The sequence below is a fragment of the Aotus nancymaae genome, unplaced genomic scaffold (genome assembly GCF_030222135.1).
Source record: "Aotus nancymaae isolate 86718 unplaced genomic scaffold, 86718_ANA_hifiasm-v0.15.2.pri h1tg000020l, whole genome shotgun sequence".
Lineage (NCBI taxonomy): Eukaryota > Metazoa > Chordata > Mammalia > Primates > Aotidae > Aotus > Aotus nancymaae.
The window spans coordinates 17,273,260-17,345,348 of record NW_026988432.1 but is presented as its reverse complement, the minus strand read 5'-3'; positions in this window follow the sequence as shown (position 1 = coordinate 17,345,348).

Below are 72,089 nucleotides of genomic sequence, written 5' to 3'. Positions count from 1 at the left end.
GAATAACGTAGTATTCATTCTTGCTGATTTTACTCAACACTTTGTGAGATGTGTTAATATTGTGTTTGTTTAGAATATTTAGTTCACTTTCACTTCTCTGTAGTATTCCAGTAAATATACCACAATTTGTCTGGGTTTTAGCTGTTATGAATAGTGTGCTTCTACCAACATTTTCATCTTTACCTTTTGGTGCCCATTTGTGTTGGGTATTACCTAGAAGTGGAATTCCGGGATCATTGGGTATGTGTGTGGGCTTTGATAGTGACAAAGAGTTCTCCCAACAGGTTATACCAATTTATATGTAGTATGAGGTTTAAAAGTTGTCATTCAGGACATGTGAGGGCGTGTGAACACTCAGCCGTGCTGCTGTTATTCCAATTTTCCTAGGAGAGGCTCAGCTGACCCTGTGGTCTAACACTGGGCAGGCAAGTAGAGGGAGACCAAGGAAGGTGGGAGCCCAGGTGGTGCAGCCTGAGGAGGCCGGGAAGGCCCGATTGACAATCAGGCGGCCATCTGATTGTTACCAGAGCAGACAGGGAGGAGGGTGCAGAGACCACGCCCAGGTCTGGACCCCTGAACTTCCCCAGCCCGCTGTATTGCCGAATCTCTGCCTCCATCACCCACTTGTCATCGTCTTAGGAATTATTTGCCCGATTGCCCCGAGCAGAATGCAGGAACTTTCAGAAGGCCGCAAGGCGATTAAGCGGAGGCCTGCAGAGCAAGGGAAGCAGCGTTTGATGCCGAACAACAGAGAAACCCTTGGAGGATGGATTCTGATATTTTAACATTGACTACAGCTCTGACTGCATCTGAAGCTACCAGTCCTCTGACAGAAGAACTTGGTTGTGATGAGTTTATCAACAGAGAATGGTTAAGTGGTGAAACTACTTCAAGAGAATCTCCATAGTCAGAAGAATCTTATACAAATCTAGCAACTTGATTTTTTTTTAGTCCAAGTATATGAGAATAAGGCAATGCATGGTAGAAAAAAAAAAAGCTTATCATGATAAAGCATCAGAAAAGAACTAAGAAAAAATCAAAAGCATCATGAGACTCCTCTGGTGTTCTTTGTTCTTCGAGTTTGCAGTGTTCCAGATGCTTTCTCTCGAATTGTGGGAAATCGCCGAAAATTTCTTCACCAAAATGTAGAGGCTGGGTTTGTAAAACTGAAGCTTGATTAGGAGTTGACACTAATGAAGCCCATGATGATGGAAGGAATTAGCAAAGAGAGATGGTTGGAATAAGGAGTTACAGCCCAGGGCTGAGGACCACAAGGCTACGGAGAAAACTTGACATTTGGAGACTGTGTGCTCTTTTTGTGTCAGATGCAACAGAAGGTTATAGTGTAGAATCAGGTTTTCATTTTGAGACATTTCAACTGGTAAGGAGAGTACCTATTGTTTGTATTACATGATAAATCACGTTTTCAAGGATATCTGTTGGCTGGGCATAGTGGCTCACACCTGCAATCCAGCATTTTGGGAGACCGAGGCGGGAGGATCGCTTGAGGCCAGGATTTGAGGCCAGCCTGGACAATATAGTGAGACCCTGTCTCTACACAAAGTAAAATATTAGCCAGGCATGGTGACCGCCTGCCTGTAGTTTCAGTTACTTGGGAGGCTGAGGTGGGGAAATTGCTTGAGCCTGGGAGATCAAGGCTGCAGTGAGTTATGATGGTGCCACTGCACTCCAGGTTGGGCAACAGAGCAAGCCCCTGTCCCAAAAAATAAAAAAAAGAATTTCTGAAATTTTGTTGTGGGGAAAGCCTATAGAATAAAAAAAGTAAAGTTCAAAAAAAAAAGTTGTCATTCATACTTCTAAACAGAATAAACTTTTCTCTTACATTTGAAGCCACTAATGAGTATTTTCTGTGTATTCCTGTATTCTGAATTGTTTTAGTATTGGTTAGATTCAAAGTTTAAGTTTTTCCTTGTATAGTGAATTCTTACAATTTTATATCATCTCATCGTCCATTTTGAATTCAGGTTTAGCTTTCTCATACGAGAAGGAGGCCTCAGTCAACCTTTACAGTTTCCAATTCTACATCACACTCAAATGGCTCAAGCTAGTGGCCAGATACTAGAACTTAGAGACGTTTCCCCACCTGGCAGATTGGGCTCCCCACTGTACTGCTGTCCCCTTTAAACGGATCATGAAGGAATTTGTCTGCACCCGTAAGGTGACCCACATCCTGTTCACTATGTGTCCCGCTAGCTGGTAAATAGTCCTCTCTCTCTCTCTGCCTGATTCTTCATTCCTGCCCCCTGTGACTCAGGGCAGGAGAACTGCCCTCCCAACTCATCATATCCTCCTTGCCGAGCATCTATAAATAAAAGTCTCTGAATTTGTTTCTCATTGTGGTAATGTATTGAATTTGCACGTTCCATCTGAAGAGCCAGGGGCTTCCCCATGTTGGGTTTTTCCCCGAGCTCCTGGGAGAACACAAGGTCGGCCTCCTAGTACCTGAGCAACGTTCAGGCAGGTGAAAACTGAATATGGGTCGGAAAAGAGCCACAAAGGTGTCTGCCAGTATAAACACATTTCCTGTGTGAGGGACCCTGGGTAGGGCAAATAGGTAAAAGGAGGATCCTGTGAGAGATACTCTGTAAACAGCCATGTCCAGCTTCCCTTCCTCTCCCATTAGAGCAGGTTGCTGGCAAATCAGGTACTGAAATCCCAGTTTAGCTGCGGGCTCCCAAAAATGCTTTGATAGACATATAGAAAGTATAAAGTAATAGACAGCGGTTTGAGATGCTGACAGTTCCTCAATTGCATTCTGATTATTTCTGTGTAACATAGTTTTTATAGAAGAGTTTTAATCTGCTTTAAGTCTACAGAATGGATTGATTTCCAGTGAAGTGTTAAGAAGGATTTGAAAATTCAGCTAATCCTCATATATAACAGAAGATGTATTTATTGTATTACATTGGCTCTTTAGCTAAACTCTCTGTTTGCATCCATTAGACATCATTTAGAATAAAAAAATGTTCTTTTAGAAAAATCAGGGGATGTTTTCTTTTTCTTCTGCTGTAATGAGCGTCTGACTAAGTCCTGCCGCTTCATTTTCACCTCCTATCCGTTATGACAATCACTCGTATATCAGGTTTTGAAACAGAGTATACAGCTCTTAAAATTAAATGGCAATATCTGCATTAGGATGTTTATATTTGTGAAGTTTTAAGTGACAAGGATAAAGTGATGATGCTGATAAAAATGTACCCTCAATTATATAAATTATTCAAATAAGCCTAATCTATGATAAAATTAAGCATAATAGATCAATGGAGAAGGAACTAATAATTCAATAAAATGTGCTGAGGAAACTGGCTGTGAGGAAAGTGTTTAATTTTGTTCTTTTGGATCTTTGTTCACACTCTATTTCAAGATCAATGCAAGATGGGTTAAGTAAAACAAACAGGGAAGAAGAAAGAAAAGTAGTGAAATCTGTAAAAGATGAAGCTTTATGTTATTTTGAGATAGGATTGTATTGCCAAGATCATTTTCTTTCTGCTTGAATATTCCTGTGACTTCCATTCCTTATCTCTGTGTAAAGAACTTCTAGAAATTTAGAAAGAAAAGCCCTCAAATCCAATACTGCACAAACTCCAAGATAAAGTTTATAAACGTAGATTATGCGTTCTTTCTACTCTGTTTATATTTTCTATCTGATGCTGCTGCCAAATATTACATGAAACTACTTATGATAAAAAATTATCACTGTTTGTCTGAAATTAACTGTGCATCCAACATTTTTGTTTTGTAAATAGGGCAACCAAATTTCTTTCTTTCTTTTTTTTTTTATTGCATTTTAGGTTTCTATTTAAGAAAGTTCTCATCCACCTATGGATTCATCTTTCTTCTGCATGCTGATCACTGTCAGTCTCTCCCAAGTCACATGTTCCCACCTAAGACCCAGCTGTCATTTTCCACCTGCCTACTAGATCTTTTCAATGCGCTGTTAGAGAACTGGACAATACAAGGATACTCTCTCTCAGCGCTCTCATTCAACATAGTACTCAAAGTCCTATCCAGAGCAATCAGGCATGAGAAAGGAAAACAAGGCATCCAAGTAGGAAGAGGGAAAGGCGAACTATCTCTCTTGGCAGATGATATGATTCTATATCTAGAAACCCCATAGACTCTGCCAAAATTCTCCTAGAACTGATAAACAGCTTCAGCAAAGTTTCAGAATACAAAATGTAGAAAAATCAGTAGCATTTATATATACCAACAACATTCAAGATGAGAGCCAAATCAAAAACACAATCCCATTCACAGTAGCCACAAAATGAATAAAATACTTAGAAATACAGCTTACCAAGAAGGTGAAAGTTTTCTCTAATGAGGATTACAAAACACAGCAGAAAGGAAGCAGAGACAACACGAACAAATGGGAAAATATTCCATGCTTCTGGATAGGAAGAATCAATGTTGCTAAAATGACCAAATTGCCATTTATCAAAGCAACTTACAAATTCAATACTTTTTCTATCAACCTACCAATGTCATTTTTCAAAGAATCAGAAAAAAGCCTATTTTATAATTTACATGAAACCAAAAAAGAGTGAGAATCATCAAAGCAATCCTAAGCAAAATGAACAAAGCCAGAAGCATCACACTGCCTGACTTTATACTACAAGGCTACAGTAACCACAACAGCATGGTACTGATACAAAAACAGGACACATAGATCAATAGAACAGGATAGAGAACAAAGAAATAAAGCCACACACCTATAACCATCTGATTTTTGACAAAGTTAACAATCACAAACAATGGGGAGAGGACTCCCTATTCAATAAATGGCTCTGGAATAGCTGGTTAGCCATATGTAGAGGATTGAAACTGAACTCCTTCCTTTTACTGTATACAAAAATTAAGATAGATGCAAGAATTAAATGTAAGACCTAAAACAATAAAAACCTAGAAGAAACCTAGGAAATATTAGGTTGATGCAAAAGTAATTGTGGCTTTTGCTATTAAAATATTGCAAGCCGGGCGTGGTGGCTCACGCCTGTAATCCCAGCACTTTGGGAGGTTGAGGCGGGTGGATCACGAGGTCAAGAGATCGAGACCATCCTGGTCAACAAGGTGAAACCCCGTCTCTACTAAAAATACAAAAATTAACTGGGCATGGTGGCGTGCGCCTGTAATCCCAAATACTCAGGAGGCTGAGGCAGGAGAATTGCCTGAACCCAGGAGGCAGAGGTTGTGGTGAGCCGAGATCGCGCCATTGCACTCCAGCCTGGGTGACAAGAGCGAAACTCCATCTCAAAAAAAAAATAAAAAAATAAAAATAAAATAAAATAAAATATTGCAAAAACCTCAGTTACCTTTGCGCTAACCTAATACCATTCTAGACATCAGCTTTGGCGAAGAATTTATGATGAAGTCTCCAAAAGCAATTGTAAGAAAACCAAAAATTGACAAGTGGGATCTAATTAAACTAAAGAGTTTCTGTACTGCAATAGAAACTATCAAGAGAGTAAACAGACACCCTACACAATGGGAGACAATGTTCACAATCTATGCATCTGACAAAGGTCTAATATCCAGAATCTATAAAGAACGTAAGCAATGCAACAAACAGAAGTCAAGTAGCCCCATTAAACAAGGGGCAGAGGACAGGAATAGACACTTCTGAAAAGAAGGCATACATGCAGCCAACAAGAATATGAAAAAAATGCTCATTGTCACTAATCATTAGATAAATGCAAATCAAAACCAGAATGAGATACTATATCACACGAGTCAGAATGGCTGTTACTAAAATGTCAAAACACAACAGATGCTGTCAAGGCCTCAGAGAAAAGAAAACATTTATACACTGTTGGGAATGTAGATTAATTCAGCCACTGTGGAAATCAATGTGTAGATTTCTCAAAAAAACTTAAAACAGAGCTACCATTCAACCCAGCAATCTCACTACCCAGTATATACCCAAAGGAATATAAATTGTTTTGCCAAAAAGACACATGTACTCATGTGTTCATTGCAGCACTGTTCACAATATCAAAGACATAGAATCAACCTAGATGCCCATCAACATTGGATTGGATAAAGAAAATGTGGTATCTATATACCATGGAATGCTGTGTAGCCATAAAAAAAGAATGAAATCATGTCCTTTGTAGCAAAAGGGATGTAGCTGGAGGCCATTATCCTAAGCGAACTAATGCAGGAAAAGAAAACCATTTACTGCTTGTTCTTACTTAAAAGTGGGAGCTGGGGAGGCCGAGGCGGGTGGATCACGAGGTCAAGAGATCGAGACCATCCTGGTCAACATGGTGAAACCCCGTCTCTACTAAAAATACAAAAAATTAGCTGAGTGTAGTGGCACGTACGTGTAATCCTAGCTACTCAGGAGACTGAGGCAGGAGAATTGCCTGAACCCAGGAGGCGGAAGTTGCAGTGAGCCGCGATTGTGCCATTGCACTCCAGCCTGGGTAACAAGAGTGAAACTCTGTCTCAAAAAAAAAAAAAAAAAAAAAAAAAGTGGGAGCTGAACATTGAGTGCACATAGACACAAATATGGGAACAATAGACACTAGTGACTGCTTGAGCAGGGAGAGTGGGGTAGGGGCATGGGTTGGAAGGCTACGTATCAGGTACTATGCTCACTCCCTGGGTGATGAGATCATTTATATACCAAATGTCAGTGACTGGCAACTTTTCCATGTAACCTACACATGTACCCATGGAACCTAAACTGAAAGTAGAAGAAAAACAAAAAAGAAAGCTTGCCAAAATTATGATAAGTAGAAAAAACAATAAATTTGTTTTGGCAGCATCTTCCAACTGTTAGCTAAAACCAGTTTCTTCTTCTTTCTGACAACATAGCTAGCTAGAATTTGTAGTTAGGTGTAAACATATGATTCAGCTCTAATGGGATGTTTGTAAAAAAGATGTGCTTGTCCTAGTCCTTAAAAGCCTCTCATTATAGATCATCTATGCTTGTTCCCTTTCCACTGAGCACATGGAGACAACCATGGTGATTTCAGAAAGAACAGGTTGATGGTGGAGAAGGACTGTCCCTGAATGAACACTCCCCCCACCCTTACTGCCTGTGAACACACACACATACACACACACACACACACACACACACACACACACGTGCGTGGCTGTTAAAGATGGGCAAAAAGCAGACTTCCATCAAATTTCAGCTATTAAAAGTTTGGGATGTGGATTAGTGAAGCAGATGCTAGTGTTACCCTAAATAATATACTTGTAGTTAATGTATGCTGTGTGTGGAGAGGGAAAAACTAATAGGAAGTAGGAAATGCCCTGATGCATTTAGAATAGTCTCAAATTTTTAGGAAGCACAGGTTTCCCTAAGACATGTCAGGAGTACAGATGTCCGGATAAATTAAGAGGAATAACACAAGTTTCATGGGTTCTTTCTATATTTACTCATGGAAAGTAGAATGCTGCTCATGTATTTTCGGGAGTCTCTAGGAGTTGTCCTCACATGTGTCCTATATTTAAGCTGATGCTTTAGCCATCTAGCATCCTGGAGTCAAGCCCTTTTTGGGGATTTGGGGTTCCTGTCTTCACAGTGCATTGCTATGGCTACCAGGTATTACCGTCTCTCTTGGGGTATTTCTGGGGAGGAATCAGAGTCAACAAAACTGAAATTCCACTTTCAAGTATAAATCTTTTCATTTTGTTTTCTTAGATTCAGCACTGGGGAAAAAAACGAAACATTTTTTACTGTTTCAGAGAAGTTATCTTTGTCTTTGGTGCACTGAGACAGATAATGTGTTTCCTTTATTAAGGAATTAATTTTGCCAGACAATTAGTTGTGCTTAATCAAATTAGGCTGCTCAGTTTAATATAGTGTGGTGATAATATTAGAACATATCTAAGATGTCACTGTTTCTACAGAATTAAAAGGATTATTAAAAATAGTTTACTTAGAGTCCTTTTTCATTAAGTAGAGTGAGAAAAATCTTAGTGTATCAGTTTTATTCCTCAAGTAATTGATATCTATGTTTTATGACATTTTATCACATTTGATTCTTATAGTTAAAATTTGAAATTTAATATTTCCAATGATCACTTAAATGATGCTTTTTAGCATTTTCAGGTTTATTGTAATCATATTCTTAAGTAGCAAAATTACTCTTATTTTACATGCAAATAACTGAGGTCAAATAATTTTTAACTTAACCAGGGCTATACAATTTTGATAAAGTCAGAATGTGGCCTGTATTTGCCAAAATTCCAAGAAGAAGCAGGTGGCATACTTGAAACAGGATAGACCAAAAATTTATAATTCACAAAACAGGCTATGCGATGGTTAATATTGAGTGTCAACTTGATTGGATTGAAGGATGCTAAGTATTGTTTGTGCATGTGCCTGTGAGGATGCTGACAAAGAAGATTAACATTTGAGTCAATGGACTGGGAGAGGCAGACCCACCCTCAATCTTTTTGGGCACCATCTAATCAGCTGCCAGCATGGTTAGATAAAGCATGCAGAAGAATGTGGAAGGAATAGACTTGCTGAGTGTTTCTCAGTCTTCCTCTTTTCCCCCATGCTGGATGTTTCCTGCCTTCAAACATCAAACTCCACGTTCTTCAGCTTTCGGACTCTTGGACTTACATTAGTGGTTTGCCAGAAGCTCTCAGGCCTTTGGCCATAGACTGAAGGCTGCACCGTCAGCTTCCCTACTTTTGAGGTTTTGGGACTTGGACTGATCCGTCACTGGCTTTCTTGCTCCTCACCTTGCAGACAGTCTGTTGTGGTTCTTTACCTTGTGATTGTGTGAGTCAATTCTCCGTAATAAATTCCTTTCCATATATACATATATCCTATTAGTTTTGTCCCTCTAGAGAATGCTGACTAATACAGGCTATTTACCAAGATATAGGGGCGGATAATGCAGAAACAGAACTGTTACCTCCGGGACTACTGAAGGGAGAAGGTGAGGGGCACTTACTAGAATGTGGAGGGAAAGATTTTTGAAGAGTCAGCTGCCTTGAGAGATTCAGTGACCTTCACTGGAGGGAATGAACCAGATCAAGGCAGCCTTTCAGGGAGGGTGAGGAGGAATATGTGGACTTCATCCTTTTCCCTCCTACTGATCTTCCTCCAAGCTCCCTGTTCACCAGATTTAACCAGGTGCCAAAGGAAACAATTATATAGTACATATAAGTCAGCTCTGGGTGGGGGTGGGGGTGAGGGCAGAGAAGGCTCAAGAAGGTTGGAGGGGCAGGGTATCTATGACAGGACCCCAACCTCCATTTCACTAGTGGGTATCTCTTCTATTGCCTTGGCGTTCAAGAAGATCCTATCCCACTGGATATCAGTAATTAAGTGATGATTCAGAAAGTCTCTGTCCTTGTGCTTTTCCTCATCATGTTCTTATTGTACTATGATTGGTAGAAGAGGATACAGAGATAAATTACTGTTGTATAAGATTTCATTGAAACCTGTGCGTTCTAAATGATACCTCATGATCAGAGATGAAAAATCACATTGTACTGTACATTTGCTAATTTTTGGCAGCTCATCTTCAAATTCCTTTTATTTTTATTTTTTTATATTCTTTTTTTTTTTTTTTGAGACAGAGTTTTGCTCGTTACCCAGGCTGGAGTGCAATGGCGCGATCTTGGCTCACTGCAACCTCCGCCTCCTGGGTTCAAACAATTCTCCTGCCTCAGCCTCCCGAGTATTTGGGACTACAGGCGTGCACCACCATGCCCAGCTAATTTTTGTATTTTTAGTAGAGACAAGGTTTCACCATGTTGACCAGGATGGTCTTGATCTCTTGACCTTGTGATCCACCTGCCTCAGCCTCCCAAAGTGCTGGGATTATAGGCGTGAGCCACCGCGCCTGGCCCATCTTCAAATTTCTTTGCTGCATACGTGATCTCTTATCAGGCAATTATATGCTTTTCATCCAGACTTTGCATCTGGAGAAGGATATACACATGGAAGGGACAAAGAAATTACTTGAAGCTGCCTCTGTGGAGTCAAGAGCTCTGCAACAAGAGTTCTAGATACGAAAGGATGTTTACTTCTAGTGGCATCATCAGGGAAGGACCAGAGAACAGCACAGGCAGTTGTATCTCAACCAGACAATGACCATGTAAGATCTTGGCTTTACTCTCTGCTACCCAGAACACTGTCTTAATTTCTGTTATTTCTTTGTTGATTCTGTGAGATGTCTGGTGTCCTACTCATAAATTTATTTTCTACTTGAATTAGCAAGAGTAGATGTTATGGACTGATTGTGCCCCCACTCCCCTAGGTTCATATGTTTAAGTCCTAATCTCCAATGTGACAGTACTTGGAGAGGGGACTTATAATGAAGTAATAAGGTTAAATGAGGTCATAAAGTTAATCCAATAGGACTGGCATTCTTATAAGAAAAGGGAGAGACATCAGAGATTTCCCTCTTTCTTTCTGCGTGTGCACAGAAGAGAGGGTGTGCAAGGATAGAGAGGTGGCTGTCGATAAGCCAGGGAGGGAGATGTCACAAGAAACCTGCTCTTACAGCACCTTTATCTCAGACTCCCAGCCTCTACACCTGTAAAAAGGTAAATGTCTGTAGTTCAAGTCATCCAGCCTGTGGTATTTTGTTATGGCAGCCCTAGATAACGGTAGACTCTGTTACGTTGGAAAGTACAGTGGGTTTCTGTTTCAACAAGATTCTTTTTGTTTGTTTGTTTGTTTTTTGAGATGGAGTTGTGCTCTTTTTGCCCAGGCTGGAGTGTGATGGCACGATCGGCTCACCACAACCTCCACCTCCCAGGTTCAAGCAATTTTCCTGCCTCAGCCTCCCGAGTAGCTGGGATTACAGGTGGCACTATCCTGCCCAGCTATTTTTGTATTTTTAGTAGAGATTGAGTTTCTCCATGTTGGTCAGGCTGGTCTCGAACTCCCGGCCTCAAGTGATCCACCTGCCTCAGTCTCCCAAAGTGCTGGGATTACAGATGTGAGCCACCACACCTGGCTTCAACAAGATTCTTAACAGAAATAAACCCTAACAATTGAACTAGAGCATTATTTTTCAAACTTTGAGTCACAACCAGCAGTAGCTGTCAAATCAATTTAATAGATAGCAACCAAACTTAAACTAATTGAATAGAATATAATAGGTAAGAACATGTCATAATGCATCACCTCTAGTAAAATTAAGAACTGGTTCCTGAGAACTTTGTGTGTGGTTGTTTCTGTATGCATATGTATAAACATACTGGACTCAATGTAAAACATATTTTGAAACATGAGACATGGTGTAAGAAACGTAAAAAAGCATTATTCTAGAGTGTATCACAATATTCTAGTTGTTCATTTTTCCTGCCATGACAGATTGAAGAATTTAGAGCCTCACTGAAGTATGGATTAAAAAATAACTGTGGGAGTATTTTCAAAAATTTGATATTAAGAGGAAAGTAAGACTATGGTTTATTATGAGTCATATTGAAAATTTAGATTGTGATTTTCTATTTAAAAATTTTGTGTTTTAAAGTTGTATGTAGCATGCTGAATTTTTCTCTGTCATCAAAGACTTTGAAGATAGGAAGAGAGGAAAATGTAAGAGTATGTGAAGGTAAAGAGGAAATCAACAACTAATATTTGTATTGTGTTATTCAATTTGCAAGTTGCTTTCAATTTCACTTGATCACTTCATCTGAGCTTCAAAAGAAACTTGTGAATGTTTTTTCTTTACAAGAAATCTAAACTAAAGTTTAGTTTAGTGTTCTAAAGCTCAGAGGTTGTACTTTGTCCGAACTTGTATTTAATGTATATAGAAATCAGAAGTGACTTAACTAGATTTCAAACCAAGGTTACTTGAATATTGAGTAAATAATTCCTATCTTTAGATTTCAAGATTTGTTCTTTCCATTATCATGTTAAATAACTAAAGTAACAAACTATTAATTTTGACAATCTCTTCTCTGAGTTAATCTGTAGTAACTCAGAATATAATTAATTTGGGTTAAACATTTCAATGTTACTACCTCATGATATGTCCCTCAACCTTTTACCACAAAATTTAGTTATATCTAGAAGTCCAGGTGTTTTATTCTATATGGGATTTATTATAATAAAGTCTGTGGAGTCTCTTAGAAAGTGATTTACTTAAAGTGCAGAGATAATCAAGGTATACAAACTTGATCCTAAGAAAATTAATATATGTTGGAGAGAAATGGGGATTCTGACTATAATACCAAATGTGTCACTGAAGATTTTGGTTTCTCCCAATCCATTTTGATCCATGTCTGAGTCCCACAGGGAAGAAGTTGCAATGATGGGTTTATTAAAGTAAATGACACTTCAAAATCTTTTCCTTCCTGTCTCTAACATAGAGCAACAGTCTCCAACTTTCACCAGGGGCCAGTTTTGTGGAAGATAGTTTTTCCATGGACCAGGGCAGGGCCATGGTTTTGGGACTATTCAAGCGTATTACATTTATTGGGCTCTTTATTTCTATTATTATTATATTATAACATATTATAAAATAATTATACAACTCACCATAGTGTAGAATCAGTGGGAGCTCTGAACTTCTTTTCCTGCAGCTAGGCAGTCCCATCTAGGGGTGATGGGAGACAATGACAGATCATCAGGCCTTAGATTCTCATAAGGAATGAACCACCTAGATCCCCTGCATGTGCAATTCACAATAGAGTTCATACTTCTATGAGAATCTAATGCCACTGCTGATCTGATGGGAGGCAAAGCTCAGGCAGTAATGTGAGCCATGGGAAGCAGCTGTAAATACAGATGAAGCTTCACTTGCTTACCTCCTGCTCTGCAGCCCAGTTGCTAACAGGCCACAGACCAGTACTGGGGGTTGGGAACCCCAGTAAAGACAACAGATAGACCCTAGATAGGAGCAAAGGACCCCATTTTTTATTTGGAGTAATTCCTGGAACACTGATCAGGCACAATAGCTTAAGAATATATAGGAAGCAAAAATAAAGTAGGAGAAAATATAAAACATCAAGCTGTCATCCGTAAGTTGAAGGTGTTAACAAGAGACAGGCTACTGTTCCAGGTCAACAGCACCAGCAATTAAATAGAAGACATCACTGCACAGCTAGAGTGGCCAGGATGAAAAAGATGGGTGCCACATATATGGGAAGCATACATACACAGGGACTTAGAAATGTAGGGCCCTTGGTTTATTCATGAATTCATTTATTCAACAAACATTTGTGAACAAAGTACAATATTAGGTGCAGGAATATAATAGTCATCTAGACAGATATGACTCCCACACTGAGGCAGACTAGAGTCTAGTTAAGGAGACAGAAAAGAGAGCAAGGAATATGACACTAGGGCTGTTTGTAATTGGCAGTTCAGGGACTAGATCATTGGAACACAGCCAGAAAAGAATAGTTTATTACTGATGCTGTGATGCTAGTACACTCTTCAGGTTGCTATGACCTGAGGAAAATTCATTACAAATTTATAAGTACCTTTGTAGTAGTAATTACCACAGTCCTTATTTCAGTATGGGAATTCCTGTAGAGTATATTTTTCCTTCTAGTTCAAAACTGTAGCTAAGGATAGAAAAAATATCATTTGTTCATCTTTGTATTTTCTACAGCAAGATGCTTAGAATCACTTAGTGCAAAGTGGGTTTAATTACACTGAATGACTGATGCTACACATTGTGAGTATAATTTCAAGAGTTTGTTTGAGATTTGAAATTAACTTAATTATAGATTCATATTTAATTATTTAATACCAGCTAAAAGAGAATTGCAGCAGAGGTAAAGAACCAGAACCTTTATCCTGGGCCAGTGTTCTGTAGTATATGACTCACAGATGTAGGGTTCTTAACTTCCTTCTGAGAAGCAAATTTCGCCATCGTAGTGATAAAGAGGGACTGATATTAAATGAAATAATCAGAAAACACATAGAACCCACGAGTTTAAGGTGGACGTATCTGTGCCTTAGAAATGAGGAATTGAAATCCTGGTAAATAAGATATTACCAAATATTTAGAATGCAATGCACTAACAAAAAATACCACCTAGAATAGACTTTAGATTAGTCTGCTAGTGCAATAGAAAAATGAGCTTTCCCTTTTAAAATTTATCGTCTATTGTTGGTTGTATTTTGATTAGAATCATTAAAGTAAGTGTTACACTTCACTAATCATTAGAGTAAGTGTTACAAAAAAGTTGTAATTTATTTTTCTGTAGTTTTACTTGTACCTCATGATTTTTCCCTTGAAACATTTTTTGAATCATCTAGCAAAATTTATTAGAGCTTTATCTAATTTCATTTAAAGCAATAATTGTCTTAAAATTGACATTATTTCACAAATACCTTGTCAACAATTCTTTTATTTAAATTATTAGATTTTTTTTTAGTTAAAAATGTTTTTTTTTTTTTTTTTTGCTTTAGGCAATTTCAATTATGTTTTACTGGGCTTTGATTTTCAAGCAATATACAATATATTAATATGTTACATTTAACAATATATTATTAATATGTTCTTAATCCTGTGAGTAAATTAATAAAATATTTACTTTGAAATTAGGTAAATATATAATGTGTTTTTTTGACCACATGTTCAGCCATAAATTATACCAAACATATTCTGGGACAACTGTGAAATAAAATATAGAAATAAGTACTAAGAAGATCTCTCAAAACCACACAACGACATGGAAATTAACCTGCTCATGAATGACTTTTGGGTAAACAATAAAATTAAGGCAGAAATCAAGAAATTCTTCAAAATTAATAAAAACAAAGGCACAATATGCCATAATCTCTGGGACACAGCTAAAGCAATGTTAAGAAGAAAATTTATAGCACTAACATCCACATAAGAAAGTTAGAAAGATCTCAAATTAATTATCTAAAATCACAATGAGAGGAACTAGAAAACAAAAGCAGACCTACCCCAGTGCTAGCAGAAGAAAATAACCAAAATCAGATGTGAACTGATCAAAACTGACATGCAAAAAAACCACAAAACTAAACAAATAAATCAAAGGTTTTTTTCTGAAATAGTAAATAAAATTGATAGACAAATAGCTGGTGTAATAGAGAATACAATAGAGAAGATTCAAATAAACACAATTAGAAATAACAAAGGAGACATTACTACAGGCTCTAGCGAAACACAGAAACCCTCAGAGACTACTGTGAACACTGCTGTGCACACAGACTGGAAAACCCAGAAGAAACTGATAAATTCTTGGGGACATACAACCTCCCAGTATTAAACTAGGAACAGACTGAATCCATGAAAAGACCAATACCAAATGCTGAAATTAAATCAGTAATAAAAAGCCTATCAAAATACCCTGGGCCAGATAGATTAACACCCAAATTCCACCAGATATACAAGGAAGAGCTAATGCCGATTCTACTGAAATCATTCCAAAAATAATTTCAGTAGAATTGGTATTCGTTCTTCTTTGTGTATCTGGCAGGAACTCTTTCGTAACTCATTTGATGTGGGCCAACATCATTCTGATACAAATCCCTGGCAGAGACACAACCACAAAAGAATTTCAGGCCAATATTCTAGATAAACATGGATGCAAAAATCCTCAACAGAATATTAGCAAACTGAATCCAGGAGCACATCCAAAAGCTAATCCACCAAGATCAAATAAGCCTTATTTTTGGGATAAAAGGTTGGTTCAACATACACAAATCAATAAACATGATAAATCATATAAATGAAAATAAAAACAGAAGCCACATGATCATCTCAATAGATGCAGAAAAGGCTTTTGATAAAATTCAGCATTCCTTTATATTAAAAATCCTCAACAAGCTAGGTATTGAAGGAACAAACCTCAAAATAATAATAGCCATCTATGACAAACCTACAGCCAACATCATACTGAATGGGCAAGAGCTGGAAGTATTTCCCTTGTGAAGTGGAATAAGACAAGAATATCCACTCTTGGCACTCCTGTTCAACATTGTATTGGAAGTTCTAGCCAGAACAATCAGGAAAGATGAAAGAATAAAATCTATTCAAATGGAAAAGGAGGAAGTAAAATGATCTCTTTCTTTGCAGATGATATAATTCAAACTGCAAGGATACAGTAACCACAAAAGCATGGCACTGATAGAAACAGAGACACATAAATCAGAGTAACAGAGTAGAAGCCCAGAAATAAAGCCAGGTAAAACTATCTGATCTTCAACAAAGTTGACACAAAAAAGAGATAAGGACTGAAAATTCAATATGAGATAACTGGCTCCTCATATACAGAAGATTGAAACTGAACCAATTTCTTTTACCATATACAAAAATTAACTCAAGATGGATGAAAGACTTAAATGTGAAATCTAAAATTATAAAAATCCTACAAGAAAACCTACAAAATGCCATTCTAGATATAGGCCATGGTAAGGATCTAATGATGAAGACTTCAAGAGCAATTGCAATAAAAACAAAAATTGACATATGGGACCTAATTAAAATGAAGAGTTTCTGCACCCCCCAAAAAATTATCAACAGAGTAAACAGACAACCTAGAGAGCAGGACAACATATTTGCAACTATGCATCAGACAAAGGTCTAATATTCAGAACCTATAAGCAACTTATGCGATTTAACAAACAAAACACAAACAACTCCATTTAAAAAAATAGGTAAAGGACATGAGCAAACACTTCTCAAAATAAGACATATGTGTGGCCAACAAGCATATGAAAAAATGCTCAACATCACTAATCACTAGAGAAATACAAATTAAAACCACAGTGAGATACCATCTCACCAGTCAGAATGGCTATTGTTAAAATGTCAAAAAATATATGCTGATGAGGTTGTGGAGAGAAAAGAATGCTTATTAGTTCAACCATTGTGGAAGACTGTGTGGCAATTCCTCAAAGACCTAAAGACAGAAATACCATTTGATCCAACAATCTCATTACTGGGTATATACCCAAAGGAATATAAATTGTTCTATTATAAAGACACATGCACATATATGTTCACTGCAGCACTATTCACAATAGCAAAGACATAGAATCAACTTATGTCCCCATCAGTGGTAGACAGGCTAAAGAAAATGTGGTACATATACACCATGGAATACTGTTTAGTCATAAAAAAGATCAGGAGAATGTCTTGTCCTTTGCAGCAACATGCTTGGAGCTGGAGACCATTATCCTAAGTGAAACAACACGGGAACAAAACACCAAATACTGCATGTACTCATTTATAAGTGGGAGCTAAACAGTGAGTACACATGGATGCAAAGAAGGGAACAATAGACACCAGGACTACTTGAGGGAAAAGGTTTGGAGGAGTGTGGGAATCAAAAAATTACATATCACGTACTATGCTTATTACCTGGGTGATGAAATTATCTGTACACCAAACCACTGTGACACTCAGTTTACCCATGTAACACACCTGCACATGTATCTTTGAATCTAAAATGAAAGTTGGAAAGAAAAGAATAAACGTTATAATTTTAAAAATTTAACTACCGTTTTTATTAATACATCATTGCATATTTATGGGGTACATGTAATACATTGATATATGCATACAACTTGGATTGATAAAATCAGGGTAATTGGAATATGCATCATTTCACACATTTATCACTTTTTTTAGTATGTTTTGAACAAAATTATTTTGAAATATACAATACATTATTGCTAACTATAGTCATCCCACTGTGCTATTGAACACTAGAATGTGTTTCTTTTATCTAACAATAATTTTGTACCCATTAACCAACTTTTATTTATAATCTCCCATCTTCCTTATCCTTTCTAGCCTCTGGCAATAAACATTCTACTGTCTACCTTCATAAGATCAACTGTTTATGATCCTACATATAAATGAGAACATGCAATATTTGACTTTCTGTGCCTGGCTTATTTCACTTAACATATTGTCCTCCTGGTTCATCTATATTGCTGCAAATAGGATTTTATTATTTTTATGGCTGAATAACATTCCATATACTGCATTTTCTTCATCTGCTCATCCGTTGGTGGACATTTAAGTTGTTTCCATATCTTTGCTTTTGTAAACATGAGGGTGCAGGTATCTCTTCCATGTACCGATATCCTTTCTTTGGGATATATACCCAGCAGTGGGTCTACTAGATGCTATTGTATTTTTCGTTTAAATTTTTTGAGAATCCTCCGTAATAGCTATACTAATTTTTGTTCTGACTAACAGTATATGGGAGTTTCCTTTCCCACACATGCTTACCGGTATTTAAATATTTTTTAATAATAGCCTTTTTAACTGGGGTGAGATAATATTTTATTGTGGTTTTTATTTGCTTTTTTCCCCTCACGATTAGTGACATTGAGCACTTTTTCATATACTTGTTGGCCATTTGTATTTCCTATTTTTAGAAATGTCTATTCAGGTCATTTGGTCATATTAAAATCAGATCATTTGAGGTTTTCTTTTGCTATTGAATTGAATTTGTTGTATATTCTAGTTGTTAATCCTTTGTCAGGTAGGTAGTTTGCATATTTTCTCCCTTTCTCTAGGTTGTCTCTTCGCTCTGTTGATTGTTTCCTTTACTGTGCAGAAGCTTTTTAGCTTGATAAAATCCCATTTGTAAAGAATAATATGACTATTAAGATGTAGCTACTCTTTAAAATACCTTGAAAAACACCTCATTTACTTCCTAGATAATGTTAAAATTTCTTGGTTGGGAATTTATGACCTTGCGGAAATACTTATTTCTGTTCCATTTCCATGAATTTGATTTATAAATTGACTAAATTTTATTAAGCATCTTTTTTTTTTTTTAGGCGGAGTTTCGCTTGTTACCCAGGCTGGAGTGCAACGGCGCGATCACGGCTCACCGCAACCTCCGCCTCCTGGGTTCAGGCAATTCTCCTGCCTCAGCCTCCTGAGTAGCTGGGATTACAGGCACGCACCACCATGCCCAGCTAATTATTTGTGTTAGTAGAGACGGGGTTTCACCATGTTGACCAGGATGGCCTCGATCTCTTGACCTCGTGATCCACCCACCTCGGCCTCTCAAAGTGCTGGGATTACAGGCTTGAGCCACCACGCCCGGCCCTATTAAGCATCTTCTATGTGCAATGCATTCTTGGCTTTCCTGTCCATAAGAAAATGTCAGCGTAACACATTCTACCCTCGTGATTCAAAAATGCTGTGAGGGAGGGTCAAATAAAATGCTATTGGATTCCAGAGGTACAGCTATTTATTTTAAGTTGGAAATATTAAGGAAGGTTTTAGGAAATAAGAGATGTTTGGTCTGGGCCTTATGAAAGTGTCAGATTAAAACTGACACAGTGGGAAAGAGTGGGTCATTTTAGGAGAGAGTAATAGTCAGCTTTCTCACTGAATCAACTGCTGTTTCTCAAAGTATAATTCATATTCCATGCAACTTGACGTGGGACATTAGCTGTTTCTTAAATACATTTAACTTTATAGGTTCTGCTCTTCTCTTTATTTTACCCTCTTCCTGTAATTTATTTTTCAGTACTTTTTTTCTATAGAATTATCTACCTATTATCACTTCTACAATTCCACAACCTAGCTAGAGTAGATTTTTTTTTTTTACTCTAATAGCACCATTTGTATCTATTTTATGGCATTTTACTTCATATATTTTGTTAATCCATTAAGGAGATTAAATCTTAATTTAACCATAGGTTGTAAATACTGAGACTTCATCTCTGTATTTCCTAGTGTATCCAGTACACTATATTGTATGCAGTACATACTCAGTAAACAGAATTTTATTTTAAACGATTTATCCCACAAACTGTCAGAATGTTAGAATAGTTAGTTTCATCTCATACAATATGTCTGCCTTAACATGGGGTCAAATGATTTAATATGACTGAAGATACATGCAAAATTCTTTTTGGCCCAATTCTTTTCTACTAACCTGATACAATGCCTTAAAACAAACATGAGGATTTATTGTAAGTGTGATGATCAACTGTACAGTGCTCTCAAACTATAACTGATGAAGAAGCTACAATTGAAGAGATTCAACTACAGTGGAATCATGTACTCTTTAGTAGGCTACATGACAAGGAAACTAAAAAAGCCAAAGGGTTTTCAGAGCTAGTGGTCTAATATCTAGAATGTATACAGAATTATTACAATGCATAAGAAAAAGTCAGATAACCATTTTTCATCTTAAGTTGTTCACTTCAATCTGTGACATCACATTGGTAGGAGGGAAAATTACAAAAACATTCCCAAACATTAAATTCTAATTCTTCAAAGATTTCTCTACTTACTATTAATAAAATTGTTTTGTTATAACCAGGCATGGAAAAGCATATTTTTGGAATAATCTTTTCATTAAAAACTATAAGAAGTTCAAATTAGCAAAGCACAATTCAATTTTTTTCTTTTTTTCTGCTTAAAATCAGGAAACTTGTACTTCTAGAAAATGTCAGGGAAAAGTTGACAAATTGTTATTCAAATAAACTAATAGAAATATTTGTATGGTGAGATGAAAATTAGGATAACCATATGAGGAACATTTGATATAATCTTGTTGAGCTGAAATGTTCATATGTCCAGCAATTTTACTTCTAGGTATTTATCACATACAGTTTATTGTATATTTGTACCAGGAGGTACATAAAACATTTATTTTAATATTATATGTAATACCAAAAAGAAGAAGAAAACAAATAACATGAATAACCTCAACAAAGGAATAGATTTTTTAAAAAACCCTCCATATCAAACAGTGGAAATTTTCTAGTGGTGAAAGAATTAAAGCTTCATATGAAAAGCGTGGATTTTATTAACATAATACTGGAACAAAAGTCTAAAGATTACATAGTATGTGATACAGTTTCATAAAAGCTTTTAAGTAAAAGCAAAACTAAACAATATAGTGGTTAGGGTTAAATAAATATTTGATAAATACCTTTTTAATAAAAGAAATCCTAATCAAAAATATTCACATAGTGTTTATTTCTGGGGATAGGAAAAGAAATACAATAAGGGAAGAGCTAATGGATATGTGTCATTATATGAAGGACAACAGTGTTTTCATAATGTTCTTTTTCTTATCCTTGGTGGGTTCATAGGGTTCTGTTTCAATATTAAACTGTGTAACATACTTATGTTACATTCATTTACTTCTATGTGTCAAATATTGCATAACAAAACTGTTAAGCACTAAGAGGAAACTTTATGAAGAGCTAAGAATCTAGAATCTAGTAATCTATAAGGCATTATGCTATCTTATATTCTGTAAGTTATGTAAGGCTTTTTAACAGTAAACTTTACCATTCGCTAGTCTCACACTGTGTGCTGACTTCAGATAATAACCTCTGTAAAGTGCCATTAAAATGTGTCTTGGGGATGTGAGAAAGTAGTTTTGAATATGGAATGTTTTTAGTATTGGGTAATTGCAAGTATATTTCACAAATGGCAGAGAAGTAGCATTTATTCTGGATGGAGAGGGAAAGTCTATCAGGGAATTCACTAAATTGAGGTTCAAAATTTCCATTTTCTCTTGATTTATGTGATGAAATGCTTGAAGATCTGAAGAAATAACCACTAACCCCAAATTCTTCCTTAGTAATGATGATTCTTTGTGAGTAGTTATGTGGCCATCTACCAAACAAATTTCTGAGATAGGCCTTGATTCTATGGTTCTTTTGATGCTTTAAGTACCAATTTTCGATGTTCCAAGTCAAGGGACTTTTCAAGCAGCCACTGCTCTAATAATTTTTCAGTGCTAATTTTCACTTGGTGCTGTGCTAGGCTGTAACTAAAATAATACGAATTGCTTTTCCTTCTAAACTTTAGTGTATGATGGAGTTTCAAAATTTATAGTCAATGCAGTGTTCATTGGTATACTCAATTAAAAAACTGCAACTTCTATAAAAGAAGAGCTATAGTAGACCTTGAGAACTCAAAGAGATTAATTATTTTTTCTAAAAAATATTTATTGAATACCTACTTTATGCCAGGATCTGTTCTGGTACTAAGAACATAGAAATTTCTTCAACTTATAAAATTTTTAGACATTTTGAGAGAAACTAGTCCCCCTACCCTTGCTGGGGGGTAAAATAATGTCCTGAGAGATTGGGTGAGTACTTTGCAATGCATACATTGCAATGTTTATAGACCAAAGGTGGTTTTCAAGAATATATAAAGAACTGCTACAAATAGGTAAGAGAAGACTAATAATGCATTAGATAAATAAATAAAACACATAATGAGATAAGTCACAGAAAATGAAACCTTAATGTCCAATGAATATGTGAAAATATTTTCACAAGAAGGTAGAGAAATGAAAATCAAACCTACAGTGAAATGCCATTTTTACACACATCACATTGGCAAAGATTAAAATAACATGATAAATCTTGGCTAGAAAGCGGAGAAATGGGAAATGCTGATGAAAGTATAAAATGGTAGCATGGCTCAAAATGCTTTGAATAGCACTTTGACAATATCTTTTTTTTTTTTTTTTTTTTTTTTTTTTTGAGGCAGTGTGTCACTCTCTCATCCAGGCTGGAGTGCAGTGGCATGATCTTGGCTCACTGCCTCTTCCACCTCCCAGGATCAAGCAGTTCTCCTGCCTCAGCCTCCTGAGTAGCTGGGATTACACCCAGCTAATTTTTGTATTTTTAGTAGAGATGGGGTTTCACTATGTTGGCCAAGCTTGTCTCAAACTCCTTACCTCAGGTTATCTACCCACCTTGGTCTCCCAAAGTGCTGCCAATATCTTTTCAAGTGGAAGGCAAAAACAGACTTAAGTAAGGAGTTCCACATTTAGACATATCCTGACTCATGCACATAAAAAGTCACATATCATCAGATTTTACAATAGAAGCAAAAATCACTCTGAAACACTAACAGTGAGAATATGGACAAATATACAACAATGTCTTCCTTCATTGAAATATTATATGTCAACCAATAGAAAAAAATGAGGGCTAAATGTCTTATCATGAGTCAATCTCTAAAACCTAATGTTGATTGGAAAAGGACAAATCTCAGAAAACCTATTTTGGAATGAAAAAGAATTACAGAAAAATAAGTACAGTGTGATATTATTTATGATGTGGAAAGCAATTCAATGCATTTTTCAGCAATGTATATGTTCATGGGAATGGTAAATGTTCAATGCAGGCTAGCAGCAGTTCCCTGTGGGGAGGGAGTGGAATTGCATCAGTGGAGTGGACACGTGGTAGCACAGTCACATTTGCAGTAGTTTGTTAGTTAGGCTGGGCTAGGGGAATGTGTTCATTATGTTATTCTGTATACATTCACATCTGTGAAATACCAGTAACAAAAGTTGAAAAAGTGGTGCTTAAATTATCTCTTTACTGATAGTATGTTCATATACCAGAAAACTCAAGAGTCTAGAAGGAAGCTATTATAATTACAAAACTGATAAAATTGGCAAGGAATCAGATACGCATTATTCAACTCTAGCAATAAATTTCTAGAAATAAAAATGGAATGAAAATGTTGGCCAGGCATGATGGCTCACACATGTAATCCAGCACTTTGGGAGGCCAAGAGAGGAGGATTGCTTGAAGCCAGGAGTTTGGACCAATCTGGGCAACAGAGTGAGAACTGGTCTCTACAAAAAATTAAAAAATTAGCTGTGTGCTGGTGCATACCTGTGATCCCACCTACTCAGGTGACTATAGTGGATGGATCACTTGAGGCCAGGAGGCAGAGGCTGCAGCGAGCCATGTTTATGCCACGGCACTCCAGCCTTAGTGACAGAGTGAGACCCTGTCTCAAACAAACACTAGAAAGAAAATGTCCATTTCCAATAGCAAAAAAACTTGGAAAAGTATAGGAAGAGATTTAACAAGGCAAACTCAAATGTTTTATGAAGCTACTAGATTGGACAGATGGATATAAAATATTGTCTGAGCAAAGGTAAAGGATCCTATGTTCTTTATTAAAAGATTTTATTTTTTATTAAAATATTACTCCAAAATTAATATATGAAATAATGTAATTGGGATTCTAATAAAAATATCTATGTATTTTTATTGGAAAAATCTTTAATTTCATAATAATAAATGCTTTGAAATAGCCAAAAAAAATTCTGGAAACAAAGTGGTGAGTATATTCTATTTTAAATGAAAGATCACAGTATAAAATCAGTGCAATTAGAATCTTTCTGGTCTTGGTCTTTGAATAGACAAACTCAGTACAGGAAAGAATAAAGAACATCTATGGATGGAAAATTAATATGTGTAAAAATGACGGTTCAGTTTATTAACATTAAAATGTTTTAATACATTAAATGATGATGCAGCTGGCTAGCCTTCTGGAAGAATAAAATAGCACACCTGGTTATATCACATGTAAAAATAAATTCTGAATGAAGTAAAGTCTTAGTTGTTAAAAAAAAAAATAGAAAATATATAAAAGGTATTACCTATGGGTAAAACACACCGTCTGTCTCTAAAGTGGAAGTCTTGATGCTATTAAACAAAATTACATATATTTGAATTTCATAAGATTTCATAAATAATCTTGAGTATGGCAATGAAATATGTAATCTAAACCAAGAAACGAGATTTAGAAAAACAACAAAAACATAAAAAATAGTTATTGCAAAATGGATAGAAGCAAATTCAAATACTCAGTTTAAAATGTGCAAAGAAGGTGAGAAGACAATTGGTGGAAGGGCAACTATAAAAAGGCAACAATGCCCAAATTCTTTGGCAGTCAGTAAACCGCTAATTAATTTGGCAAATCAACTATTCTGAGATGACTTAAAGAAGCTTGTGTGGAATGTCTTCTGTTTGCCCTCCGGATTCCTTCTCTAGCATGCTCTCTGCACTGGCAGCCTTATCAATGTTGGTAGCTTCTTGGAGTTCATTGTTTTCTGACTTCCAAGTGGGTTTCTATAGTAAGAAGCGGCAGCAGGTTGTAGGGAGTTCAAAAGTGGGAATAGGTATTTGTTTTCTACCTCCCTCCACAAAAGGTTAGGTTTTGTCACAGGGCCTTCTCTGATCTCCCCTTGCTTCTTTATGCCTAGAGGTGGTAAGACCACCCTGTTCTAACAGCTTTGATGATGATCTCTTGTGGATTCCTGTTCCACAAGAGGAACAGGAAACATCTCTGCAAACATCTCTGAAAATATCCCTTTATTATACTTTGCGCAAATGACTCTCCTTAAATTTGGTAGTGGCATCTTCTTCCTGTGAGATCCTTCACAAATGCATAGCTGTAACACCTGTTGCTGGTATGAAGCTAAGAGAAAGGTCTTCTTTGAACTGACCTGATGGAAAAGTGAAATGTTGTGTTCTTTGGAAAAACCTAGCAACAGCTATTATACTTAAAAATAACCATCATATCTATAAACCTGCTTCTGGAAACCTATTTCATAGATAGCTAAAAAAGCATATGTTGATAAATACGTAAGTACAAGGATGTTTGTGGTAGCATTATTCTTAGTGCTACACTTGGAAACAGTAAATATCCACCAGTAGTATGGGAATGGCTGAAAAAAACTGGCCTATGACACACTCTGACTGTGATGTAAATCTTACAAAAAATTCATGCCCTCTCTATCCCCCCTACCCCACCACCCTTCCCAGCCTCTAGTAACCATCATTCTCTCTATTTCCATTATGATTAATGGGTATAAAAATGCAGTTAGACATAGGAATAAGATCTAGTGCTAGATAGCACAATAGGTACACTGTAGCAAATAATGATTTATTATTTATTTCAAAATAACTAAAACAGTGGGATTCAAATGTTTCTAACACAAAGAAGTGATCAACACTTTAGGTAATGGATGCCCCAATTACACATTATCCTGGTTACACATGATTGCCCTTATTACACATTATATGTCTGTATCAAAATAGTCACATATACCCCATACATATGTACAACTATTATGTATCTATAATTAAAAATAAAAAATTGTTAAAAATTAAGGAAGTCATGGCACTATAGCAGTTGACTTGGTTGAGAGAAATCTTTATTAGTTATTGCCAAGTGAGAAAAGAACATGCAAAATGTGTGTGTACTGGGTTGCAGTATTTCACAAAAATATATGTTACAACAAAAATCACTGTGTGTGTAAATATATATAAATGTTTCTATGATTTTATGAGCATGAAGGAAAATTTGGATGGATAAATATTAGATGTGACAAGATTAAATGGAGGGGCAGGGATTTATGGGGGTGGAGGAGAGAGGTGAGGGAAAGGGTGTAAAGAAAAGTATAAAAAACACACTTGCTTCTTAATATGCATTTGTTTATAAATATTTGGTGGTAGAACCTAGGCACAGTATTTTTAAAACTCCCCAGGTAATTCAAATGTGTAGCCAAGTTTGAGGATCACTGCTCTAGAAGAATAAATAATTAGAAGTTCTGTCTGTTTCCCAATTTGAATTTATTTTAATATGCTTTCCCAAAACTGCCCATTTTGTTGTTTTGCATTGAAAATCAAAAACTCAAATGACAATTCCATTTCTATATTTGATGGAAAATAAGTACATTCTAAATAAAATGAACTACGCTGTTTGCATGAAATATAAATTTATTGAGAGGAGGATCCAAGATGGCCAAATAGGAACAGCTTTAGAGTGCAGTTCCCAGTGACAACAATGCAGAGGGTGAGTGATCACTGCATTTGCAAATGAGTTTTCACTGCCCACAGACCAGGAGATTCCCTGGCCAAAAAGTACCATGAGTTTCCAGCATGGCTGTTTCAGCCAGTGCCGTGGGTTGGTGCACAGAAACTCACATAAATCTGGATGCCATTTCAATTGGTGCCTGGAACACCTGGGAGACAGAGCCACCCATTCAACTGAAAAGGAGGGGGCTGACACAGGGAGTCAGGTGATCTGGCTCAGCAGATACCACCCCTACAAAACAAGCAATCTGAAATGCTCTGGATTGAGTTTCGCGGCAAGCACAGCTGGACCTCAGATGGTCCAGTTTGGTGGGGAGAAGGGTGTCTGCCACTACCAAGGCAGTCCACCAGTATCGAGGCAGTTCTAGCTGTACCTCTATAAACAACACCCCAAGGAAATTTACACAGCAGCTAGGCAGAGCCTGCAGCAGCTCAGCAACACCTCTGCTGGCAGACTGTGACTAGCCTATCTCAATGCTGGGCAGGGCATCTATGAAAAAAGGCAGCAGCACATCAGGAACTTATAAATAAAGCCCAACCTTCCTAGGACAGAGCGTCTGGGAAAAGAGGCAGTTATGAGTTCCGCTGCAGCAGACTTAAACATACATGCCCAGCAGCACTTCACAGAACAGCAGAGCTCCCAGCATAGCACTTGAGCTCCTATAAGGGACAGACTGTCTCCTCAGGCAGCTCCCTGACCCTCATATACCCAAAGAGACACCTCATAGAGGAGAGCTCAGGCCGACATCTGGTGGATACCCTTCTAGGATGAAGATAACAGAAGAAGAAACTGGCAGCAACCCTTACTGTTCTGTGGCCCCCACGAGTGATCCCCAGGCAAGCAGGGTCTGGAGTGGACCTCCAGCAGTCCTGCAGCAGGGGGCCTGACTGTTAGAAGGAAAACTAAGAAACAGAAAGAAATAGCTTCACCATCAACAAAAAGGAGGTCCACTCAGAGACCCCATCTGAAAGTCACCAACTACAAAGACCACAGGTAGATAAAGGCACGAAGATGGGAAGAAACCAGCTCAAAAAGGATGAAAACACCAAAAACCAGAACACCTCTCCTCCAAGAGATCACAACTTCTCACCAGCTCGGGAACAAAGCTAGATGGAGAATGAATCTGATGATTGACAGATACAGGCTTCAGAAGGTGGATAATAACAAACTTCCCTGAGCTAAAAGAGCATGTTCTAACCCAATGCAAAGAAACTAAGAACCTTGAAAAAAGGGTAGATGAAATGCTAACTAGAATAACCAGCTTAGAGAAGAATATAAATGACTTAATAGAGCTGAAAAACACAGCACGAGAACTTTGTGAAGCACACACAAGTTTCAGTAGCCATCAACCAAACAGAAGAAAGGATATCAGAGATTGAAGATCAACTCAATGAAATAAAATGAGAAGGCAAGATTAGAGAAAAAAGAGTGAAAGGAAAGGAACAAGTCCTCCAAGAAATATGGGATTATGTGAAAAGATCTAATCTATGTTTGATAGGTGTTCCTGAACATGACGGAGAGAATGAATACAAGCAGGAAAACACTCTTTGGGATATTATCCAGGATAACTTCCCCAACCTAGCAAAACAGGCCATCATTCAAGTCCAGGAAATACAGAGATATTCCTCAAGAAGAGCAACCCCAAGGCACATAATCATCAGATTCACCAGGGTTGAAATGAAGGAAAAAATGCTAAGGGCAACCAGAGAGAAAGGTCGGGTTACCCACAAAGGGAAGCCTATCAGACTCACAGTGGATCTCTCGGCAGAAACCCTACAAGCCAGAAAAGAGTGGGGGCCCATATTCAACATCCTTAAAGGAAGGAACTTTCAACCTAGGATTTCATATCCAGCCAAACTAAGCTTCAGAGAAATAAAGTCCTTTACAAACAAGCAATTGCTGAGGGATTTTGTCACCACCAAGCCTGCCTTACAAGAGCTCCTGAAAGAAGAACTAAACATAGAAAGGAACAACCAGTACCAGCCACTCCAGAAAGATACCAAATGGTAAAGACCATCAACACAATGAAGAAACTGTGTCTAATGGGCAAAACATCCACCTAGCATCAAAATGGCACCATCAAATTCACACATAACAATATTAACCCTAAATGTAAATGGGCTGAATGCCCCAACCAAAAGACACAGACTATCAAATTGGATAAAAAGTCAAGACCCATGGTGTGCTGTACTTAGGAAACCCATTTCACATGCAAGGGCACATGTAGGCTAAAAATAAAGGGATGGAGGAAGATTTATCAAGCAAACGGAGAGCAAAAAAAAAAAAAAAAAAAAATCCTAGTCTATGATAAAATGAATTTTAAACCAACAAAAATCAAGAGACAAAGAAGGGCATTACATAATGGTAAATGGATCAGTGCAACAAGAAGAGCTAACGATCCTACATATATATGCGCCCAATACAGGAGCAGCCAGATACATAAAGCAAGTTCTTAATGACCTACAAAGAGACTTAGACTCCTCACATGATAATAGGGGGAGACTTTAACACTCTACTGTCAATGTTAGATCAATAACACAGAAAATTAACAAGGATATCCAGGATTTGAACTCAGACCTGGACCAAGCAAACCTAATAGATATCTACAGAAATCTCCACCCCAAATCCACAGAATATACACTCTTCTCAGCACCATATTGCACCTACTCTAAAATTGACCACATAATTGGAAGTAAATCACTCCTCAAATGCAAAAAGTGGAAATCATAGCAAACAGTCTCACAGACCACAGTGCAATCAAATTAGATCTCAGGATTAACAAACTAACTCAGAACCACACAACTTCATGGAAACTGAACAACTGGCTCCTGAATGTTGACTGGATAAACAAATGAAGGCAGAAATAAAGATGTTCTTTGAAACTGACAAGAATGAAGATGAAGACACAGTGTACCAGAATCTCTGGGACACATTTAAAGAAGTGTCAGGAGGGAAATTTATAGCAATAAATGCCCACATGAGAAGTGAGGAAAGATCTAAAATCGACACCTTATTGTCAAAATTGAAAGAGCTAGAGGAGCGAGATCAAAAAAACTCAAGAGCTAGCAGAAGACAAGAAATAACTGAATAAATAACTGATCATAGCAGAACTGAAGGAGATAGAGGTACAAAAAAAAAAAAAAAAAAAAAAAAAAACGCTTCAAAGAAATCAATAAATCCAGGAGTTGGGCTTTCAAAAAGATGAACAAAATAGACAGCTAGCCAGATTAATAAAAAAAAGAATCAAATAGATGCAATAAAAAATGATAAAGGGAATATTACCAGTGATTCCACAGAAATGCAAACTACCATCAGAGATTATTACAAACAACACTATGCACATAAATCAGCAAACCTGGAAGAAATGGATAAATTCCTGGACACTTGCATCCTCCCAAGCCTAAACCAGGAAGAAGTTGAAACCTTGAACAAACCAATAACAAGGGCTGAAGTTGGGGCAGCAATTAATAGCCTACCAATCAAAAAAAGTCCAGTTCCAGAGGGTTCACAGCCGAATTCTACCAGACATACAAAGAGGAGCTGGTACCATTCCTTCTGAAACTATTCCAAACAATCCAAAAAGAGGGAATCCTCTCAAATCATTTTATGAGACCAACATCATCTTGATACCAAAACCTGGCAGAGACTCAACAAAAAAAAGAAAACTTCAGGCCAATATCCATGATGAAAATAGATGCAAAAATCTTCAATAAAATACTGGCAAACTGATTGCAACAGTACATCAAAAAGCTTATCCATCACAATCAAGTAGGCTTCATCCCAGGGATGCAAGGCTGGTTCAACATATGCAAGTCTGTAAATGTAATCCACCACATAAACAGAACCAAAGACAAATACCACGATTATCTCAATAGATGCAGAGAAGGTCTTCGACAAAATTCAATGGCCCTTTTTGCTAAAAACCCTCAATCATAGATATCAAAGGAACATATCTCAAAATAATAAAAGCTATTTATGACAAACCTACAGCCAATATTATACTGAATGGGCAAAAACTGGAAGCATTCCCTTTGAAATCTGGCACTAGACAAGGATGCTGTCTCTCACCACTCCTATTCATTATAGTATTGAAAGTTCTATCCAGAGCAATTAGGCAAAAAAAAAAAAAAAAAAAAGAAAAACAAAAGATATTCAATTAGGAAAGGAGGAAGTCAAATTGTCTCTATTTGCATATGACATGATTGTTTATTTAGAAGACCCTATCATCTCAGCCCAAAATCTCCTGAAACTGATAAGCAACTTCAGCAAAGTTTCAGGATACAAAATCAATGTGCAGAAATAACAAGCATTCCTATATACCAATAACAGACTTAAAGAGAGACAAATCAAGAATGAACTGCCATTCACAATTGCTACAAAGAGAATAAAATAACTAGGAATACAACTATGTAAAGGACCTCTTCAAGGAGAACTACAAACCACTGCTCAGGTTAGGAAGAAACAATATCGTGAAAATAGCCATACTCCCCAAAGTAATTTATAGATTCAATGCTATCCCTATAAAGCTACCAATGACCTTCTTCACAGAGCTGGAAAAAACCACTGTAAACTTCATATGGAACCAAAAAGGAGCCTGTATAGCGAAGAAAAGCCTAAGCAAAAAGAACAAAGCTGGAGGCATCACGTTACCTGATTTCAAACTATACTGCAAGGCTACAGTAATCAAAACAGCATGGTACTGGTACCAAAACAGAGATACAGCCCAACGGAACAGAACAGAGGCCTCGGAAGCAATGCCACACATCTACAACTATCTGATCTTTGACAAACCTGACAAAAGCAATGGGGAAAGGATTCCCTGTTTAATAAATGGTGTTGAGGAAACTGGCTAGCCAAGTGCAGAAAGCAGAAACTGGACCCCTTCCTGACACCTTACACTAAAATTAACTCCTGGTGGATTAAAGACTTAAACGTAAGACCTAACACCATAAAAACCCTAGAAGAAAATCTAGGCAAAACCATTCAGGACATAGGCATAGGCAAGGACTTCATGATTAAAACACCAAAAGCATTGCAACAAAAGCCAAAATAGACAAGCGGGACCTAATTAAACTCCAGAGCATCTGTACAGCAAAGGAAACAATCATTAGACTGAATTGGCAACCAACAGAATGGGAAAATTTTTTGCAATCTACCCATCTGACAAAGGGCTAATATCCAGAATCTACAAAGAACTAACACAGATTTACAAACTGACACAAGAACAGAAAATCAAACACTGCATGTTCTCATTCATAGGTGGGTGTTGAACAGTGAGAACACATGGACACAGGGAGAAGAACATCACACACTGGGGTCTGTTGGGAGAGGTCAGGGGAGGGACAGTGGTGGGTTGGGGAGGTTGGAGAGGGATAACATGGGGAGAAATGCTGGATATAGGTGACAGGGAGATGGAGGCAACAAACCACCTTGCCATGTATGTGCCTATGCCAGAATCCTGCATGATCTGCACATGTACCCCAGAACCTAAAGTACAATTTAAAAAATATGAATTTATTATATAAAATTATAAATGTGTGTTTTAAATGTGAATGTATTTGTATAACAAGAAAGTTCCCTGAAAATTTCAATGACTTAATAAAATTTCCTTTCTTATTACTGCCTAGCATTCCAAACTGACTTTAGTCTTAATTTATGATGGCAGTCTTTACCTATTTCTTACCTTCAGCTGGTTGGATTAAACATCTTCATGCTTCTGAAACAAGAAATTTCCATGTTTTCTTGCTTTTAAATATTCACTCTTATTTTTACTGGATTCCTCAACTTCATTTATCCACATCGTTCCCAATAATTAAATATAAAATCAAATATTATTGCTTTTATTATGTCTTCCCTAATTAAGCTGGCTTTAAAATTTAATGAATGCCTACTATGTTCCACATGTCATACTAGGTGCTAACCTTCAACTATTTTGTGGTATCCCATTTAATTTTCCCCAAAGCATGAGTTATTTGCAATGTTATTTAAATTTAAAATATTGAGAAGTCAGCATGTTAGCAGAGCCTTGCCTTAAACTCATTTGTACAATCCTCAGATTCAAAACACTTTGTAATAAGAACAGTCAGTCACGATCTGTCAAGCTTTTGAGTACCCATTTAAGTTGTGTTCAGTTTATGGCACTTCATATATGTATGTGTATATATATGGTGTATACATGAGATAAAGATATGTATATATGTTACAAATTGATATATATATAGTTAAAATATATGCTGTTTGTGTGTAAATATATAGCATGTGTGTTTATGTGTGCATAATTGTGTGTGTGTCTATGTATATACTCCTCACTCCTCATTTGATGTATTTGATGGTGGACAGGTGATAGAGTATAAGTCTTTAAATCCACTCAGTTCCTAGAACAGTGCCTTGAACATACACAGATAATTTCAAAATGGTGATGTGGAATAGAATAATTTAAAATAAACCACACAAAGTGATCTGATCCAAAAACCAATAAAAAGAGATTTTTACAAGTAAGAAAATTAAATACGGCCACTATTGGGCAAACAAAGGTTATTTAAACCTTTTTCATCATTTGTGTTTGATGATGAATGAGCTAATTCATCCATTAACTAACTATTCTTTATGGTGCTCTCGCTCCACGCACCCGCACTGACTGACCCCAGTGTAAATTGTTTCTTCACATGTATCCATGTGTTCTCATCATTTAGCTCCCACTTATAAGTGAGAACATGTGGTGTTTGGTTTTCTGTTCCTGCACTAGTTTGCTATGGATAATGGCCTCCAGCTCCATCCACATCCCTGCAAAGGACATGATTTTGTTCCTTTTATGGCTGAATAGTGTTCCATGGTGTATATGTACCACATTTTCTTTATCCAGTCTATCAGTGATGGAAATTTGTGTTGATTCCATGTCCTTGCTATTGTAGTAGTATTGCAGTGAACATATGTGTGCATGTATCTTCATAACAGAATAATTTATAATCCTTTGGGTATTTACTCAGTAATGGGGTTGCTGGGTTAAATGGTATTTCTGCCTCTAGGTCTTTGAGAAATCACTATGGTCTACCACAATGGTTGAAATAATTTACACTCCCACTAACAGTGTAAAAGCGTTCCTTTTTCTCTGCAACCTCACCAGCCAGCACCTGTTATTTCTTGACTTTTTAATAATTGTCATTCTGACTGGTGTGAGATGGTACCTCATTGTGGTTTTGATTTGCATTTTTCTAATGATCAGTGATGTTGAGCTTTTTTTCATATGTTTGTGGGCCACATGCCTGTCTTCTTTTAAGAAGTATATGTTCATGTTCTTTTCCCACTTTTTAATGGAGTTACTTGTTCTTGTAAATTTTTTAAGTTCCTTGTAGACACTGGATATTTGACCTTTGTCAGATGGATAGATTGCAAAAAAATTTTTCCCCTTCTGTAGATCGTCTATTCACTCTGATGATGGTTTCTTTTGCTGTGCAGAATCTCTTTAGTTTAATTAGATCCAGTTGTCAATTTTTGCTTTTGTTGCTGTTCCTTTTGGAGTTTTCGTTGTGAAATCTTTGCCTGTGTGTATGTCCTGAATGGTATTGCCTATTATCTTCTTAGAGGGTTTTTATAGTTTTGTGGTTTACATTTAAGTCTTTAATCCATCTTGAGTTAATTTTTGATAAGCTGAAAGGAAGGAGTCCAATTTCAATTTTCTGCATATGGCTAGCTAATTTTCCCAGCACCATTGATTAAATAGAGAATCCTTTCCCCATTGCTTGTTTTTTGTCAGGTTTGTTGAAGATCAGATGATTGTAGGTATGTGGTCTTATTTCTGAGTTCTCTATCCTGTTTCATTGGTCTGTATGTCTGTTTTGTACCAGTACCATGCTGCTTTGGTTACTGCAGCCTTGTGTAGCTTAAAGTTGGAAGCATAATGCCTCCAGCTTGGTTCTTTTTGCCTGGGATTATCTTGGTTATTCGGGCTCTTTTTTGGTTCCATGTGAATTTCAAAATAGCTTCTTCTAGTTCTGTGAAGAATGTCAATGGTAGCTTAATGGGAAAAGCACTAAATCTATAAATTACTTTGGGCAGTATGGGCAATATGGTCATTCTCATGATACTGATTCTTCCTATCCATAAGCATGAAACTGTTGCCCATCTGTTTGTGTCCTCTATAATTCCCTTGAGAAGTGGTTTGTAGTTCTCCTTGAAGAGGTCCTTCACTTCCATTGTTAGCCATATTCCTGGCATTTTATTCTCTTTGCAGCAGTTGTGAATGGGAGTTCATTCATGATTTAGCCCTCTGCTTATCTGTTGTTAGTATATACAAATGCTTGTGATTTTGTACATTGATTTTATATCCTGAGACTGCTGAAGTTGCTTATCGTCTGAAGAAGCTTTTGGGCTGTGACAATGGGGTTTTCTAGATACAGAATCACATCATCTGCAAACAAGAACAATTTGACTTCCCCTTATTCTATTTGAATATTCTTTATTTCTTTATTTTGCATGCTTGCCCTGGTCAAAACTTCCAATACTATGTTGAATTGGACTGGTAAGAGAGAGCACCCTTGTCTTACGTTGGATTTCAAGGGGAATGTTTCTAACTTTTGCCCATTCTGTATGATATTGGCTATGAGGTTGTTTTTTTTTTTTTTTTTAAATAAATAGTTTCTTCAATACCTAATTTATAGTTAATTGTTTATTCAATAACTAGTTTATTGTAAGTTTTTAACATGAAGCGATGTTGAATTTTATCAAAGGCCTTTTCTGCATGTATTGAGATAATCATGTGGCTTTTGTCTTTAATTCTATGTGTGTGATGAATTACATTTGTTGATTTGTGTATGTTGAACCAGCTTTGCATCCCAGGGCTGAAGACTGCTTGATAATGATGGATAAGCTTTTTGATGTGCTGCTGAATTTGGTTTGCCAGTATTTTATTGAGAATTTTTGCATCAGTGTTCATCAAGAATATTGGCCTGAAGTTTTCTTTCTTTCTTTCTTTTTTTTTTTTGGTTGTATCTCTGCCAGGTTCTAGTATCAGGATGATTCTGGCTTCATATAATGAGTTAGGGAAAAGTCCCTCCTTTTTAATTGTTTGGAATAATTTCAATAAAAATGGTACCACCTCTTTATACCTCTGATAGAATTCAGCTATAAATCTGTCTGGTCCTGGGATTTTTTTTGGTTGGTAGGCTATTTACTACTGCCTCAATTTCAGAACTTGTTATTGTTCTATTCAGGGATTTAATTTCTTCCTGGTTCAGTCTTGGGCGGATGTATGTGTCTAGGAATTTATGCATTTCTTCTAGATTTTCTAGTTTATGTGCATAGAGGCATTTATAGTATTCTCTGATGGTCGTGTGTATTTCTTGGGGTCACTAGTGATATCCCCTTTATCATTTTTGATTGTGTCTATTTGGTTCTTCTCTCTTTTTTGATTTATTAATCTAGCTAGTGTCCTATTTTCTATTTTTTTGAAAAAACCAGTTGCTGGATTTGTTGACTTTTTTGAAGATAAAATTTTAAAAACTTGATTTTTTGGGGTGTCTCTCTCTCTCTCTCTCTCTCTCTCTCTCTCCAGTTCCTCTCTGATCTTGTTTTTTTCTTGTCTTCTGCTAGCTTTGGGGCTTGTTTGCTCTTGGTTCTTTAGTTCTTATAGTTGTGATGTTAGGATATTGATTTGAGATCTTTCTACTTTTTGATGTTGATTTGAGATCTTTCTAGCTTTTTGATGTTGCTTTGAGATCTTTCTAGCTTTTTGATCTTTCTTGCTTTTAGTGCTATAAATTTCCCTCTTAACACTACTTTAGCTGCATCCTAGGGATTCTGGTATATTGTCTCTTTGTTCTCATTAGTTTTAAAAAACTTCTTGATTTCTGCCTTAATTTCATTATTTACTCAGGAGTCATTCAGGAGCAAGTTGTTCACTTTCCATGTAGTCTTGTGGTTTTGAGTGAGCTTCTTAATGTTGAGTTCTAATTTGATTGTGCTGTGGTCTGAGAGACTATTATGTTTCTAGCAACACTCCACTCCTAGAGACAATTTATTTTGCTCATGGATCTGCAGAGTATATAGAAATTCTAGTGCCAGCGTCTGCTTCAGGGGAGGCCTCATGGTGCTCATAATCATGACAATTATGTTTCTAGCAACACTCCACTCCTAAGTATCAATATTCTGTTTGTTCTTGTGTTGTAAAGAAACACCTGAAGCTGACTAATTTATAAAGAAAAAATATTTATTTTGGTTCACAGTTCTGTGGGCTGTACAGGAAATGTGGTGCCAGCATCTGCTTCTGATGATAGCCTCAGGCAGCTTCCAATCATGGCAGAAAGTGAAGGGGAGCAGTGGATCACATGGCAAGAAAGGGAACAAGAGAGAGAGGAAAAGGTGCCACAGTCTCTTTAACAACCAGATCTCATGTGAACTCAGAGTGAGAACTCAGTCATTACCAATGGTATGGCACTAAGCTATTCATGAAGGATCCTCCCTATGATTTAATACATCCCACTAGGCCCCACCTCCAACAGTGGAGGACACATTTCAACATGAGATTTGGAGGGGATAAACATCCAAAACCATCTCAGTCACATAAACAGGAAATGTAGGTTGGGACTCCAACATGTCTTTTTCTGGGGGCACACAATTCATCCCACAACAAAGGCCTTTCCTTTAATTTTTCTGTTTACTGGAGAGTAATTCTTTTAAACCACTAATCCTTGTCATACTGTCTGTCAGCCTTCAATAATCTCAGTAGCTCATATTGAATCTAGTGGCTCAGAGATGAAATGAAGAGGTTCTGAAAATAGTTATAACTGGCTCTCTGAGATTGATTTTGGTCTATTGAGGTGTTGTTACAATACCTTCATTTCTAATGTGAATAGTCTAATTTTATTTGAGGCAGCAGTAAGGAATCATGTTGATTACACAAACATGGTAGATAAAAAATGTTGGTAGAAAATCTAGCAAACACTCATTTGTTAAATATGTTAAATTTGTTAAATATTAAATACCACTTTTATTCAACCTTAACCCTCAACAATTTCATTTTCTATGTTGCTTCTTCTAGAATTTACTCCTGAACAATAACTAAAATATATTTTAGGTTATCATCAAACTGACTTTTGTTTTTATTTTTTAATATAGCTAGAATCCAATGATGTGCATATAGTATGTATATCTATCATTAGGTTTGTTAGAACTCAGAATTTGAATGTTGTCAACAAATTTGTTTGAACACTGTGTTACAGAAAATGTAAAGTGCTTGATGTAGAATAGCTTTAATTTTTTAAATACATTTACCATAAATTTATCAAGGGCTTATTGTCTGCCAGTCACTGTACCAAGTTCTGGAGGCATAAATATGCTAAGGCAAAAATCCCTTCTCTCAAGAAACTCACAGTCTACGGAAGACACAACTATGTAAATACGTATGTAACACTATAATAAATATCATAGTAGGAAAATATAATCAGTTATGGGTCCACACATTATTTCCTTTTGGAATGTGAGCCTCCTTCATGTTTTGTTTGTCTTTTGTTTTATAGCCCATGTGCTCAGAGGTAATAATGGCTTTTATATTTTAGTTGCTTAAAATAATTCAAAAGAAGAATAATAGTTTATGGTAAGTGAAACTGATATAAAACTAACATTTCAATGTTTGTAAATAAAATTTTATTGGCACACAGTTCTTCCCATTCTTAGTGTATTATCTATAGCTTTTGTCATGCTACATTTAGATGTAGAATACTTATGACAGATGTGCTATGGTCCTTGAAGCCTAAAATGCTTATTATCTAGCCCTTTATAAAAATAAAGTTTATTGACCCTTGTATAAGCTACTTTTGGAATAATGAAGAAAGGGTGACTATGATTTTTTGAAAAATTACCAGTAACTTGTGACTATGAAGATGATTTGCATTTAACTTTTAGTCACTTGAAAATGCTGAGAGGAAAACTCAAGAAAAATGACAAGGCTATTTATTGATAAATTTACCAGTTTATGAAGCAGCCAGAGTTAAGTAGTACCCAGGAAGGGATCAGGTGTGAATAAGACATATATTATTTCTCCTGGGATGTTTCAAATTTAATTTGAGAGATACTGTGTGAATTTTAATTTTAATTTTTCATATGCCTCTTCTCCTTACTAATCTTCCTGTCTATCAAATACCTGTGATTTATAGAGAATTATTTGAAAATAACTGTCCATTTCTGAGGCCGTTGTGTTTCAGTCCACTTGAACCCTCCAGCAGATCAACTGAAACCTCGAGAAGTGCCTGTAAACTCTACTTTCCTAGCATTACCAGGGACAGGCAGTGCAGATTTGGGTATTTTAGAAAAGCCAACCTTAAATCCTTTCTATTGAGGCTAATTGATCAATAATTAGTCACCACACTTAGTAACGGTTTAATGTAAAAAACAGTTTTCTAATTTAAAATTTTCTGATATTTCAGTTCAATAATTGATAATTTCTCCAGAACAGATGATCTGAATTTGCATGAAAAGTCATTTAGAAAAGGAGTAACTTTCCTTATCTTTCTTCCTGGACTGAGCTGATTTTTTTCTATGTAAAATGTCTATTGTTTCTGTCTCTATTTCACAAAAGTAGCTTTATTTGTATGAAACACTTTTCTTTTCCTTTTTATTTAGTTATTTTGTAAGGGAACAAAGGAGAATGTGAAAATTTTGTCTTGGCTTTGGTTTGGCAGTGGAAAAGATTTTTTGTAGACATAAAGTAAATGACAGATAACATTTTGATATCTCTGAGATAATGCTGGGCGATGTTAACTGTAGTAGAAATTTACTTCCCAGTTTGCCTTGGTTTAGAATGTCATTTCAGATCACTAAATACTAAGGATGTAAAGGTGGTTTTATAAGTTACAGTTGTATGTTACATCAATTGTACATGTCTTCAAAGATCATTCAAGTTCTTTTTTATTGTTCTGAGACATTTTCTAAGTATTCCCAGGTTGGAGGGCAAAGGAATTACATAAACTTAGCTTCTTTACGCTGTCAGGTTGTAATACTCATACTTATCTGCTATCTTGAGACTCAAGGTAGACATTTTAAATGCCTATCATTGATATATATGTGTGATGTCATAGGTCAACTGTATTCTATTTTTATATGTAGGCAAAATATTCTATTTAAATAGCAGTATATAGTTATAATCTTTAATGTATAACTGTTTTTTTAAATCTATGTTATATTAGTATAATTTTGAATTTTTTTATGGTACAAACTGAAAGAAAAAAGTTTTCAAAGAAATAGAAATTATTAAAAAATACAGATAATAAGCCCAGTATTATACTTTTCCAAGTATTTTATTCATAGTCATAAGTTTATTATCACTGCAGTTCTACTTAAGAGTTGAGGAAGTGGATACAAATTTTTCTAGCAGGTCTATTTTTGGAGCACAGATATAATGCCGCTATAATTTGAAGATGACTAGTGCTCACACTGAGAATGCATCTGAAGTCACATTCTGCAGAATACCGGATACCTATGACTCAGAAAATGGGTGGGCTTTTCCCAGAAATTCACAGATCAGTTAAAAGAATCCTTTTAAGATATTTAGTTGAAAGACAGATAAATACATAATCTTTCCTTTCTTATTCTTTATCTACCAGGACATAGATACAGGGTATTTTTAGTTATCTTCAATAATTGTAAGAGTTAATCAAAACTTTAATTTTGCTGACAATACACTATTATGCAGTATATCAAATTTTAGCTCTATCTAAGGCAACTAGAAAATTTTTCAAAAATATTTTTTGGCTTAGGAGTGTGTATTCATGTATGTGCCATATAATATAAAAATCCTGAGTGAAATTAACACAACTGTTTTTAAATATATAAAAGGTAAACACATTAACTAGTACATTATTTAACTCAAGATTTATTTCTTTTATGTATATGAGACTGCTTAGTTTAATCTATCTGTAAGTATAAATAAGTTGCTTTTGCTTATCTCAGTATTCCATAGCCAATGGTTATGATTTTGGGCTTATGTTTGCCCTAAAATCATTAGAATAATTAATTCAAGGTATGTATGCTATTTTGGTTTAAGAAATTATTTTAGATCAAGTTGACCTATAATCCTGGAAGTGGGTTTTTATCTTTACATGCAATAGTACATATCTCACGTAAGAAAGCAAGTGACTGAGCTCTGCCTTCATCCTCCTTAATAACCCAAACTGGTCCCCATCTCTCCAATTCCAGTAAGTTTCATATGCCCTGGCAAAGCAGATTGAATCAAGCTGGTAATGAAGAAGAAGATGGAGCTAGTAGTGGGAAGCAGAAGCGTTGCATAATCAGTTATACCATGCTCAGGCCCTCATCCTTCACGTGCACCTTTTGAAACTGACTAGTAGGCTCTAGAGAACGTTTGAACTTCAAATACTCATTTGTAATTATGTGTCAAAAACCTGTATCAACTACAAGCACAAACATGTGCATCAATAGCAGCACGTATTAAGTAACAGTTTTAAATTCGGAAAATAGCACTGGGAATAAAAAAAGGAAAGTTTATCTTGGACCCATCGCAAGAAGTGGCATGTGCAAGTGTGTCTGTTGGTAATTGGAGTGAGACATGGTTTTAAAAGTCTTAGTTGAAAATTTCTAAAAGTTTTTAAGATTAGGTGCTTTTAGAATATTTCAAATATTACTCATTTTACTCATTTGTCTTTTAAAATGTTTTTATTTTTCATTTCCCTCCTAAATTGGTCATAATACAGAAATCAGATATGATTTAAATTATATTAATTTTGCTTACTAAAAATGTATGCAAATATGCTACTAGAAGTTATCTTCTCTTTCAAAGTATGTCAGTTATACTTTAATAAAGTGTGTACATTACTTTCAAAAGCTATTACTTTGGAAAGACTTGCATACATTTAAAATTTTCTGAAAATTATTTAATTGAGAAAGAGTAGTTGAATACCCCAAAATTAACACTTATATTTAATATAAAGTTCCTAAGAAGATTAGAAGGCACAGGTTTTAGAATATCTGCACAGGGATAGGATCTAATTTGGAGGAAAAGCCCCTCTTGATATAACAAGAAAGCAAAATGGGATATATTAGGATTTATATAGATTTACAGGTAGATTTGGGAGGTTAAGTAAGATTCCACCCTTTGTCTTCTCTGTTCTCAGTGGAGTAGAAAGAGATTGTATTAGTTCATTTTCATGCTGCTGATAAAGATATATCCAAGACTGGACAATTTACCAAAGAAAGAGGTTTAATGGACTTACAGTTCCACATGACTAGGGAGACCTCACACTCATGATGGAAGGCAAGGAGGAAAGTCACATCTTACGTGGATGGCGGCAGACAAAAAACTTGTACAGGGAAACTCCCCTTTTTTTTGACATGGAGTCTTGCTCTGTCACCCAGGCTGAAGTGCAGAGGCATGATCTCTGCTCATTTCAACCTCCACAATCTGGATTCAAGCAGTTCTCCAGCCTCAGCCTCCTGAGTAGCTGGGATTACAGGCATGCGCCACCAGACCTGGCTAATCTTTGTATTTTCAATCGAGATGGGTTTCAAAAAGTTGGCCAGGCTGATCTTGAACTCCTGACCTCAGGTGATCTGCCTGCCTCAGCCTCCCAGAGTACTGGGATTGCAGGAATGAGGCACCATGCCTGGCTCAGAAACTCCCATTTTTAAAACCATCAGATCTCGTGTGACTTATTCACTATCACGAGAATAACATAGGAAAGACATGCCACTATGATTCAGTTACCTCCCAATGGGTTTCTCCCACAACATGTGGGAATTCAGGAAGAGATCTTAGTGGAGACACAGTCAAACCATATCATTCTGTCCTGGCCCCTCCAAAATCTCATATCATCCTATTTCCAAACTGATCATGCCTTCCCAACAGCCCCGCAAAGTCTTAACTCATTTCAGCATTAACTAAAAAGTCCACAATCCAAAGTCTCCTCTGAGACAAGTCAAGTCCCTTCCACCCATGAGCCTGTAAAATCAAAAGCAAGTTAGTTATTCCCTAGATACAATGAGAGTACAGGGATTGAGTAAATACAGCCATTTCAAATTAGAGAAATTGTCCAAAACAAAAGGGTTAGGCCCCACGCAAGTACGAAATCCAGCAGGGCAGTCAAATCTTAAAGCTCCAAAATGATCTCTTTTTACTCCCTCTCTCATATTCAGGTCACGCTAATGCAAGAGGTGGGATCCCATGGCCTTGTGCAGCTCTGCCCCTATGGCTTTGGCAGTGTATAGCCCTCCTCCTGGCTGCTTTCATGGTCTGCCATTGAGTGTCTGTGGCTTTTCCAGGCACACAGTGTAAGCTGTCAGTGGAGCTACCATTCTGGGATCTGGGGGATCGTGGCCCTCTTCTCACATCTCCACTAGTAAGTGCCCCATTAGGGACTCTGTTTGGGTGGGACCTGACCCCACATTTCCCTTCTACATTACCCTGGCAGATGTTCTCATGAGGGTCCCACCTCTGCATCAAACTTCTGCCTGGGCATCCAGGCGTTTTCATACATCATCTGAAATCTAGGCAGAGGTTCCTAAAGTTCAATTATTCTGTGCATCTGCAGGCTCAACATCATGTGGAAGCTGTTAAGGATTGGGGCTTCCACCCTCTGAAGCAACAGCAAGATGCACCTTGGTCCCATTTAGTCATGGCTGGAATGGCTGGGATATAGGCCACCAAGTTCCTAAGCTGCATACAGCATCAGGACCCAGAGTCTGGCCCATGAAACCACTATTTCCTTCTAGGCCTCCAGGAGTGTGATGGGAGGGGCTGCTGTGATGACCTCTGACATGCCCTGGAGATGTTTTTGCCACTGTCTTGGGAATTAACATTCAGCTCCTCATTACTTATGCATATTTCTGCAGCTGGCTTTAATTTCCCCTCAAAAAAAAATGGGCTTTGCTTTTCTATTGCATTGTCAGACTGCAAATTTTCTGAACTTTTTTGCTGTTAACCTTTTAAAACTGAATGGCTTTAACAGCACCCAAGTCACCTCTTGCATGTTTTGCTGCTTAGAAATTTCTTCTGCCAGATACCCTAAATCATTTCTCTCAAGTTCAGTGTTCCACAAACCTCTAGGGCAGGGGCAGATGCCTCCAGTCTCTTTGCTAAAAGTATCACCTTTGCTCCAATTCTCAACAACTTCCTTATCTCTATCTGAGATGACCTCAGCCTGGGTTTCATTGTCCATATCATTATCAGCATTTTCTTTTTTTTTTTTTTGAGACGGAGTTTTGCTCTTGTTACCCAGGCTGGAGTGCAATGGCGCGATCTCGGCTCACCGCAACCTCCGCCTCCTGGGTTCAGGCAATTCTCCTGCCTCAGCCTCCTGAGTAGCTGGGATTACAGGCACGCGCCACCATGCCCAGCTAATTTTTTGTATTTTTAGTAGAGATGGGGTTTCACCATGTTGACCAGGATGGTCTCGATCTCATGACCTCGTGATCCACCCTCCTCGGCCTCCCAAAGTGCTGGGATTACAGGCGTGAGCCACCGCGCCCGGCCTATCAGCATTTTCAAAGTCATTCAACAAATCTCTCAGATATTCGAAACTTTCCAACATTTTTCTGTCTTCTTTTGAGTCCTCCAAACTGTTCCAACCTCTGCCTGTTACCCAGTTCGAAAGTTGCTTCCACATTTTTGGGTATGTTACAGCAATGCTCCTCTACCTGGTACCAATTTACTGCATTCGTCCATTTTCATGCTACTGTTAAAGACATATCTGAGACTGAGTATTTTACAAAAGAAAGAAGTTTAATTAACTTACAGTTCCACATGACTGGGGAGACCTCACAATCATGATGGAAGGCAAGGAGGAGCAAGTCACATCTTACGTGGATGGTGGCAGATTTTTAGCTGTGCAGGAAAACTCTCATTTTTAAAATCATCCTATCTTGTGAGACTTATTCACTATCACAAGAACAGCACAGAAAGTCTTTCTGCCATGATTCAGTTATTTCTCACTGAGTCCCTCCCACAACTCATGGAAATTCAAGATGAGATTTATGTGGGGACATAGCTAAACCATTAGCAGGGATGTTGTGTTAAAACAGGAGTTGTAAGTCAGCAGAGTACACATTGAAAAGTAAACATATTGGGAACTGAGCCAAGTTTGAAGGTCTATTTGGGGTTATGAAAATAGACCTTCAAACTTGGCTCAGTTCCTAATATAAATTTTTTTTTACATATTTACGAAAGCCTTCATGTATAACTACTTTAAATGTTGCTCCATTTCTCATTTGCATATATGGGATATCTGTCATCAATAAATGGAGTTTTGACATATAAAAATAATTGAAATAAGATTGCAAGGGATGTTGTTTCAATATAGAAGTCACAGGGTTCACAGAGAGGAGAAAGCAAAGGGCTAATAAACAGTGAAAGTAAGGGAATCAGTGGAATAAGGCCTTGCTGTTAAAGAGTAGTCAGAATATGTAGCTGAAGAAGCAGCTAGAAGAAGCGTTGTCAGAATCTGGGGTGTTTGGATTAATGATATTGGTTGTGGAGCAATTTTGTAAGACAATTTTGTCAGTCTATGTTGTCATTAAAGGGTAAAGAGAAAGAACGGAGAAGATCATTAGAGATGAGCAAAATAAAGTACTAAGAAGTGGGCTATTGTGTGGGTATACTTAAGGCAATGACAGAACTTAAGGTAATGACAGAACTTGGGACACAGAGAAAAATTTTAAGCCACCAGTCACTTCTTAAAAGGACCAGAGGGTGCAAACATGAGGATGGAGGATGACAACAACAGAGTGGATGGTGATAAACTGAGCAGGATTTCGTGTAAGGCAGTTTTAGAGAATTACATGTTTTATGAGTTGTAGTGATTTATCTGGCAAAATAAAGAAAATAAATAATACAAATCTTATTTATTGATCTTGAGGTACAAGTTTATGACTTGACCAAATTTTAGGTTGAAACTGATTTTAGATTCAAGTAAGACAAGTATAGGGAATAATCTCAGAAAGGCTGAGGATGCTTGGGGAGTTTGCTGATAATGGAGATGGATATGTCAAGGCACAGTGAAAAAGTGTTCCAGGAAAATGGCCAAGTCAGGAGCAAAAATATATAGAATTTATTGAGGATAAAGGCATGGCAAAGATCTAATGGCCAGGGATTTTGAAAATAGGTGTCAGTTGATGAAATCTGTTAGGCTATGTGTAGTAGTCTAAAAAAATTGCTTTAAAGAGAGTGGGCTTCAACCATGGACTAGGTTTAGGTAAGAGGCATTTTGGGTGCTAAATTTAAGGACAGTCACTCTCAGGGTCATGCACATATATAATTGGCTCTTGGACTACACTGAGAAGATTCCTTTTTAAAAGTTACTTTGCTTCACCCTTGTCCTGGTCCTTGTGCTTTCAGAATAATCATCTTACTGTGTCTGTGGCTGGAATACTATTTATCCCAGAGGTTGCAGCCTCTGTACAAAAATGCATGCTACATTATGAGCCAGTATGCTACTATATTTCTTTTCTGTCTAGGGCTGTTGAATGATTTTGTGCCAGAAAAGTGTTTTTTGGCTTCAGTAGACTTATGGCTTAGTATAATTTTCTGTCCTTACCCATCAAAGTCTGTGATGAAGTTGATTCTTCCCAGTGATCTTTAAAATAGCTTTGTCAAGTTCCAAGAACAATACTATTGAGCATATTAGTTTGAATCATAATTTTTAAGCAACTCTGCAGAAAATTTTTGTTGTTTTCTCATAAGAAAAAATTATTTTGTTTTCCACTTGGGTGGATGTTTTTATGCCTGCAGTAAAATGTAACATGCTTTATATGGGTCCTGAGCATTTCTGTTTAAATTAAATTCTAGACATTTTATGTATTGTATCTCTATATTTTGCATTTTTTGCTAGTATATAAACAAGTACTATTGAGGCTTAATTGTACAATTTCCCATTAATAAACTATCTTAAAAATCATTCAATTGATTTTCTTGAATTTTCTATATAGATAATAACTTACATATAAAAATGATAATTTATATCACATTCTTAATATTTGTACCAGATATGTACTTTCATTTGCTTTTTACCTTGTCAAATGTGAGTAAAATGCTAAATATTAATGGCAATATAATTCATCCTTGTTTTTTCTTGATTTTATATGAAAATTTCTACTTATCTAAGTTATGTGCATCTGCATCTTAATTTCTTTATCTGTAAAATGAAGATAATAATTGTGCCTAATACAGATGATTATATGAGGATTAAATGAGATAGTTACATATACATTGGTGAAATGTTTGTCTTGGCCTGCATGGACTCCAAATAGTAGAGATATTTCTAGTATAAAACAAAGATTCAAAGACATAAAACTTATGCTGGAAAAGATCAGAGCCTTGAAGAATAGATTCAGGAGACCTAACATACTGTGGTAGACAGGCTCTATGGTCACTACCACCATTCATGTCTTTTTGTAAGTCTATCACCTTGAATGTGAGTGGGACATGTGACTTGCTTCCAAGCAATAGAATGCAGCAAAGGTGACAGGATGTATGTGATTATATATATGTGATAATGTTAAGACTATAGCCTGTCTTACTAAAAGACTCTTACCCATTGCTGGCTTCCAAAAATAAGCTATCCTATTGTGAGAAGCCATATAGCTAAATCCATATAGCAAATAGCTGAGGAAGATTTCAGTCTGAAAATCCATTCAGAACATTGCCCAAAACCACTTAATTGGTTTTATAACAACAATAGATAACCAAAACACCTATGAAAAATAGAAATCACAGAGGGGGAAAAAAAAAGAGGAGGAATAATGAAAATAACATTGTTACTAAAAAAAATATTTTTGTGAACTGCATTGTTGAGTTAGCAGATGAAAAGGACTCCTTGAGTTTTAGTACATTCTATGACAAATTTTGTGGTGAAATCTTGAAATACAAAACAGGGACATGAAAAATCTCCATGAAAAGGAATAGGTTATTTACAAAATAAAATGATTAAGATTGCCACCACGTTTCTAATCTTTAATATTGGAAGATGGTAGGAAAAAACCCTACTGATCTTGAAATTAAGTCCTTCCCCAGTTAAGTCTCTCATAAAACTGCAGTCCTGGTCAGTGTTTTAATTGCAGGCTTATGAGACCCTGGAGCACAGGATCTAGCTAAGCTTTGCTTTGATTTGTTTCCCAGATAAAATTAGCAGCTTAAAGAATTATACATTTATTAGCACACATTTATTAGTGTGTGCTAATTTTATGGAACTGTTACACAACAATAGATAATTAAAACACCAGTGAAAACTAGAAATCCCAGAGAGAGAAACAAAAAAAGAGAAGGAATAATGAAACTAACATTGTTACTAAAAAATACTTTCCTGAACTGCAATGTTGAATTAGCAGATGAAAAGGACTCATTGAGTTTTAGCACATTGTATGAGAAATTTTGTGGTGAAATCTTGGAATACAAAGAAAACAGGAACATGAAAAAGGAATAAGTTATTTACAAAATACATTGATTAGGATTGCCACCATATTTCTAATCTTTAACACTGGAAAATGGTAGGAAAAAACCCTACTGACTCCTGAGACAGATAGACTGGAACTTGAGACTCCTGCGCTCAAACACTTTAAGAAGCGCAACTTAGAAATAGTACAATTAAACCATTCAAGATGAAGAGGGTCTTAACAAACAACAATGGATCCAAAAAATGAATACAACATGAAGGAAAATGCAAAGAAGTGGAAAGGAAATATTTGTTAATAATATATCTTTCATATTTACTTAACTCCAATGGATAATGGTAGATTAACTAGGAATGTCTGAGTATTTCTTCAGACCTCTTGAAATAGAACACCTTAGAAGAGGTTAATCCACTGCCTCCATCCCAACTCACCAGAGGAGGTTTTAGAAGAGTTTAAAATGTGAAGAAAAAAACTTCAAAAATATATTAATTCAAGCTGGGCATGGTGGCTCATGTCTCTAATTCCAGCAATTTGGGAGGCTGAAGCAGTCTGTGTAACATGATAAAACTCCATCTCTACAAAAAATACCAAAAAATTAGCTGGGCATAGTGACATGTGCCTGTAGTCCCAGGTACTCAGGAGGCTGAGGTGGGAGAATCAGTGGACCTTAGGAGGTCAAGGCTGCCGTGAGCAAAGCAGTGGGGCTAGATTCCATCTTAAATAAAAAAGTCCATCTTAAATAAAAAAATATAAAGTCAGTTGTAAAATGTTTATATATAAATCACAGTTCTATTTTATTTACTCAAAGTGTGACAATTAAAATTATGGAGAACTATGAAAATAGAGTTACTTGTTCCTAACGTCTATCTACCAATGACAATATCTTAGTACACAAATACCTACATTGATGCCTGTGTGGATTTGCACGTACAGATTCCTGCATATGAATTATAATAATTTATGGCCCTAAAGCTACTACATATCACAAACATAATTTTATACACACACATGCACACAGATGTATGATTATCCTGTATCCTTAAAATTCATTCTATGTGAAAACAAGGTAAACTGATCTGAAATTCTATTTAATAGGTTTTCTTTATATTATTTCATCTTTAGAAATAAATGACAAAATCACTCTGACCAAACTGGTAGCTATTAGCAGCTACTAAGGGCGGCTCAGGGTTCCTCAGATCATCTGCCTTAGATGCCTCTGCATAATCTAGCAGATCTCTGGTTGTACATTCGCTTTTAAGGGTCAGTGTGACAAGACCACAATTAAATGTTATGTATTTTTCCATTAGCATTTAATACTAAAATCTTTTGTGTTCAATGTCTGTGTTCTTATTAATTTTTTGCTAACATAAGTTCTAGATTCAACCATAATAAAAATTAATAGAATTATTTATAGGTTAATACTAGAACTAGAAAGGATTTAGCAGCCATGTAGCCAAACATTCTCATTTTACAGATGAGAAAACTGAGTCAGAGATAGTAATTAAATGCAAAAGAATTACTGGGAAAAAAATTACTAGAGGCCACACAAAGACTAAACCATGAGCTTCTAACTCTCAGTTCAATGTTATTTTCCATTATTTATATTAGTATGCAATAATTAATGAAGAACTAGTAGACAAAATTATCATAAAAAGTAAAATTTATGGGATGTCAAATGAACTCAAAGCAAAAATTTTCTTCATATAACTGTAGAGTGCCAAATTAAGTCATGTCTTAGGCATTCAGATAAAGTGTTTCTAAACTGCCTTCAAAAGATTCATCATGAATGCTTATTAAATCTACAGATTTTGAGGGCCCAAATAAATATATTAAATCAGAGTTTCCATGAAAAGATTGATATTTCATGACTGATAATCTGTATATTTAGTAAATGTCCCGGCTTGTTCCTATCATCAGATAAATTTGAAAACCGTGTGATAGACAGCAGCTATGGTCAAATAATAGTATATTTTGGTAGCAGTGAAGCCAGGGAAGATCTATGTTCATAGCTTTGCCATTGGGAGCAGGTAGAATTGATGTGATTGCCTCAGCATTAGGAGAGGCAAAATCACTATATTCCTGTCATTATAAATTACTTTTCCATGATTTGTGTGGTGTTTTCTTGACAATTCTATAACCACAATGAACTCTAAGGAAAGTATTTAAAAATTCTTGTAGGCTGATAGATAGTTGCTTAATAGAAAGAATAAACAAGATTGAAGAACTCAAGAATCTGCTCATTGGAAGTACTGTTGCCTTAAAAATAATCTGTTAAATATTCTTTACTTGAAAACAAAACATATTGAGGAGAAAAGTCATTTTTAATAAGGTAAAAATGAACATGCTTTGGAACTCGCTATAAAAGCAAATAAATTTCAAGAAAACTGTCAAAACAAATATTTTTAAAAGTTTTAGATTGGATGTTGACCCAGAGTTCATAATTATTATTATTTATTACTCTGTCATCTCTATGCCCTCTGAAGTTTATGACTAATTTCTTTGTAACATGCATAAGGACATTTTTCTCTCCATGTAGAAAAAAACTCAACCTCAAAGGAGGTCATATCCCAGATAACTAAGAAATATTACAATAAAGGGAAAAAATTTAATATAGTTCAGGAAAAATTCTAAGTAAAGCATATTTTAGAAATGCAGTTAAATCCACTGAAACTATTGTTTGTGAAACATGTTTCAGTATATTGTTTTGACATTTCTTTCCTTAATTATGCATGTCAGAAACCTGCATTTCTAAGCTGACTTGTATTCTCATAACCAGAGAGCAATTGCTGTTGTCAAATACATAATTCATTGACAGTTAAGGAAAAAGAAAGCAATTTCTATTCATGTAAAGTATAAATTTATGTGAATAAACATTATTATAATTAAATTTTATACACAGTTATAAATAAAAGTTGGAAATCTCAGAATAAATAACTCATTTTCTATTCTGTACACTTCTCGTTGTATCACAAAAATCAGTTCTTTGGTTTTAAAACTCCTTGGTCTATTTTATCCAAGCTGATGGCTTCTATAAACAACATTTACTAGACAATAAGAGGCAAATAGTTTTATAAAAAAGGAAAATAAAATATTTTTAAAAGCAGGGACATAGGTAAAGTTCTTCTACAATTTTCACACAACAAGGATAAAAATAAGTAAAATGTGATTTTCTTTCTGTTTTAGTACGAATATAATACTGGTTAAATTATTGGTGTCTGTCTTCTGTACCACTCCCCCAGTTGGGAATAACCATCATAAGTTGTGTGAACTTGTTCACAAAAGTATAAAAGGAAATACAAATATGTTGTCATATTATTATAACACCTGTATTGAAAATACAAATGTATATTACGACATATGACTATGAATCAGTGAGTCTAGTGGAAAAAATTCATTTCTTAGCATCACTTTAGATTATACTTTTTTTACTTCTCTGAATTTTAAGTAATATATCTTTTTTCCTGTCACTATTTTTTTCAATAAATATTTATTGATGTTAAATATTTATTGATGTCAAAATTATCTAAAGAAAATAACAAGAATAAACACAAACTTTTTCTTGACTCATAGGGCCCAGGGGAGAGAACATGGCTACTTCCTTTTCATACACCTACCACATGTTCTTCTCATGAAACATTTCTAATGCTACGTGTAAGGCATATAATCACTCCTATGCTATATGAAACATGTTATCTGTTGAATCCAAAACTCAAACTGAGTCGGATAAACTTTGCCACCAAATATGTAGATACAAATCCATCTGGGAACTTGACTGAGAGAAAAATTGAACAATATTTTATTTAAAGAAACTATCCTTTTTAGTAAAGAATTTATTTTTATGGCTGGACAACAGATTATTATTTTTTTTGTGAATGATGTATAACATAAAAGAGATTAAGATAACGTATTTTATATAATAAACAGGATCCTACGTATGGAGTCAGGAAACCCTAGGGCTAGTTCTGATTTTTCCAAAATCCAGTTATCAGCATAGTACAGAGTACACTGGACTACAGGCAGAATATCTAGATTCTAAGCCTTGGTCCTCAATTCATTAGCTGCAAACCTTGGGTCAAGGCACACCACTGCTCTGAATTTCACAGTTTTCATGAAATCGGAAAGCGTTCCCATCTTCTTTCCTGAGGTAAGTATCAAAGAAGTAAAAATACAAAGATATAAACCATGAATATTACATATAAAAGGGATTCTTACATGACTGTGTAATGACTCAGTTTGGATTTTAATACTGAGGCCATATTTAAAAAGTTCTGCTACACTGGGATATTTACATTTCCGTGATGACAATGAGATGTTGAAAGCAATTCTACTGGTCTAAAGAAGGAGAAACTGAAATGTGTTAAGATTGGGAAATCAGGGCACATAGGAGTCAGTCAGAAGATGTCGCTGTAAGACATCCCCTCTTTTCATTATTAGATTCACTCATTAAGGTCTGTCTGAGTTTGAACATGCTGTAGTTCACAAATTCAAGAGATTCCAGGCAACATCAACAAAGAACTTAATTGAGAATTTAAAAGAAAAAAAGTTAAGAAATAATTATAATAGGAACAGTAGTGATAAAAAATAAAAGTAAAAGTTAAAAATAATTATAAAACTCAATGTTAAAAATTTAAATATTAAGTCAAAAAATGACATTTTTAAAATTTAAAATTTTATTGATACATAATATTTGTATGTGATATTTTGCTACATGCATACAATGTGTAATGATTGAATCGCTTTGAGTTAGAAATGTGTTAGAAACATTCCAATCTTCTTTTATGGCTGCTTTGAGATATACAATACATCATTGTTAACTACAGTCACCCTACTTTGCTATTGATCATTAAAACTTATTCCTTCTATATAATTCTGTTTGTACCTATTAACCAACTTCTCTTCCCTCCCTTCCCACGTACCCACACATTCTTCCCAGCTTGTGATGCTTATTATTCTACTCTCTACCTGCATGAAATCACCTTCTCTAGCTCCCATATAAGGGTGAGAACATGCAATATTTGTCTTCCTGGGCCTGGCTTATTTCACTTAACATAACCCTCATCTCCATCCATGTTTCTGCAAATGACATAATTTCTTGTTTTTGAGGCCAAAGAATATTTCGTTATGTATATATTCATTTTCTTTATTCATTTCTTTTTTCATTTTATTAATTCACATTTTCCTTATTCATTCATCCATTGATGGACACTTAGGTTGAGCCCATATCTTTGCTATTGTGAATAGTAATGCAATAAACGTGGAAGTGCAGGTTTCCCTTGAATATACCGATTTCCTTTCCTTTGGATATATATCCAGCAGTGGGATTGCTGGACCTTATGGTAATTCTATTTTTAGTTTTTTTGAGAATTCTCCATACTCTTTTCCATACAGGCTATACTAATTTGAATTCCCATAATAGTGTATATTTACTTTTCCTTTTATCCTTGCCAGTATCTGTAAGTTTTTTGCTTTTTTATTAATAGCCATTCTATTTGGCTAAGTTGATATCTCAGTGTAGTTTTGATTTGCATTTACCTGCTGATTAATGCTACTGAGCATTTTTAATATGTCTGTTTACCATTTGTATGTCTTCTTTAGAAAAATATTCATCATATCTTTTACTCATTTTTTAATGAGGTTATTTGCTGCTGAGTTGTTTGAGTTCCTTGTAGATTCCTGATGTTAGTCCTTGTTTGATGAATTGTTTGCACATATTCTTTCCCATTCAGTAGGTTATCCCTTCACTCTGTTGATTATTTCCTTTTCTGTGTAGAAGCTTTTTTGTTTAATATAGTATTATTTGTTTATTTTTGTTTTTATTGCCTATGCTTTGCAGTCTTGGCAATAAAACTGTTGCCTGGACCAATATCCTCAAATGTTTTCTTGTTTTCTTCTAGTAGTTTTAAAATCTTCTAGTAGTTTTGACATCTTTAATCCATTTTTAGTTTATTTGTGTAGATGGTGAGAGAGAAGAGGGCTGGTTTCATTCTTCTCCATATGGATGTCAAGTTTTCCCAGCACCATTAATTGAAAAGGATGTTATTTCTCCAGTGTATCTTTTTGGTGCCTTTGTAGAAGATCAGCTGGCTGTAAGCACATGGATTTACTTTTGGGTTTTCTATTATGTTCCATGGGTCTATGTACCTGTTTTTGTACCAGTATTATGCTGCTTTGGTTATTATAGCTTTGGAATACATTTGAAGTAAGATAGGATCATGCCTTCAGCTTTTTTCTTTTTGCTCAGGATTGTTTTGGCTATTCAGGTTCTTTTTTGGTTTGATACAAATTTTAGAATGTTTTTTCTCTCTCTTTGAAAAATGGCATTGGCATTTTAATAAGGATGGCATTCTATCTGTACGTTGCTTTAGATAGTATGGTTATTTTAACAGTATTAATTCTTCTGACCCATGAGCATAGAATATCTATTTGTTGGTGTCCAATTTCTTTCATTAGTGTTTTGTAGCTTTCTTGCCATAAGACTTTCACATTTTTGGTTAAACTTATTCCTGATTATAATACTGATTATAAATGGGATTGCCTTCTTAATTCTTTTTTCAGCTAGTTTGTTAGTGCATAGAAACATTACTGATTTTTGTATGTTGATTTTTTATCCTGCAATTTTAAATTTGTTTCTCAGGTTCAAAAATTTTTTGATGAAGTCTTAAAGTTTTCTAAATGTAAGTTTATGTCATTTGCAAATAGGGATTATTTGACTTCCTCTTTTTCAATTTGGATGCCTTTTATTTCTTTCTTCGGCCTGATTGCTGTGGCTAGAATTTCCATTACCATGTTGAATAGGAGTGGTGGGAGTGGGCATACTTGTCTTGTTCCAAATCTTAGAGAAAAGTCCGTCACCTGCTTTTTATTGTTGTTTTTTTTAAGCTGGACGGAAAGTTTACAGATTTTAATTCAAAATATTTTTCTAAATGTACAAATGTATATTTAAGTGTCTTTCAATTCATTTTGAACTAACAAAAGTAGTGGGTTGTTAATTTATTTGATTTTAAGGCCAGAACCCTTCATTTCCTGGTACCTATGTTAACCTGCAGGCAATCTGGAAAAGGGAACTTGTCCATTTCTTCTGATGACAGCACATGTTTATGACTTTTGATACAACAGACATAGAAATTCCCTTCTCATTTTCACATTTGTAACTTTGTTTAGATGAAGAAGGCACATGTAAATTTATTTGGGGCCAAATAAAATTATCAGGAAAAAATTTTTCTCATAGTAATTTATTTCAAAGATGAAATAAATATATTTTATACTACTGAAATGCCATAAAATATGCATATTTGATAACTTTTTGTAAGGATAAATTGAGAAATCACAAAGCCTTAAATTTGTTTTGCATTTCAACTATCTCTTGAAGCCCTATGAAGACATTATTTGGAAAAGAATTGCACTAACATTCAGACTCCTTTCAAAGACAAATTTAATCATAAAGTAATAATAGGCTGGGAGCCTGGTAAACCTCAAGGGCAAAGTGCAAATTACCTTCTATGTTAAATTACATTTCCTGGGTCCAAGCTGGAGTGTGGCAGTTCTGGAAGAAGAACAGTAGGACACAAGAGAAGGAGGGGAGAGTGCCATTCTGATTTGTCTTAAGACTGGACATGATTAGTGGGGTGGAGAGGAGAAGCAAATTTAGTTTACTTTACAAAAGATACGTCACCAAAAACGGAGAAAGACTTTAGTATTAATCTATTTTGTATTACTACAAAGGAATATTGAGACTGGTTAATTTATAAATAAAGGTGGTTTTTTGGCTCATAGTTCTGCTGACTGTACACACAGTACCAGTATCTGCTTGGCTTCTGATGAGGCCCAGGAAGATTTTACTGATGCCTGAAAGCAAAAAGGGAGCAGGCTTGTGATGGGGCAAAACGAAAGAGAGTAAGAGAGAGAGAGGAAGGAGGTTCCAGTCTGTCTAACAGGATCTTGTCTGAACTCATTACCATGGGAAGAGCACCACTTCATTCATGAAGAATCTGGCCCCATGACCCCAACACTTCCCACCAGGCCTCACCTCCAACCCTGGAGGTCACATTTCAAAATAAGATTTGTAGGGGACAAATATCCAAACTGTATCAGCTTCTTTTCTGGAATGGCTTAGAAATAGTTTCCAAGCCTAGTAGAGTAAATGAAAGCATTCTCTGAGTCTCACCACGGGGAATAGAAAATGTGATTCACAATTCAGCCACTTCAGGAAGCACCTAGGAATTCAGGAATTATTAATTTAGCAACATCTTTGTTTTTACATATTGTAGAAGTTAATTATCTAAGTTATGTAGTCATGTTTTGTTAATGATTTTTATGCCCAACGATCCAAGCAGGAGTCAACCACATCAAATGTGTAGTTTACTACATTTTTTCCTTTTCTGTGTAGAAGAAAAGGAAACTCTTCTGATGCAGCTATAGCATCAGAAGAGTTATCTACAAAATAAGCATGAATAAAGGGAGTAAACTCTTGAATACATAGAGATTAGTTAAAGATGGGGAAAAAAATCTGAGCCAGTTATTGATAAGAGGATTTGTACTTTTTTGAGTATCTAGCCTGAGTTAAATAGTGTGTTTGAATGAAAAATCATGTCCCTGTCCTTGATTAGCTGATAGTCAAACTGATAAGTAACATTCAGAAATGTACTGTTCTATTTCTACAGTTACCCTGCCATCTTACCAACAGGAGTTTATTTTATCATTGGGCATATTTTGACTCAAATTCTCAACACTTATAAGCTACATTAAATACAGATATAAATATAGTGGTGCTTTATTCATAGAAAGATATAATTCTTGTCTCTGTGTGCTCTTTCTAGGTAAATTCAGGGCAAATAAAAGCAAACATAACTTTGCACAGCTAGGAGAAACTATGATACCAAGAGTGAGTTATCACTGAAAGTAATATTTTTACAAAGGAATTTGAATAAATTCATAGACATTAGGTCCTATTGGGTTATTAGAATAAAATATTTTAGTACACCGTCTTTTGTTTTTTTTTTTTTTGAGATGGACTCTCACTCTGTCACCCAGACTGAAGTGCAGTGGTGTGATCTCACCTCACTGCAACCTCTGCCTCCTAGGTTCAAGCAGTTCTCTGCCTCAACCTCCTGAGTAGCTGGGATTATAGGTGCACACCTCCATGCCCAGCTAATTTTTGTATTTTTTAGTAGAAATGGGGTTTCACAATCTTGGCAACGCTAGTCTTTTTTTTTTTTTCTAACACTAGTCTTGAACTCCCACTTTTTTGTTTTTTCCTCTGATCTCAGAAAAGCAATTTTTGCTGTACTTTAATCTTTAGATGATTCATTCTAAATCTCAGAGAATAAAAATGTTGATAAAAGATAAAGAACCTGCTAGTCATATTTACTTTCTTAAAACAATTTTCTTGTAAATGGATATTTTTAATATTTGGAAAAAATAATTATTTTGAAATCACATAGAAAGGACTCTGTTTATTATAGGTCATTATGAAAATCTATTAGAGACGTCCGTTTTAATGAATCATGAGATACATGATGATATAACTATGTACTGAAACTTTTCATGTTTAAATTATAAAAGTAAGATAAAAAGGCATTTTTTAACCAAAGGTATGTTATAATATACAAACATAACAGTTAAAGCTAAAGCTACTTCTTCTTTTTCCTAGAGAAAAAGAAAACTTCTGCTTTAAGTGTGATATGTTTCACTTCAGAACTTTTTAATGAAGTAAACATATATTTTGATAAATTTACACCTGAAATTTTTTTTCAGTAAATTTAGAGGTACAAGTAGTTTAGAGTTCATACCTTGATGAATTGCATCATGGTGAAGTCTGGGCTTTAAGTCTGAACTTTCAGGACCTGTCACCTGAATAGTATACATTGTACACAGTGAATCACTTTTCATCACTCGCTCCCTTCCCATCCTCCTTCCTTCTGAGTCTCCAGTGTTCATTGTACTCCTCTGTATGCCCCTGCATACCTATAGCTTATCCCTAACTTATAAGTGAGAACATGTGGTATTTGATTTTCTGTTTCTGAGTTACTTCACTTAGGATAACGGCCTACAGTTCCATCTAAGTTGTATGGATCTGTGGTATTCCATTGTATCTCACATTTTCTTTATTCACTCATCCGTTGATGGGCACTTACGTTGATTCCATATCTTTGCAATTGTGTATTGTGCTGTGATAAATAAATGCATGAAGGTGTCTTATGGATAAAATGACTTCATTTTCTTTGGGTGGATACCCAGTAGTGGGATTGCTATATTGAATGGTGGATTAACTTAGATCTTTTAGAAATCTCCATACTGTTTTCCATAAAGATTATGCTAGTTTACATTCCCACCAACATTGTGTAAGGCTACATTTTTTACTGTATCCATACCAACATCTACAGATTTTTGGCTTTTTAATAATGGCCATTCTGACTAGGATAGGATGATATCTCATTGTGGTTTTAATGTGCATTTTTCTGATGATTATTGATGTTGAGCATTTTTTCATCAGTTTGGTGGACATTTGTATATCTTTTTAAAAATGTCTATTCATGTCATCTGCCCACTTCTCAATGAGATTATTGATTTTTTCTTGCTGATTTGAGTCCTTGTATAGGTTTGGTGCAAAAGTAACTGCGGTTTTTGCCATTAATTTTATTTATTTATTTATTTATTTTTTGAGATTGGAGTCTTGCTCTTTCGCTAGGCTGGAGTGCAGTGGCACGATCTCGGCTCACTGCAACCTCTGTCTCCTGGATTCAAGCGATTCCCCTGCCTCAGCCTCCTGAGTAGCTGGGACTACAGGCATGCGCCTCCATGCCAGGCTAATTTTTTGTATTTTAGTAGAGATGGGGTTTCACCATGACCAGAATGGTCTCCATATCCTGACCTCATGATCCACCTGCCTCGGCCTCCCAAAATGCCGGGATTACAGGCGTGACCACTGCACCCGGCCTCAGATATCGTTTTTCAGAGATAATGAGGTCTCAGTTTCTATAAGTAGTGCCATTATCACAGCTGTTGTCAGAACCCATAAGATTTCTGGGCCGCAGCTGATGGCCCATTTATTTCATGCTGTGTTTTAGATGGTAAGATTCTGGTTAAATAAAAAAAAAAGTCTATAGGCCGGGCGCAGTGGCTTATGCCTGTAATCCCAGCACTTTGGGAGGCCGAGGTGGGTGGATCACGAGGTCAAGAGATCGAGACCATCCTGGTCAACATGGTGAAACCCCGTCTCTACTACAGATACAAAAAATTAGCTGGGCATGGTGGCGCGTGCCTGTAATCCCAGCTACTCAGGAGGCTGAGGCAGGAGAATTGCCTGAACCCAGGAGGCGGAGGTTGCAGTGAGCCGAGATCGTGCCATTGCACTCCAGCCTGGGTAACAAGAGCGAAACTCCGTCTCAAAAAAAAAAAAAAAAAAAAAAAAAAAGTCTATAGATAATCTCTGAGTGAATTGTAATACTGTAATGAGAGTTTACTGTTTTCATTTTTTTTCTGAAGATCCACTGTTAGAGACCTTTATTTTAATTCATTTTATTCATGTAATTTTAAAAAATAAGACTTCATTGATTTCCAGACATAAATAGAGGCCAGACGATCCCTTCATTCTTTCCATTACAGCTAATTTTCTACCCAGAGATCTGAAGACAGTTTTATGTTACTATTTCCCAAAGGAATAAATTTCCTCTACTGAAAAATATGGCTACTAATTAGCCTTTTTTTTTAAAAAAAAATTGTTTTTTGCTAGTCTTTTTTGCTAGTTTTTAGAAACTTTGAGACTTGTGTGTTTTTTATTGCTATAAACTTTAGATCAGCTGTCCAAAAGTATAATAATAAATAAATTCTTTTTTTTAATTGTACTTTGGGCTCTGGGGTACACGTGCACATCCTGCATCCTGCAGGATTGTTGCATAGGTATATATATGCTATGGTGCTTTGCTGTCTCCATACACCACCACTCCCCCAAACCCCCCGCCGTCGCCTACATTAGGCATTTCTCCCGGTGTTATCCCTCCCCATCCTCCCTGCCCCCCTGCTGTCCCTCCCTACCCCTCCACATCCTCACCTGGCCCAGTGAGTGTTGCTCCCTTCCCTGTGCCCAAGTGTTCTCATTGTTCATCACCTGTCTATGAGTGAAAACATGTGGTGTTTGGTTTTATGTTCTTGTGTCAGTTTGCTGAGAATGATGGTTTCTAGATTCATCCATGTCTCTACAAAGGACACAAACTCATCATTTTTTATGGATGCATAGTATTCCATGGTGTTTATGTGCCACATTTTCTTTATCCATTCTATCATTGATGGGCATTTGGGTTGGTTCCTGGTCTTTGCTATCCTAAACAGCGACACAGCGAACATGTGTGTGTATATGTCTTTATAATAGAGCGATTCATAATCCTTTGGGTATATACCCAGTAATGGAATTGCTGGGTCAAATGGAATTTCTATTTTTAGATCCTTGAGGAATCACCACACTGTCTTCCATAATGGTTGAACCAATTTACACTCCCATCAACAGTGTAAAAGTGTTCCTATTTCTCCACATCCTCTCCAGCATCTGTTGTCTCCAGATTTTTTAATGATCACCATTCTAGCTGGCATGATATTTAATTTGCATTTCTCTAATGACCAATGATGAGCATTTTTTCATATGTTTGTTGGCCACATATATGTCTTCTTGTGAAAAATGTGTATTCATATCCTTTGCCCACTTTTGAGTGGGTATGTTAGTTTTTTTTTCTTGTAAATCTCCTTTAGTTCTTTGTAGATTCTGGATATTAGCCCTTTGTCAGATAGGTAGATTGCAAAAAAGTTTCCCATTCTGTTGATTGCTGGTTCACTTTAATGATTGATTCTTTTACTGTTTAGAAGCTCTTAGGTTTAATTAGATCCCATTGTCTATTTTGGCTTTTGTTGCCATTGCTTATAGTGTTTTAGTAATGAAGTCCTTGCCTATGCCTATGTCCTGAAGGGTGTTGCCTATGTTTTCTTCTAGGGTTTTTATGGTGTTAGTTCTTATGTTTAAATCTTTAATCCATCTGGAGTTAATTTTTGTAAAAGGTGTAAGGAAGGGGTCCAGTTTCAGCTTCCTGCATATGGCTAGCCAGTTTTCCCAACACCATTTATTAAACAGGGACTCCTTTCCCCATTCCTTGTTTTTGTGAGGTTTGTCAAAGATCAGATGGTTATATATGTGTAGTGTTGCTTTCGAGGCCTCTGTTCTGTTTCATTGGTCTGTATCTCTGTTTTGGTACCAGTACCATGCTATTTTGACTACTGTAGCCTTGCAGTATAGTTTGAAGTTAGGTAGCATGATGCCTCCAGCTTTTTCTTTTTGCTCAGGATAGTCTTGTTTATGCAGGCTCTCTTTTGGTTCCATATGAAGTTTAAAGTGTTTTTTTCCAGTTCTATGAAGAAGGTCAATGGTAGCTTGATGGGGGATAGCACTGAAGCTATAAATTACTTTGGTAAGTATGGCCATTTTCATGATATTGATTCTTTATAATCATAAACATGGAAGGTTTTTATATCTGTTTGTGTCCTCCCTTATTTCCTTGATCAGTGGTTTGTAGTTCTCCTTGAAGAGATTTTTTGTGTGCTTTGTTAGTTGTATTTCTAGGTATTTTATTCTCTTTGTAGCTATTGTAAATGGTAGTTTGCTTATGATTTGGCTCTCTGTTTGTCTCTTGTTGGTGTATGGGAATGCTTGTGATTTCTTCACATTGATTTTGTATCCTGAGACTTTGCCAAAGTTGCTTATCAGCTTAAGGAGGTTTTGGGCTGAGACAATGGGGTCTTCTAAATATAGGATCATGTCATCTGCAAATAGAGACAATTTGACTTCTTCTTTTCCTAATTGAATGCCCTTTTTTTTTTTTCTTGCCTAATTGCTGTGGCTAGAACTTCCAATACTATATTGAATAGGAGTGGTGAGAGAGGGCATCCTTGTCTAATGCCAGATTTCAAAGGGAATGCTTCCAGATTTTGCCCATTCAGTATGATACTGGCTGTGGGTTTGACATAAATAGGTTTTATTATTTTGAGATACGTTCCATCAATACCTAGTTTGTTGAGAGTTTTTAGGATAAAGGGCTGTTGAATTTTGTTGAAGGCCTTCTCTGCAACTATTGAGATAATCATGTGGTTTTTGTCTTTGATTCTGTTTATATGGTAGATTACATTTATAGATTTGAGTATGTTGAACCAGCCTTGCATCCCCAGGAAGAAGCCTACTTGATCGTGATGAATAAGCTTTTTAATGTACTGTTGCAATCGATTTGCCAGTATTTTATTGAAGATTTTTGTATCAATGTTCATTATGGATATTGGCCTATAGTTTTCTTTTTCAGTTGTGTCTCTGCCAGGTGTTGGTATCAGGACGATGTTGGTCTCATCCAAAGAGTTAGGGAGGATTCCCACTTTTTGTATTGTTTGGAATAGTTTAAACAGAAATGGTATTAGCTCCTCTTTGTATGTCTGGTAGAATTTTGCTGTGAACCAATCCGGACCTGGACTTTTTTAGGTTGGTAGGCTATTAATTGCTGCCTCGACTTCAGACCTTGTTATTGGTCTCTTCAGGGTTTCAACTTCTTCCTGGTTTAGTCTTGGGAGTGTGCAAGAGTCCAGGAATTTATCCACTTTTTCCAGATTTACTGGTTTATGTGCATAGAGATGTTTGTAGTAATCTCTGATGGCAGTTTGTATTCCTGAGGAATCGGTGGTGAGCTCCACTTTATCATTTTTTATTGCATCTATTTGATTCTTCTCTCTTTTTTATTAGTCTAGCTAGCTGTCTGTCTATTTTGTTGATCTTTTCAAAAAACCAGCTCCTGGATTTATTGATTTTCTTTTGAAGGGTTTTTTGTGTCTCTATCTCCTTTGGTTCCACTCTGATCTTAGTTATTTCTTGTCTTCTGCTAGCTTTTGCGTTTGTTTGATCTTGCTCCTCTAGCTCTTTCAATATAGGTGATAGGGTATTGATTTTAGATTTCTTCTTGTTTCTCGTGTGGGCCTTTATTGCTATAAAATTCCCTCTAGACACTGCTTTAAATGTGCCCCTTAGATTTTGGTACATTGTGTCTTCGTTCTCATTGGTTTCAAAGAACATTTTTATTTCTGCCTTCATTTCATTGTTTATCTATTCGTCATTCAGGAGCAAGTTGTTCAGTTTCCATGTGATTGTGTGGTTTTGAGTGCTTTTCTTAATCCTGAGTTCTAATTTGATGGCACTGTGGTCTGAGAGACTATTTGTTATGATTTCCTGTCTTTTGCATTTTCTGAGGAGTGATTTACTTCCAGTTATGTGGTCAATTTTAGAGTAGGTGTGATGCGATGCTGAGAAGAATGTATATTCTGTGGATTTGGGGTTGAGTGTTCTGTAAATGTCTATTAGGTTTGCTTGGTCCAGATCTGTGTTCAAGTCCTGGATATCTTCGTTGACTTTCTGTCTCTTTGATCTGTCCAATATTGTCAGTGGAGTGTTAAAGTCTCCTACTATTATTTTTTGGGAGTCTAAGTTCTTTGTAGGTCATTAAGAACTTGCGTTAGGTATTTGGGTGTTCCTGCATTGGGTGCATATATATTTAGTATAGTTAATTTTTCTTATTCAATTGATTGTTTTACAATTATGTAATGCCCTTCTTTGTCTCTTTTGATCTTTGTTGGTTTAAAGTCCATTTTATCAGAGACTAGGATTGCTACCCCTGCTTTTTTGCTCTCCATTTGCTTAGTAAATCTTCCTGCATCCCTTTATTTTGAGTCTGTGTGAGTCTTTGCACATTAGATGAGTCTCCTGAATAGAGCACACCGATGGTTGTTGACTTTTTATCCAGTTTGCCAGTCTGTGTCTTTTGATTGGTGCATTTAGGCCATTTACATTCAATGTTAATATTATTATGTTTGAATTTCATCCTGCCATTTTGTTACTGGCTGGTTGTTTTGCCCATTAGTTGACACAGTTTCTTCATTGCATCATTGTTCTTTACCATTGTTATGTTTTTGGGGTGGCTGGTACTGGTTGTTCCTTTCCATGTTTAGTACTTCCTTCAGGAGTTCTTATAAGGCAGGTCTTGTAGCGATGAAATCTCTCAGCAATTGCTTGTCTCTAAAGGATATTATTTCTCCTTCACTTATGAAGCTTAGTTTGGCCAGATATGAAATTCTGGATTGAAAGTTACTTTCTTTAAGGATGTTGATTATTGGCCACCACTCCCTTTAGGCTTGTAGGGTTTCTGCCGAGAGATCCGCTGTGAGTCTGATGGTCTTTCCTTTGTGGGTGACTCGACCTTTCTCTCTGGCTACCCTTAGGATTTTTTCCTTCATTTCAACCCTGGTGAATCTGACAATTATGTGCCTTGGGGTTGCTCTTCTTGAGGAGTATCTTTGTGGTGTTCTCTGTATTTCCTGGATTTGAATGTTGGTCTGCCTTGTTAGGTTGGGGAAGTTCTCTTGGATAATATCCTGAAGAGTGTTTTCCAACTTGGATTCATTCTCCCTGTCACATTCAGGTATGCCAATCAAGTGTAGATTATATCTTTTCACATAATCTCATAGTTCTTGGAGGCTTTGTTCATTTCTTTTCACTCTTTTTTCTCTAATCTTGCTTTCTCATTTTATTTCATTGATTTGATCTTCAATCTCTGATATCCTTTCTTCTGCTTGATCGATTTGGATGTTGAAAGTTGTGTATGCCCCAGGAAGTTCTCGTGCTGTGTTTTTCGGCTCCATCGAGTCATTTATGTTCTTCTCTAAGCTGGTTATTCTAGTTAGCATTTCATCTAACCTTTTTTCAAGGTTCTTAGTTTCTTTGCATTGGGTTAGAACATGTTCTTTTAACTCAGAGAAGTTTGTTATTACCCACCTTCTGAAGCCTGCTTCTGTCAGTTCATCAAACTCATTCTCTGTCTTGTTTTGTTCGCTTGATGGTGAGGAGTTGTGATCCCTAGGAGGTGAAGAAGTGTTTTGGTCTTTGATGGTTTCATCCTTTTTGCACTGGTTTCTTCTCATCTTTGTGAATTTATTTCCCTTTGATCTTTGAAATTGGTGATTTCGGGAGAAATCTCTGAATGGTCCTCCTTTCTGTTGCAGTTGGAGCTATATCTTTTTTGGCCTGTAGAGGCGCTGCTGGGCTGCCTCAGATTCAGTCAGGTTGCTGGGTGGGTGGTCTTCTCCTGGAGTTTGTTTGCAGGTGAGATTAGCTCCGCCTTCCCAATGGCTACTCTCCTTCCCTGAGCTCAGTTTTCTTGGTTGGGGTCAAACTGGTGTATTCTCTGCCAAGCTCTCTGGGGCACAGGCTTCAGTTTGAGTTTTGTGGGGTTGGGGCCTGCCAGGCTTATGGCCTATTTCCCTGCTTTCAAGTCTGCCTCTTTCTGTGGGACAGGTAGTTCCGTCCCGCTGGTGCTAGTCCAAACTTCTGCCCAGGTCCATGTCGACAACTTGTGGCACCAGGCAGGAGCCATCCTTCAGATTTTCATCAACAACCCACGGCGCCTCTCAGTCTGGTGGGGCTCTCATGGACCGTGGGTTGCAGGAGGGGTGAGGTAAGCACAGGATCTGAATCGGAGCAGTGAAGTCCTCGACCCTCCGAGCTGGCTGCCTGTTCCAGGTGGGGACGTGCCCAGCCCTGTCTCTTGCCATTACTTTTAAAGACAAAAGTCAGAAGAACTTTTGCACCAAATTACTAGATTCTGGATATTAATCCTTTGTTGAATGTATTACTTGCAAATGTTTTCTCTAAATCTGTAGGTTGTCCATTTACTTTGTTGATGCTTTCTTTTGCTATGTAGAAGCCTCTTAGTTTATTTAAGCCTCATTTATTTATTTTTGTTTTTGTTACATCTGGTTTTGGGGTCTTAATCATAAATTTGTTGCCTAGGCCAGTGTTCAAAAACATGTTTTGTATCTTTTCTTCTGAAATTTCTATTGCTTCAGGTCTTAGTTTAACTTTTTAATCAGTCCTGAGTTAACATTTGTACAGACGCATGGAAATATTTTGTGTGTGTATGTTGTGTATGCTTGACCAAAATGATATTTTATTATAGGTGTTATTCAGTAACTTCCTTTTTTATTGAAGAGTATATTGGTGTTTTCTCCACATTGATAAATAGCATTAACTCATTTAAAAAGCTGCGGCATAATTGCAAATGCAAATAATTGCTTAATTGTAAAAAATTACAGTAGTTCATGAAATGGAAATGCTAAAACTTAAATCATTACTCTTCCTTTGAAATCTTTTAAAGCATATGTGGGCTGGATGACGTGGCTCATGCCTGTAATCCCAACACTTTGGGAGACCTAGGCAGGTGGAGACCAGCCTGGCCAACATGTTGTAACTCTGTCTTTACTAAAAATACAAAAATTAGCTGGGCATAGTGGTGCACATCTATAATTCTGGCTACTTGGGAGGCTGAGGCACAAGAATCGCTTAAACCTAGGAGGTAGAAGTTACATTCAGCCGAGATAGTGCCACTGCACTGCAGCCTGGTGACAAAGTGAGACTGTGTCTCAAAAAAAAAAAAAAAGTAAAAGTATATGTATTCACTGATGATAATTTAGGATGGAACAATATTTCCAAAAACAACTTACCACTGACTATTGATTTATCTCTTCTATGTCTGTGACAAGTCAACAATAAGTTGTTCTTCATCTTTTTAAAGTCTTAACATATATGTGGCAAAAAAAAAAAAAAAATGTTTCCAGTAATTAATGATTAAAGTTTGGAGTAACTTTTCTCTAGAGTGAAACAAACACAACTTTTAGGATCTTAAAACTATGCTGTTACCACTTAAGGAGAAAATAGGAAAAAAATAGTATACAACCACTTAACTTGCATCTTTCTCTCCAAATCCAATCTTCTTAGAGTAAAAATAAACTAGTTATTTGCAAGGAGACTAAGTAAAATTACACACAAAAGCAGAGAGTAATTGGGCTGCCTGTTATTTTGTGTAATTTCATCTGAACAGCAGAACAGAGTGGCCTCTGAAGCTACCCTGGGCTGGTCATCTATGAAAAGTAATGTCAGAGGTATATTTCTTTTTATCTCTTTTGAGAATGCTCACATCCTTACTCTCCCCTGCCTCTTCCCCCTTCTCAGTAACACTTTTGACTATAAGCTTTCTTCTATTACTGAAAGAGGAAAAACTTCAAAGAACAAGATTTTGGTAAATTATCTAGTTGTTAAAAAAGATGGTTATTCAGAAATGTGATGGCCATCCCTCAGAAAATTATTTAACCATTCATTCTGTTAGTTCAATTCTACCAAGTTTTACTTTTTTGAATAAAAATAGCCAACATTAAATTAGTGCTGTGTGCCAGTTGTTATCACAGTAATCCCTTCAGTGAGATCCATGTATTATCCCCAAATTACAAACTAAGTAAGTGAAATCCAGCTTGGTTAAATGGCTTGTTGAGGATTGCACAGCTTAAGTAATAGAGCTAGAATTTAAAGTCATATTGTACTTTTCTCAGACCCTTCATACTCAATCTTTCCATTTTATTATATTGGGTAAAACTAATGAATGGAGTTACAGTTTTATAGAAACAGTCCTTGGAAACGTAGATACATACATTTGTAAATTTGTTTCTATATGGAAGGGAAGTTTGATACAGATCTAAATTTTTATGAAGATAAAATGAAGGGCATCAATAAGGCAACATAACCACAAACATAATAAAAATGGAGATCTCAAATGCTTGCTCCTATTTTATTCTACTCCCAAAGGGAACCACACCATAGTTTATATTATTCAAATTTCTAATATCTGTGTAGACCTGTAAAAAATATCTGTAAGCCAACATTTAATAAATAAAACATAGTATGGTCATTTTCAAACAAAATTTAGATTGATATGTTAAAATCAACTATGCTTTCTTTTTGACAGAGGTATGAATTATAAGAACTAAAAATATAGATCCTCTTTAAAGTTCAGAATGTAAATATCATTCTAATTTTCTTCTTTATTTTCTTTAGGACCTCAGATATATATTGAAATCTACTGTAAGCAGTTAGTATTCTCTGTAGTTTTAAAAATATTACCTTTGCTTTAGAAATATGAATTATTGCTTCAACAGTATGATTCAAACATGGATTTCTCAATTTTAAAATCACTTCTTTCCTTGTAACCAAAATACATTCGCTTTTGCAGTTATATTTGGGTCAGGCTTTTGTATAAAGAATTGCAGCCCTCCAGCAGAATGACTATCACCTGAGATGTACTGCCACCTTTTCTGGAGTGCCACAACAGTCCAGCCACCCCAGCCAGAAAGCCTCCCACCAATGGTACCTTGAGCATCCACACCAGAACACCTATTTCAGTGACCCCTCTGTCATCCCCTATGGAGGGCTGTTGCTAGTGTTTAGGGAAAACCTCGAACCCTCCAGTCCAGATGGGGCTTAACTTCAAATGACCAAAGAACAAAGTGCCCATTCCCAATCCCCTAGGGTAAAAACACACAGCCCATGAGTGCAGAGCTGAGCCTTGATCCCTGAAAGCATCCAGTGATGAAGCTGTTCAACTATACCTAAATTGCACCACAATCAAAGCCTCAAGGGCAATGAAGAGCACAAAAGCAAAAAGCCTCATCTAAAGGACAGATTCTTCAAAGGATGAAGAATCATCAGCCCGCATAGATAGAAAACAAAAACAGTGCAGGAACTCTGGCAACTCTAAAATCCAGTGTATCTGCTTAGCAATAAACCATCATACTTGCTTCTTGGCAATGGATTCTAACCAGAGTGAAATGGCTCAAATGTCAGACATAGCATTCAGCATCTGGATGGAAAGAAAACTCACTGAGGTACAAGAGAAGGTTGAAACTCAATCCAAGGAAAACAGTAAAATGATCCAAGAGTTGAAAGACGACACAGTCATTTCAAGAAAGAAAGAAATGGAAACTCTGGAAATGAAAAGTTCACCACAGGAATTTCAAAATGCAGTTGCAAGTATTAACTACAACTACAGAGTAGACCAAGCTAAGGAAAGTATCTCAGAGCTTTAGCACCACTCCTTTAAAATAACACAGGCAGAGAAAAAACTAAAAAATTAAAAGTGAACAAAACCTCTCAGGAATATGAGATTATGTAAAGTGACCAAATCTATGACTCATTGGCATTCCAGAAACTGAAGGAGGGGGAGCAAGTAACTTGGAAAGCATGTTTAAGGATATAGTCCACAAAAATTTTCCCAATCTTGCTAGAGAGGTCAACCACATGCAAATTTGGGAAATTCAGAAAACACCTTTGTGTCATTATTCAAGTCAAAAAGCTCTGGAGCAAAGGGAATACATATATACTGTTTGTAGGAATGTAAATTTGTTCAGCCCCTATGGAAAGTAGTGTGGATATTTCTGAAAGAACTTGAAACAAAACTAACATTCAACCCAGCAGCTCCACTAACAGGTATAGACTGAAATTAAAGTAAGTATTTCTACCTAAAAGACACATTCACTAGTGGTACAGTTTGGTTCTTTGTCCCTACCCTATTCTCATCTTGAATATAGTCCCCATAATCCCTATGTGTGAAGGGCAGGACGTGGCGGGAGATGATTGGATTATGGGGGTGGTTTACCCCATGCTGTTCTCATGATAGGGAGTGAGTTCTTAGGAGATCTGATGGTTTCCTAGGAGGCTCTTCTGCCTTTGCTCATTCACTCTCCCTCACCTGCTGGCATGTAAGATGTGCTTTGCTTCACTCTCACCTTCTGCTGTGATTGTATGTTTCCTGAGGCCTCCCTAGCCATGCAGAACCGTGAGTCAAATAAACCTTTCTTTATATATTATCCTGTCTTGGCTATGTCTTTGTAGCAGTGTGAGAACATGCTAATACAACTAGTATGTTAATTGCAGCACTGTTCATGATAGCGAAGACATGGAGTCAACCAATATGTTCATTAATGGTGAACTGGATGAAGAAAATGTGGTGTATATATACCATGAAAGAGTACGCAGCCATAAAAAAGAAGGAAAGCATGTTCATTGCAGCAACATGAATTAACACTGGAAGAGAGAACCAAATATCACTTGTTTTTACTTATATGTGTGAGCTAAACATTAAATGCATGTGGACACAAAGAAGGGAACATGTGCACACTGGGGACTGCTTGAAGGGGGAGTATGGGGAGGGGAGCATGGGTTCAATACCTTTGAAGTACTATTCTCACTCTCTTGGTGATGGCATCATTTGTACACCAAGTCTTAGTGATATGAAATATACCCATGTAACAAATCTGCACATGTACCCTCTGGATGTAAATTGTTTTTAATTCAAAATAATGCATAAAATCAGTGGATCTTTCTCATTCCCCCTGAAATGTTATACTAAAAAGTTACGACTTTTTAAAAGTACCTCGAACTCCTCTGTAAATGGTGTATGGAAGGGTATTTTCACATTATAATTCTTATATTGGTAGCTTATTTCCTTCCCATTTTAGATCTACATATCTTGTTTAGTTGGTTTTTAGATTTTTCACATGTAAATAACATGAAGCTATTAAAAAAGAATTTCAATATGTTAATATTTTGTGAGTACACATAAAAATCACTCTAAACTTCAAAAGCCATCCATCTTTTTAAAAACTTTATATTAAATCCAAGTTTTAAATGGAAATAATTGGTTATTTGGATCAAATAAATTGGCCTAATTTTATTTGTTAAAACAAATTCACTCAAGGTTTTATAATTAATTAGTTATTATTCCACAAAATCAACAGAATTCCAATTCTATAAAGAAAAATCTACATCAGCTTGAGGAGTATTACTCAGGATCATCCCTTACTGTTGTGAATATCTTTTTCTACAGTTCTGTCAACCAGACTAGGAATCCTTGCTTCTTCAAAGATAAAATGAAATCTTATTCTAGTCCATGAATTTGAGATTTCCTGTTAGTCTTCATATTGTATGATCTTGAGATTTTACCAATAAACTTAAATTTGTCATGGGTTCAATGGGTTAGGTGCCCTTGGGTGTCTGAGTATAGGAGCCCCACAAAGTTAAGTGGTAGCCACTTGACCTTCATTCTATCATGGCCAGTTCAGATATACCAAACTGCTCAGTGATAATACTGGGATGAATATAAGCTCCTATTCTAAAATCACATAAGACATGGGAAAACAATCAAATTAATAAGGAAAAGCAGAAGCCATTAACTACAGAATTAGGTCTCTCAAGAGCTCCAGATAATTAGATAACTGATTATAAAACAATTGATATTTAGGATAATAGGAAGTGACAAGAAAATAAAAACATTAGAAAAAATGATAATGAGAAAATGGAATAGGCAAATTTGAAAAGAAGCATAATTTTTTTGGAAATAAAAAAGCCCTTGAAATTAAAAGTACAATGGATGGATTAAACAACATATTGTTTAAATAATTGAAAGAAAAATGAGTGAACTAAAAATTTTATCTAATGAAGTCACTCAAAATATAGTACATAAGGGCATCTATTCTATAAGCACTGAAACAAAGGGAAATAGTGAAAGGTGAAATATGAAAAAAGTCAAAGAAAAATGAAGTATAGAATGAAAATACCCAATTACAGTTCCCAGGGAATGGGATGGAAAGAATGAGGAAGAAGTAATAATTGAAGAGAAAACAATTACAATTTTTCTAGAGTTGCTAAAAGACAAATTTTTTATTCAAAATTATAACAAGTCCAAGATTTTCAGAATTAAAAAGTCAAACGTAGACAAGTTATGTTAAACATGCCAATAAATAAATTCAAAGCAACCAGAAAGAAAACAGTGCCCAAAACAGAATGAAGACCCACAAATCAAACCAAAGCAAATGAAAACAAAAACAGTATCAATTGGTGTAACAACTGTTAAAAAGCAAAATTACAGGCCATAAAACTTTGTTTCTGTTAATATATGTTGCCACAGAGGATATTAATAAGAAACAGTAGATATCTTTTTTAAAAGGAAGAAGAAAGAAGATTTAAGATGAAACTCAAAGAAAAGGTCGAGAATAGTAAATATGTGTAAAAATGACAGTGAGTTGAAATTTCATATCCACAAGCCAATGGCTATGTCTCACCATACCACGTGTTGAGGAATATATGGGGCAAGAAGAACTCTCATATACTTTAATGGCAGGGCAGATTCATACAAACGCACAATAAGCTTTTTTTTTTGATATCTGGAAGAATTGAAG